Source organism: Lampetra planeri, chromosome 18 (genome assembly GCF_965212315.1).
Source record: "Lampetra planeri chromosome 18, kcLamPlan1.2.h2, whole genome shotgun sequence".
Taxonomy (NCBI): Eukaryota; Metazoa; Chordata; class Hyperoartia; order Petromyzontiformes; family Petromyzontidae; genus Lampetra; species Lampetra planeri.
In genome coordinates this window covers 7,254,827-7,307,736 of record NC_136124.1, presented here as the reverse complement: position 1 = coordinate 7,307,736, position 52,910 = coordinate 7,254,827, and the positions used below count along the sequence as shown (strand labels likewise).

The 52,910-nt window shown below is 57.5% G+C and overlaps 1 protein-coding gene across 1 annotated transcript; it reads left to right on the top strand.

Annotated features, from left to right (window-relative positions):
• The first annotated feature begins 1,582 nt into the window (after window positions 1-1,582).
• Window positions 1,583-51,737, top strand: LOC144723585 (MAM domain-containing glycosylphosphatidylinositol anchor protein 2-like). Its single transcript, XM_078602437.1, has 18 exons — window positions 1,583-3,206; window positions 19,900-20,039; window positions 23,389-23,566; window positions 25,227-25,420; window positions 26,082-26,214; window positions 29,672-29,944; window positions 30,949-31,040; window positions 31,995-32,241; window positions 38,099-38,392; window positions 39,875-40,141; window positions 40,288-40,436; window positions 41,393-41,573; window positions 42,013-42,036; window positions 42,739-42,912; window positions 43,457-43,612; window positions 46,174-46,298; window positions 49,272-49,375; window positions 50,086-51,737. Exons 1-18 carry the CDS (start codon window positions 3,134-3,136, stop codon window positions 50,207-50,209), a joined length of 2,928 nt encoding a protein of 975 aa, XP_078458563.1. The 5' UTR covers window positions 1,583-3,133; the 3' UTR covers window positions 50,210-51,737.
• Window positions 51,738-52,910: the final 1,173 nt, after the last annotated feature.

Here is a 52,910-nt window from a genome sequence, read left to right as displayed (position 1 = left end):
TGATATTGGTCCTGCTGATGATGATATTGGTCCTGCTGATGATGATATTGGTCCTGCTGATGATGATATTGGTCCTGCTGATGATGATATTGGTCCTGCTGATGATGATATTGGTCCTGCTGATGATGATATTGGTCCTGCTGATGATGATGATATTGGTCCTGCAAAGGGTGCTCATGCTGACTGTTGATAATGATGATGATACGAATGGTGATGAAGCGACACATGCGTGTGTTATTGCTGCTGATGATGATGATGATCGTGATGATGATGCTTTGTCGCCTCACAAGGCAGCAGAGAGACGAGAGAGAGGAGAACGTGGGGTCAGAGGGAGCACAAGGAGTAGAGAGGGAGAGAGGGAGAGAGTGTGTGGAGAGAAAGGGGAGAGAGAGGGGCAAGTGTGTGGAGAGAGAGGGGAGAGGGTGGGAAGATAGGGTAGAGAGGGGAGCGCGTGGAGAGCAAAGAGGGGAGGGGGCATGGAGAGCGAGGGAAGAGCGTGAAGAGCGAAGAGGAAGCGTAAGAGGAGAAGGGGAGAGAGCGTGGGGAGGAGAGAGGTATGGTTGCTGTTGTGAGGGGTTCGTCTGCGCAGTGGGGAAGTGTTGGTAGCTATGGTGGTGGTGGTGGTTGTGATGTTCATGGTGGTGTTGATGGTGGTGGTTGTGATGTTCATGGTGGTGTTGATGGTGGTGGTGGTTGTGTGAGATTAGCTGGGGGTGGGGGGTGATCGTTGTAGCCCTGATCTTGATCGTGACGGAGGGAGGGGGAGAGTGGGAGGGAAGGGGAGAGGGGTGCGGTGCCGATTGGCCGGGCGCGCTCCGTGCCTTACAGACTTCGCATCTCCCACCTCCCTCCATCTCCCTCCTCCCTCCCTCCCCCCAGCCCTCTTCTCTTCTACCCCCTCCCCCAATCTCCCTCCCTCCCCCAACCTCCCTCGCTCTGTCTCCCTCCCCCAAGCTCCCTCGCTCTGTCTCCCTCCCCTCCCTCCCTGGTCCCCACATCTCCGTCTCTCGCCGCTCGCTCGAGGCTGCTGCTGCTGCTGCCGCTGCAGAAGCGGAGATCGCGACACGAAACGGCGACGGCTGCCCGAGCTCCCGCGTCGCGAACGGTGGCGCGACGCGCACCGAATCGCTGTCCTCATCGCGAGAGAGCGCGGCGAGAGAAGAGAGAGCGGAGAGAGAGAGCGGAGCGAGAGAGCGAAGCGAGAGAGCGGAGAGAGAGGCAACAGCAGCAGCGGCATTCACGGCGAGGGAGAAAGAGCGCGCGCGGAGAATAGCGAACGGGAAGGAGGATTGCGGGCGACGCGCGGGATCGGGAGACGTGGCGAGCGTGATGCGCGCTCTAAGGAGAGACGCGAATGCCAATTAATCGGGTCGTCAATTAATTAATTAATTGCCAACGGCGGCGGCGTCGTCGCGACGGCGGTGGCGATGCCGCCGAGCGGCGCGCGTCTCTGAGCGCGCGACAGCTCGTGGAGGAGGAGGTGGAGGAGGAGGTGGAGGAGGTGGAGGAGGAGGAGGGGGGACAAGAGACTCCTCCTCTCTCGCGCCACATCGTTGTCGAGCTGCGAGGAGCAACCATCGATATCATCGCGCCTCGTCCTCCACGGACGACGATCAGGAAGAAGGAGGAGGAGGTGGTGGTGGTGGTGGAGGACGAGACGACGACGACGAGGAGGAGTGGGAGGAGCAAGGGGATTAAGTGAACGCTGCGCGGTTTAATCACCGCGTCCGTCCGTGTTCGTGGAGAGAGCGCGGCCAGAGCTCGGGGAGAGATAGGCGAGAGATCGGCGAGAGAGCGGGGAGCGAGAGCGAGAGAGAGCGCGAGGGAGTGCGGGAGATGCGGTAATGTGCAAGCAGCATCACAATTAAGCAGCAGCAGCGGCAGCAGCAGCGGTAGCAGCAGCGGCTCCCGCGCCGCGGGGTGACACCGCGACCCCCCCCCCCCCCGGCTCCCGCGTTCGCGTTCCCCGCGCCTCGCATCGGCGTCCGTCGGGAAGGAGAGAAATAATCACCCCGAGACGAGCGAGAATCCCGGGATACGACAGCCATCCTACAGCCATTCCCTACAGCCATCCGGAGACGGAGCCATTGAAGTAACGCTGGAACGCAAAGCCATCCGTAGCTGCGACAGCTCTCCGGCTACAACAGCCACCCCCGGCCCGGGGCCAGCTGTACATCCCAACAACCACCCTGCCCAACAGCTGACCAGCGAGACAGCCGCCCATACCAAGAGTGTTCAAGTCCCGCACAGCTGTCCGGTTCGACGACTCTCAAGCACAACAGCTACGCTGACCATCCGCCGTCAATCGTCACAGCCATTCAGCCAAACAGATATCAGGACGAATAGCCATCAATTGGAACAGCTACCCGGCAGAACAGCTGCTCATCGGAACAGCTACCCGGCAGAACAGCTGCTCATCGGAACAGCGACCCGGCAGAACAGCTGTTAATCGGAACAGCTACCCGGCAAAACAGCTGCTCATCGGAACAGCGACCCGGCAGAACAGCTGTTAATCGGAACAGCTACCCGGCAGAACAGCTGCTCATCGGAACAGCTACCCGGCAGAACAGCTATTAATCGGAACAGCTACCCGGCAGAACAGCTGTTAATCGGAACAGCTACCGGGCAGAACAGCTGTTAATCGGAACAGCTACCGGGCAGAACAGCTGTTAATCGGAACAGCTACCCGGCAGAACAGCTGTTAATCGGAACAGCTACCCGGCAGAGCAGCTGCTCATCGGAACAGCTACCCGGCAGAACCGCTGTTAATCGGAACAGCTACTCAGCAGGACAGCAGTACGTTGGAACAGCTACCCGACAGAACAGCTGTTCATTGGCACAGCTGTCTGAGAGCAAACGAGGGCGCGATGTTACCGGTGGAGTGTTGAGAGCCAAACCCCGGCGCCCCACCTCCACCTGTGCGCCCCCCCCCTCCAACGTGGTACCCCCCCCCTCCTCCTCCTCCTCATCGGGAAGGGAGAGCTGCACCAGCGCTCCTGCTGCTTCTCCTGCTGCCGCCCTCGCAGGAGAGCGAGAGACAACAGGGAGACGGAGAGAGACGGAGAGACAACAGAGAGACGGAGAGAGACGGAGAGAGCGCGCGCGGGGAGAGCGAGAGCCGAGAGAGAGAGCGATGGGAGTCGCATCCCTACTGCTGTGCCTCACGGGAATCGCCTTGGCTGAGATGAGCGGTCCTGGGGTCTACAGTGAGTGACCCCCCCCCTCGCGCCCCCCCCCCCCCTTTCTCCTCCTTCCTCCTCCTGTGATCCCCCCTTGGTGCCTCTGATCCCCGCGGTGTCTGAGCCGCCCCCGCTCTCTCACGCGTTCCGCATTTGCTCTCCCGCTCTCCCTGCATCTCTCCGTCTCGCGCGCTCTCTCGCTCTCTCTTCATGTCATAGCTTCCATCTCACTGATCTCTATGTATATCCCTGCCTCTCTCACCGACTCTCTTCCCGTCTCTCTCTACTCTACGCTCTCTCTCTCTGTCCCCATATTTATGTCTCCTTATCTCTCTCCTCCGTAGCTCTCCTCCCTGTGTTTCCCCGACTCTCCCCTATCTCTCCGTTTCTCGCCCCCCCCCCCGTCTCTCACTGCGTGTGTCCCCCGCTCCCCCCGCTTCTGCCCGGGCGCACTCTCCCTCTTAGCTCTCTTTATGCTTCTCTTTCTCCCACGCTCTCCCCCCCCCCCAACTCTCTCCTCTCCAGCCACCACTGCCCCCTTCTCCGCGCATTCATTAGCGCCGTCTCCATGTGTCTCCACGATGTATCCACGGTGTCTCCACGGTTGCGCCTTCTGTCTAAAGTGTCTCCATGTGTCCACAGTGTCTCCATGTGTCCACAGTGTCTCCACGTGTCGATAGTGTCTCCATGTGTCTCCATGTGTCTCCACGTGTCTCCACGTGTCTCTGTTTGTCCCCGTGTGTCTCTATCCCCACGACCTCTCCAAACATCGATCCTCAGTAGATCATAACCGCATCCCTCTTTTTCACACAAAGACGAAGATCGCTCCGTACAGCCTTCACCAGAGTGTTCGGGCAAGTGCTGTTAGCGAGCACCTATTAAGGCTGGCACGGCACACGACGGGGTGGGTGGCCAGCAGCCACTCCAGGGCCGCCTTTGTCTCTCCAGTGCTGATGTTGACGGGGAACTAATCCGAGGCTAAGTTGACCCATGAGAGGCCCAGGAATGGTTCAAATATTCGCTGCAATGGTTCTTGGTCGGGAGGGAGAATCGACGACCCGGGTTCGTAGTGCAGTGCGCACGAAAGCGCACACACACGCGCGCGCGTGTACACACACACACAAAAACAAAGATCCCCCGTATAGCCTTAACACATGCTGTTAGCGAGCACATATCAAGGGCGGCACGACACGCAAAGGGGTGGGTGGGTAGTCAGCCCGACGCCTAGCCGCCTTTGTCTCTCTTAGTGGCGATGTTTACATACATACAAACATACATGAACACAATGACATATACACCCATACACACACCCACATATATACACACCCACATATGCACACTTGTGATACAGGTGTGCATGTGTGTGTGTGTATCTACGCACATACACAGTACCACAAAGAGGCACGTGTCTGTATGAACACACAACAGCAGCCATTCGTCACTGCGTGGCGGTGACGCCACCAGGGCGCTTGTGCCAGGCTATGTGCACGTTGAGGCCACGTGAAGTGTCGAAAAAAACATGTCTATACATGCATGTGTATACATATCCATGTATAAATATATGTATATGCGTGTATATAAATACACAAGCTGCAACGTCGCACATTGCACGCGGGCGAATGACTCGGTTGATTTCGGCGACTTTATGAATTTGACGACGACACCACGAGACTTGGGAGGCAGCGTGGAGGCTCTATAGCTGCAAGAACGACGCCCCCCCCCTCCCCAGGTTCGACTCCCGACTCGGGCGCTTCTCTGCGTGGAGAGTATACGGCTCTGCCCGTGTTCTGAACGAGGCATCCTGCCGTTGCAAACTCCGCAGCAGATGAAGCCACACGCACTCACGGGTGCGGGCAACTGGTGATGGTCAAACATCTCAATGCTGAACGTGGCACATTGCCTTCAAATCACTCTGCAATTGTCATCGCACACAGCGGCGTCGCTACGCGGGGCAGAGTCCCTCCTTGAAGTCTTGTGTATGTTTAATAGCAAGTCTTGTGTATGTTTAATAGCAAGTCTTGTGTATGTTTAATAGCAAGCAACGCACCTCGTCACATACGGACATAAAACACTGTTTTATCAACGCGTGTGAATATACATACATATATACAGTAAACACACACACACACATATCCCCCTATATCCTTAAAATGCTGGGAGCACATTCAGGCCAATACGGTGGACGATGAGATGGTTGTGGGCAACAACCACGCCCGGCCGCCTTTGTCTCCCCAGAGCTCATGTTTACTGCACACCGCACCAGCTACTCATTATCTCAACCCATCCCAGGGCGCGTGATGGGTTGAGATGATTGCGACTGATGGTAGCCGTGCACGGGAATCGAATCTGGGTCACCGTGCAATTAATAGCGCAGTGTAATAACCACTTAGACACCGCTCCCCCTACACACACACACGGCGTCATCACGGGCTGTGTGCCAGGCTAGGTGCACCTTGAGAGCATGTCAAATGTGGAAGGCTCGCTGCTGGCAGGAGGTCACGGGACAGACCAGGTGTTTTGTGTTGACTGCTGTGCCAGGCTTGGTGCAGGTCACGGGACAGACCAGGTGTTATGTGTTGACTGATGTGCCAGGCTAGGTGCAGGAGGTCACTGGACAGACCAGGTGTTATGTGTTGACTGCTGTGCCAGGCTAGGTGCAGGAGGTCACTGGACAGACCGGGTGTTATGTGTTGACTGCTGTGCCAGGCTAGGTGCAGGAGGTCACTGGACAGACCAGGTGTTATGTGTTGACTGCTGTGCCAGGCTAGGTGCAGGAGGTCACGGGGCAAACCAGGTGTTACGTGTTGACTGCTGTGCCAGGCTAGGTGCAGGAGGTCACTGGACAGACCAGGTGTTATGTGTTGACTGCTGTGCCAGGCTAGGTGCAGGAGGTCACTGGACAGACCAGGTGTTATGTGTTGACTGCTGTGCCAGGCTAGGTGCAGGAGGTCACTGGACAGACCAGGTGTTATGTGTTGACTGCTGTGCCAGGCTAGGTGCAGGAGGTCACTGGACAGACCAGGTGTTGCGTGTTGACTTGATGTGCCAGGCTAGGTGCAGGAGGTCACGGGATAAACCAGGTGTTACGTGTTGATTGATGTGCCAGGCTAGGTGCAGGAGGTCACGGGACAGACCAGGTGTTACGTGTTGATTGATGTGCCAGGCTAGGTGCAGGAGGTCTAACTGAGATGCACCACCTGTGCTCTCCACTGTTGCCACCTCGATGCGCTTTAGCCACCTGGTGCTTCGCTCGTTGTTGTGAGCGTCGTTCCATCGCCCTCCTTTGGCGACACCAAGATCCCCCGTATAGCCTTCAACAGATTGCTGGGGCAAGTGCTGTTTGCGAGCACCTATTAAGGGGGGGGGGGCACGGCACACAATGGTGGTGGGTGGCCAACACAGACACAACGCCCGGCCGCCTTTGTCTCCCCAGTGCTTATGAATGCACCTGACACTCCTTTGAGGCTGAGTCGATCTAGGGAAGGCCCAGCAGCGGTTGAGATGTTCCTTATTCATGTGGGCTGCGAGCGGGAATCGAACTCGCCTAGCCGGTTTAGTAGAGCGCAGTGCGCTAACCACTGCGCCACCGCTCCCCAATTACGCACACCGTACATGCACACGCCACAACCACAGCCGCCAATCTACCCCCAAGTGACTGTGACGCTGTCACCGCAGCGTTTGTGCCAGGCTAGGTGCACATGCACAACAAAGACAAAGATCCCCCGTAGAGCCTTGACAGACTGTAGGGGCAAGTGCTGTTAGCGAGCACCTATGAAGACCGGAATGGTACACGAGGGGGTTGGTGGCCAGCACCACGCCCGTCCGCCTTTGTCTCCCCCACATGCGCAACAGTACACACACACACGCACACACACACGCGCGTGCGCAACAAACGCACTCTCCGCTCGCATCCATGCGCCGCTCTGCACGCAGGGCACGCGTCCCCTCTCCCCCATCCCCTCCCCCCTCAGCCCCCTCCCCCGCCCGCCCGCCCGCCCGCCCCCCTCTCTGTAGCTCACGCACGTGACCGCACGCGGATGGGTCTGGGCGAGCGCGTGCGGTAATTGGTCCGGCCCCTCCCCTTTATCCCCCCCCCCCACTGATCCCCTAAGCGAATTCAACGGCACGCGCTCCCTCCCCCTTAAAAAAATCACCTGCCCCCTCCCCTCCCTCCTTCACCTGCAACCACTGCCTCCCCCATCAGCATCAAGCCATGGTCTATCCACTGCTGGATAAAGACCTGCCCCAGGCTTCCATCATCACCATCAGCATCAAGTCATGGTCTATCCACTGCTGGATAAAGACCTGCCCCAGGCTTCCATCATCACCATCAGCATCAAGCCATGGTCTATCCACTGCTGGATAAAGACCTGCCCCAGGCTTCCATCATCACCATCAGCATCAAGTCATGGTCTATCCACTGCTGGATAAAAACCTGCCCCAGGCTTCCATCATCACCATCAGCATCAAGCCATGGTCTATCCACTGCTGGATAAAGACCTGCCCCAGGCTTCCATCATCAGCATCAAGCCATGGTCTATCCACTGCTGGATAAAGACCTGCCCCAGGCTTCCATCATCACCATCAGCATCAAGCCATGGTCTATCCACTGCTGGATAAAGACCTGCCCCAGGCTTCCATCATCACCATCAGCATCAAGCCATGGTCTATCCACTGCTGGATAAAGACCTGCCCCAGGCTTCCATCATCACCATCAGCATCAAGCCATGGTCTATCCACTGCTGGATAAAGACCTGCCCCAGGCTTCCATCATCACCATCAGCATCAAGCCATGGTCTATCCACTGCTGGATAAAGACCTGCCCCAGGCTTCCATCATCACCATCAGCAGCAAGCCATGGTCTATCCACTGCTGGATAAAGACCTGCCCCAGGCTTCCATCATCACCATCATCATCAAGCCATGGTCTGTCCACTGCCGGATAAAGACCTGCCCCAGGCTTCCATCATCACCATCACCATCAAGCCATGGTCTACCCACTGCTGGATAAAGACCTGCCCCAGGCTTCCATCATCACCATCAGCATCAAGCCATGGTCTATCCACTGCTGGATAAAGACCTGCCCCAGGCTTCCATCATCACCATCAGCAGCAAGCCATGGTCTATCCACTGCTGGATAAAGACCTGCCCCAGGCTTCCATCATCACCATCATCATCAAGCCATGGTCTGTCCACTGCCGGATAAAGACCTGCCCCAGGCTTCCATCATCACCATCACCATCAAGCCATGGTCTACCCACTGCTGGATAAAGACCTGCCCCAGGCTTCCATCATCACCATCAGCATCAAGCCATGGTCTACCCACTGCTGGATAAAGACCTGCCCCAGGCTTCCATCATCACCATCAGCAGCAAGCCATGGTCTATCCACTGCTGGATAAAGACCTGCCCCAGGCTTCCATTATCACCATCAGCATCAAGCCATGGTCTATCCACTGCTGGATAAACACCTGCCCCAGGCTTCCATCATCACCATCAAGCCATGGTCTATCCACTGCTGGATAAAGACCTGTCCCAAGCTTCCATCATCACCATCAGAATCACTCCTCTGCACCAGCTGATCTCGTCGTCGGTACATCTCCACAGCACACACACATACAAAGACAAAGATGCACCATATAGCCTTCACCAGAGTGTTGGGGCAAGTGCTGTTAGCGAGCACCTATTAAGGCTGACACGGCGCCACGAGGTGTTGGTCTGCCGCCAGAATCACCCCCCCCTCCCCATCTCCTATTCACTCGAGGGGGAGGGAGATGGGGAGACGGAGACACTGAGAGACACGGAGTGACAGGGAGATACAAAGGAGACGGGGAGACAGAGAGCGGGGAGAGAGGGGGGGGAGGTCGACGGGGAGAGATGAGGGAGAGCGAGGGGCAGGGAGAGGCAGGGGAGAGACGTGGGGGGCGCGGGGTTTGGGGAGACGGGGGAGCCGCAGCCTCAACAACGACTTGCAAGGAGAGGGGAGAGAGACGAGGGGGCAGGGAGACAGACAGGGAGACAGACAGGGAGACAGGGACACAGGGAGACAGACAGGGAGACAGACAGACAGGGAGACAGACAGCCTGGGACACGGGGAGACAGGCGGGGAAATACACGGATAGTGAATGAATAGGGAGCGATAGACCATGAAGACAGGGAAAACAATGAGAGACAAGAGGGAGAGAGACACGGGGGAGAGAGAGAGACACGGGGGAAAGACAAGAGGGAGAGAGACAGGAGGGAGAGGGAGAGAGACACGGGGGAGCGACAAGAGGGAGAGAGACAGGAGGGAGAGGGAGAGAGACACGGGGGAGAGACACGGGGGAGAGACAAGAGGAAGAGAGACACGGGGGAGAGACAAGAGGGAGAGACAGGGGGGAGAGACACGGGGGAGAGACAGGAGGGAGAGAGACACGGGGAAGAGACAAGAGGAAGAGAGACACGGGGGAGAGACAAGAGGGAGAGAGACGGGGGGGAGACACGGGGGAGAGACAGGAGGGAGAGAGATACGGGGGAGAGACAAGAGGGAGAGACAAGAGGGAAAGAGACGAGAGGGAGGAGGAGAGAGACACGGGGGAGAGACAGGAGGGAGAGAGACACGGGGAGAGACAAGAGGGAGGGAGAGAGACACGGGGGAGAGACACGGGGGAGAGGGAGAGAGACGGGGGAGCGCGCCGCTCACTAAGCCGCTTGCTCCGACTTTAATCAAATCGTCGAGTCGTGGGGGGCGCGGCCATTATGAAGCACATCGCCATCTGAGGGGCGGGGCAGCTCCACCCCCTCCCCACCCCCCCGCTCATCCCTTGGCCCTCACTTCGCGTCCCCCCCCCCCCCGCTGCTGCTGTCTGCTGGGGCCCGATTCTGAGTCTCGGCCTCGAGCCGCTCAGCTGCTGCCAAAGACGCGCGCAGTGAGCGGCTCAGCCAATGGCTCGGCTCAAAGGAAATCCTCGGCGTGGCTGGGAGCGTGCTGAGAGCCGGCTCAAGTGAGGAGCGGCCTCGAGCCGGCTCAAGTGAGGAGCAGATTCGAGCCGGCTCAAGTGAGGAGCGGCCTCGAGCCGGCTCAAGTGAGGAGCGGCCTCGAGCCGGCTCAAGTGAGGAGCGTGCTGAGAGCCGGCTCTCGCTTGAGCCAGAACCAAGCCCGAGCCGGGTCTGCTCTCTCTGCACGTGTCTGCCGTGCCCCTAGCGACTCACACCCGCTCCCCCTACCCCCCCCCCCCGTATGTAAGTTGAACTTCTTTCGCACCGTACGTAGCCTACCGTGCTAACCCCCTTCCCAACACCACCACCACCTCCTCCTCTCTCTCGCCCATCCCACCACCTACCTCCACCCACGACCACGTGCTCCCTCCTTCCCCCAACACCACCACACCACCACGACCACACCACCACATTCTCCCTCTCCCCCCCCCGCCCCCCCAGAATTAGATTGTCACGAATCGATTCAGAAGTCGACGGATCATTGTGGCCGGTTTACACCGGTCCCGTTGGTCTTGTATCGTCCGATCTCTCATCAGATCCAATATAATCACCGGTAGAAATGTTTTTTTTTATAAATGCATCGATTCCGAAGTAATGCCCCACGCCTGGGCGAGCAATCGGCAGCGCAACTTTAATCGCCAGGAACTGCTTTGTCCCCAACCCGAGCGAATAGTTGCGCGACTCGGTGGACTCAAACGGCAGGTTCAGGAATGTCACGGCCTCTCATCTCCGAGCCAGATCGGCGCTTCAGAAGTCGACTGCCTCTCCACAGGCAGGGAGCAGCGACCGGTCACAGAGACACTCCACATGCAGGGAGCGAGTCGAGTTGCATGCAACCAAGGTTGGGGGGTGGACGCCGGATTTTGAATCGATTACACTGGTCAACAACAACAAAAAAACATTTTATTTCTCGCCTGGACTTTTGCAGCTGTTTTAGACTAATTTCAGGGTGCTAATTCCAAATCTGATCTCAGATTTGCTATATCACATCTCATTTTATGCTATCGGCATACCCCATTTTCATTGATTTTACCCGAAATTAACTCTGTCACTTATGATTGCAAGTTGTTGCGAGTCAGTAACTGCTTTAGTGTTAAAATATGGTGCTGTATTAATAGAATAGTGTGTTTATAATATAATTTTATGTAGATATCATTCGGGACATGTGGCCACGTGGCCACGTGTCCCGAATGATGACGATGATGATGATGACTCCACGTGGCCAGGAACACACCTAACTCGCGACTCCCTTTTAGAGAGGTGCCATACATTGTGTGTGTTTGACCAATTACTCTCGATGGAGCAATGTCGGAAGAAACCAGAGTGCTCAGCGAAAGGCCACACGCACGAGTGGGTAACGCTCCACCAAAGCGTTCTTCACCAATTTTCAAATGAGGAAGCCCACTTTCGCCGATAAGACATCATCAGTGTGATGGCCGCCGCACATTTGAAACCATTGAGGGGGTTTGAAAGCGGGACTATAATGATGGCGAAGATGATGAGGGGTTTCGATTTAAAGCTTTCGTGACTGCAGGGATTCATCTTCTTGGTTATTTCGGTAAAGTCACGTAGAAGGGAGATAATAAAATAATAAAAATAAAACATAATAAAATAATACAATTCGTGGTAACACGCAGATTTTGTATTATTTTATTATGTTTTATTTTTATTATTTTATTATCTTCCTTCTACGTGACTTTACCGAAAGAATCAAGAAGATGATGGGGGGGGGGGTGTTGTCACTCTGTGTGTCTTGTCGGGGTTGGGCGGCACGTCAGGGGGTCCCCACTAAAGGCCACCAGGGCCCGCCAGTGGCCTGCGGATCTCTCACTGAAGAACCCCGCTCTGGGGTCCACACAGACAGGCTCGTGAGCTCTTGAGATGCACTCATGGCTCTGGAATTTCGCCGATCCCAATGCGATCCACCAACCCTTGCCGCTGAAAACGCGGGACTGCAGGCGTGCGCCGCCGCGCCTCGGGGGGGGTCGCACCGAGCGGGGCCACAGAGGCGACGTTCTAGGCCCGGGGGCTGCGGAGTAGCCGTGGAGGTGATGGCCCAGACAGAGCGGAGGAAGAGGAGCGAGAAGGCAGACGCCACGTGAGTGGTGGGAATGCGAGTAGGAGGGAGGCACGGGAAAGAGAGGAGGAGGAGGAGGGAGACACGGGGAGGAGGAGGTGGAGACACGGGGAGGAGGTGAAGGAGGGAGACACGGGGAGGAGGTGAAGGAGGGAGGCACGGGGAGGAGGAGGTGGAGGAGGGAGACACGGGAAGGAGGAGGGGTATGACGGGTTGTGGAGTGACATTTCCCAGCGGTAGCGCGTGCACCGCTTGTTGATGAGGTTCGTGGTTCGAATCCGTCAGGGCGTCCTGGTTAATCTTGCGAGCGTGTTAACCGTAAAAAAAAATATCCGCATTCCCTTGACGTCATTTACAGGAGCATGCCATTGTGTCTGGACGTCATGGTCCAATTTTTGAAGAATTACACCGCAAATTATGAAAGGGGTGACACAGCAACAGCAGCAGCTGCGGCAGCAGCAACATCGTCCCCTCCTGGCAGAATAATGCCCGATTGTAGGCCAACTGCCGAGTCACCTTGTGCCGCACAGGGACAGCTGCCACTGGGGAACGGGGGTGCCCTTCGCGTGTTTGAGATGAGAAGCGAAGACGCTTTGAGTTGCTGGGGCGTTTAAGCAAAGCGCCATAAAATGCAATTTATTATAAATTATGTCCTGTGTGGTTATCTCCCGTGTGGTTATCTATGTGTAGTTATCCTTTACACTCGCACGCTCGCCTCCATCCACGCGGCTTCAAATCGAACTGGAGAAATGAGACCTGGGAGGGAGGGAGGGTAGGGGGGAGGGAGTGGAGAGTGGGGGGGGAGGGAGTGAGGGTTGGGGGGAGTAAGGGTAGGCGAGAGGGAGGGTTGGGGGAGGGAGGGAGGGTGAGGGGGAGTAAGGGTAGGGGGGAGGGAGGGTTGGGGAGGGAGGGAGGGTGAGGGGGAGTAAGGGTAGGGGGGAGGGAGGGTTGGGGGAGGGGGAGGGAGTGAGGGTAGGGAGGGAGTGAGGGCACGGGGGAGAGAGTGAGGGGTGGCGGGGAGGGAGTGAGTGAGGGTAGGGGGAGGGAGAGTAGTGGGAGGGAGGGAGGGAGTGAGGGTGGCGGGGAGGGAGTGAGTGAGGGTAGGGGGAGGGAGAGTAGTGGGAGGGAGGGAGGGAGTGAGGGTAGGGGGGAAGGAGTCAGGATAGGGGGGAGTGAGGGTAGGAGGGAGGCAGTGAGGGAGGGAGGGAGTGAGGGTAGGGGGGAGGGCGTGAGGGAGGGAGTGAGGGGAGGGGGGGTTAGAGGGGTGGGGGGGGCAACAACAGACAGCAGGAGGGAGAGGATCAGGGAGGGGATCAGGGAGAGGGAGAGAGAGTGGCAAAGAGAGGGCGCGGCGGTGTGGTGGAGAAGCCAGAGGAGGGGGGGGAGGGAGAGAGCGACATGCAGAGGAAGGGAAAGGAGCAGAGAGAGGGAGGGGGTGGGTGGCGGAATGAGCAGGGAGGGGGAGCAGAGTGGGTGGGGGGGGGGTGAGAGGGGTGGGGGGGACGGCCGGGGGCGGTGCTGTCCGTGATGAGCAGGAGTCGTTACTTTTCAATTACAGCTCAACCCGGACCGGTGGACACGAGGCAACATCCATCACATCACCCATCACACACCCCCCGCTCCACATCCTCCATCACATTACCCATCACACACCCCCCACTACACATCCTACATCACATCACCCATCAGACACCCCCCACTACACATCCTACATCACATCACCCATCAGACACCCCCCGCTCCACATCCTCCATCACATCACCCATCAGACACCCCCCACTACACATCCTACATCACATCACCCATCAGACACCCCCCACTACACATCCTCCATCACATCACCCATCAGACACCCCCCGCTACACATCACCCATCACATCACCCATCAGACACCCCCCACTACACATCACCCATCACATCACCCATCACACACCCCCCACTACACATCCTACATCACATCACCCATCACACACCCCCCACTACACATCACCCATCACATCACCCATCACACACCCCCCACTACACATCACCCATCACATCACCCATCACACACCCCCCACTACACATCACCCATCACATCACCCATCACACACCCCCCACTACACATCACCCATCACATCAGCCATCACACACCCCCCACTACAAATCTTCCATCACATCACCCATCACACACCCCCCACTACACATCCTCCATCACATCACCCATCACACACCCCCCACTACACATCCTCCATCACATCACCCATCAGACACCCCCCACTACACATCCTACATCACATCACCCATCAGACACCCCCCACTACACATCACCCATCACATCACCCATCATACACCCCCCGCCACACATCACTCCTCACATCACCCATCACACACCCCCCACTACACATCACCCATCACATCACCCATCACACACCCCCCACTACACATCACCCATCACATCACCCATCACACACCCCCCACTACACATCCTCCATCACATCACCCATCACACACCCCCCACTACACATCCTACATCACATCACCCATCACACACCCCCTACTACACATCCTCCATCACATCATACACCCCCCACTCCACATCCTACATCACATCACTCATCACACACCCCCCACTACACATCACACACCCCCCACTCCACATCCTCCATCACATCACACCCCCCCCCCCCACTTCACATCACCCATCACATCACCCATCACACACCCCCCACTACACATCCTACATCACATCACACACCCCTCACTCCACATCCTCCATCACATCACCCATCACACACCCCCCACTACACATCACCCATCACATCACCCATCACACACCCCCCACTCCACATCCTCCATCACATCACCCATCACACACCCCCCGCTCCACATCACCCATCACACACCCCCACTTCACATCACCCATCACATCACCCATCACACACCCCCCACTACACATCACCCATCACATCACCCATCACACACCCCCCACTACACATCCTACATCACACACCCCCCACTACACATCACCCATCACATCACCCATCACACACCCCCCACTCCACATGCTCCATCACATCACTCATCACACACCCCCCGCTCCACATCACCCATCACATCACCCATCACACACCCCCATTCCACATCACCCATCACATCACCCATCACATCACCCATCACACACCTCCCGCTACACATCCTACATCACATCACACACCCCCCACTACACATCACCCATCACATCACCCATCACACACCCCCACTCCACATCACCCATCACATCACCCATCACATCACCCATCACACACCACCCGCTACACATCACCCATCACATCACCCATCACACACCCCGCACTACACATCTTACATCACATCACCCATCACACACACCCACTACACATCACCCATCACATCACCCATCACACCCCCCCGCTACACATCCTACATCACATCACACACCCCCCACTACACATCACCCATCACATCACCCATCACACACCCCCCACTCCACATTCTCCATCACATCACCCATCACACACCCCCACTCCACATCACCCATCACATCACCCATCACACCCCCCCCCACTACACATCACCCATCACATCACCCATCACACACCCCCCACTACACATCACCCATCACATCACCCATCACACACCCCCGCTACACATCTTCCATCACATCACCCATCACACACCCCCCGCTCCACATCCTACATCACATCACCCATCACACACCCCCACTACACATCCTACATCACATCACCCATCACACACCCCCCGCTCCACATCACCCATCACATCACCCATCACACACCCCCACTACAAATCACCCATCACATCACTCATCACATCACCCATCACACACCCCCCACTACACATCACCCATCACATCACCCATCACATAACCCATCACACACCCCCCACTACACATCCTACATCGCATCACCCATCACACACCCCCCGCTCCACATCCTACATCACATCACCCATCACACACCCCCACTACACATCCTACATCACATCACCCATCACACACCCCCCGCTCCACATCACCCATCACATCACCCATCACACACTCCCACTAAAAATCACCCATCACATCACTTATCACATCACCCATCACACACCCCCCACTACACATCACCCATCACATCACCCATCACACACCCCCACTACACATCACCCATCACATCACCCATCACACACCCCCACTACACATCACCCATCACATCACCCATCACATCACCCATCACACACCCCCCCACTACACATCCTACATCACATCACCCATCACACACCCCCCGCTCCACATCCTACATCACATCACCCATCACACACCCCCACTACACATCCTACATCACATCACCCATCACACACCCCCCGCTCCACATCACCCATCACATCACCCATCACACACCCCCACTACACATCACCCATCACATCACTCATCACATCACCCATCACACACCCCCCACTACACATCACCCATCACATCACCCATCACACACCCCCACTACACATCACCCATCACATCACCCATCACACACCCCCACTACACATCACCCATCACATCACCCATCACACACCCCCCACTACACATCCTACATCACATCACCCATCACACACCCCCCGCTCCACATCCTACATCACATCACCCATCACACACCCCCACTACACATCCTACATCACATCACCCATCACACACCCCCCGCTCCACATCACCCATCACATCACCCATCACACACCCCCACTACAAATCACCCATCACATCACTCATCACATCACCCATCACACACCCCCCACTACACATCACCCATCACATCACCCATCACACACCCCCACTACACATCACCCATCACATCACCCATCACACACCCCCCGCTCCACATCCTACATCACATCACCCATCACACACCCCCACTACACATCCTACATCACATCACCCATCACACACCCCCCGCTCCACATCACCCATCACATCACCCATCACACACCCCCACTACACATCACCCATCACATCACTCATCACATCACCCATCACACGTCCTTCCATCACGCAATCTCCCATCACATATCACCAATCAGACATTCTCATCACCGTGTAGCTGGTCACGTCCGCGAGTTCATTTGCATAACGCAGAGCGCGTTGCCTTGTGTGCGTGTGTGAGTGTGTGAGTGTGTGTGTGCGTGCGTGCGTGTGAGGGCGTGCGTGTGTGTGCGTGCGAGTGCGTGCGTGTGCGTGTGTGCGTGTAAGTGTGTGTGCGTGTAAGTGTGTGTGCGTGTGAGTGTGTGCGTGTATGTGCGAGAGTGTGTGAGCGTGTGTGTGCATGCGTGTGCGAATGTGTGTGTGCGAGAGTGTGTGTGCATGTGTGTGTGTGCGATGGTGTGTGAGAGTGTGTGGGGAGCGGTGGTGTAGCGCTTAGCGCGCTGCACTACGAACCCGGCGGCCCGATTTCGATTCCCGCTCACGGCCAACACCAGTGACGATTATCTGAACCGCTCCTGGGCCTCCCCTAGCTCGACTCAGCCTCAAATGAGTACCTGGTGCGGTGTGTAAACATCGCCACTGGGGAGACAAAGGCGGCCGGGCGTGGTGCTGGTCACCCACCCCCTCGTGTATCGTGCCGGCCTTCATAGGTGCTCGCTAACAGCACTTGCCCCTACAGTCTGTGAAGGTTATAGGGGGGAGGTTCTTTTCTGTGTGTATGTATGTGAGTGTATGTGTGTGTATGTGTACGTGTGCGCGCGCGTGAGGATGTGTGAATGATCTACATGAGCACGTGTTAATGAGAGCCCCAGTGCATGTGCGTCAGTGAATGTACTAATGAACGCGTGTGCGATCATTATTCTGTGAATGACGCTGGGCCTATACGCCACCTCTGTCCGCGTCTGTGCGCTCACAACGAGCAGAGAGTGTCGAGCGGATGAAACAGCGTGTCGGCATCGTAGGGGGCACAGGCGGTGCATCTGCCAGTCATCTCAGTCAACCCATGGCACCTGGGTCTGTCCCGTGATCTCCTGACAAGCGAGCCTTCACGTGGCTTCAAAGTGCACCTAGCCTGGCACGAGCGCCGTGGTGACGTCACCGCCATGTCGTGGCGAGTGGCGGCGGTTGTTGTTGCAACGCGCGTGCGCTTGTGTGCACGTCTGTGTCATGGCCTCTGTGCTTGTTGTATGCCCCGTGTGCGTTACGAACCCGGCGACCTGCGTTCTACTCCCGGCCAAGGGAGACAAAGGCGGCCGCGCGTGGTGTCGACCTTGATAGGTGCTCGCAAACAAAAGTTATCCGTCCCACGAATCTGCGATGGACTACACACTGGGGGATCTATGTACGTGGTGCGAATGCGGTGATGAGTTGCGACTCACTGCGCGTGGCGCACACGCGAGCGCGTGCGTGGATCGGTGTGCACATTCGAGCGATGGGAGAGTGCGTGATGTAGTGAGTGGGTATCTTGTGCGTGCAAGCGAGAGAGAGCGCGAGCATGGATGAGTGTGAAATCGAGTGCGAGTGAAAGTGTGCATTTGTGTGCGTACGTGTGTGTCATGTGGTCACCTCGGGGTGTTTACGCAGGAAGCCTCACTGCTGATGCTGTGTGATCCAAATGGAGTAATGTGCAGCAATATTTTTCAAATTCGGTGGCGGTGATGGTTGAGATGGCAGTGATGGTAAATATGACGTTGATGATGATGGCAGTGAAGGTCCAGATAATGGTAGAAACGATGGCGGTGATGGTAGTGAAAGTCGAGATGATGTCAGAGATAATGTCGTGAAGGTTCACATGATGGTAGATGATGGAGGTGATGGTAGAGATGATGGTAATGATGATGGCAGAGATGGGAGAGATGATGGCAGTTATGGTTCCAGTTGATGGTAGAAATTGATGGTGGTGGTGAGAAAAAATGATGACAGTGCTGGAAAGACATGATGGTGATGAGAAGAGATGATGACAGTGCTGGAAAGAGATGGTGCAGCTGACGCGAGTGAAGATTCAGATGACATCACCCACATCGCTGCCCCCCCTCCCTCCCCCATCTCCCTCGTCCCTCCGCACCCCCTCCCTTGACCGCCACCAACCCCCTCGCCGCCACCCCCCGTGTTGGCTTGAGGGCCCGGGTGCGGGTTTAGTGTAACGATGTGGAAAATGCATTAACCCACCACCACTACCCTACGTGATCTTTGGGCGGGGAGGGGGGGGGCATGGGGGAGTGGGGGTGACCTAAGGTTGGGGGGGGGGGCGTGGTGGGGTGGGAAAATTTGGCGGGGGGTGGAGGGGGGGGGTCGATTTGTGGTTCGGTGAAGGTAGCGGCTGCTGCGTTGGATTGGTTTCGTTGCAGAGGGCAAAGATATCGAGTTACAGCCGCGCGCCGCGGGGTTGTTGAAATCGGTTTTTTTTCGTAACCGGTAACCAAAAGGAAAAGCAATACCGGTTAAATCCGGTTACCTGCACCATACACAAGGAACAGATGCGACCGTCCCCCACTATGTTCACGGGGAAACGCAAGGAGCTGTGCCGCGTTGTGATTGGTCAGCAGACACCGCTGGACTCGCGGTCCAGAGGGTCACAAGTTTAGATCCGAACTCCCGGCCCCGGCAGCTGAAACAGGAGGGGGGGGGGCACACCTTCTCAAATCCCTCCGGCTTCTGTGCCCCCCAACCCGCCCCCCCTCCCCTCCACCCACCCCAGGCCCCCCCCAGGCAAGGATTGTCCACTCGGGCCAGGCGTGCAACTACAACAACGAGGGCTACAGCGAGAGGATCTACACCATCCGTGAAGGGGACACCCTGGAGCTCACGTGCCTCGTCACGGGACACCCGCGCCCCCAGGTGCGAACCCCCCCCCCCCCAACCTGCGCAGGACCATCCTCACACTCCGGAACCGTCTCCCTGAAACTCCCGGCAGGGCCTCGACAGGCACCCGGAGATGAACGCGACGTCGTGGGAACGGCGGTCAAATTGATAGGCCGTCCATGTAGTGGGTACGCAAGGATCTGTCAAAACTGGACGCCTCACCGCCCCTCCCTGTACGCACGCGGACTTTTTACAACCCCCCCCCCTCCCACCTGCGTACGTACGGTTGACGCACCCCCCCCCCCCCCTTAATCCACGCAGAAACGATCAAGGATGAATAATATTAGCGTGTTTACGCAAACAGATCGTCCACCGCCGGACTATCTAACTCATTTGAAGGCCGATGTAGACACATTATTATCGAGGATTCACCCCCCCCCCCCCCGTTTCCTCTGCTACGCACATTGTCAGTAGACCCCCCCCCCCCCATACGCAAGCTACGCATTTGGGTTAACCCCCCTCCCCCCTCCATGTGTACGTACTAAATAGATGGCTCTTAAATAAATAACATTTGGGGCAAAAGGCAACAGAAAGAGACAAGTTATATAAATGGCAAACTCTGTAAAAACACATATATCTCATACATAAGTGGTCAAGGTAAGCATACACGCACCGTAATTGAATACCCATATGATGAGAGGGTCCTTACGGAGAGCATCTGGCAGCTCTCCAACAATTGATTCAAGCGAGCCTGGCTCTGCTGATGAGACATTGAATGTCGAATCCGGTGCAGAGTTTTGCTTGCGCAGACTCAACAGCGCTGCTGAAATTACTCCCTCCCAGAAGGCCGTGGGTCCCGCACGGGTTGTGTGAGAAATATTTATAAATTCTAGATTTGAAGCTTTCGTGACTGCAGGGATTCATATTCTTAGTTTTTTTCGGTAAAGTCACGTAGGTAAAAAATTAATAAAAGTTAAATAAAAATAAAATAAAAATCACGACGTTTCGGAGGCAACGCAAGCTTCCGTCTTCAGGTGGAACCGTCACAGCACAATAGCTGTATCAAGTGAGAGAAATTCCAAGAAACAGTATTTGTATATATCAGTGGCGGCTCCTGCAAAATCTCTCAGGGGGGGCAAATGTCTGGATGATTGATAAGGATAAGGTCCACCCATGCAATGGATAAATTAACAGCTTAAGCATGTAAAGGCAACTTCACTTCTTTAATATTAATGAAAAATAAAGTGACTCTTACAATACATCTTGTTTGTTTCTATACTCACTATTAAAACAAACCACTCAAGTTTCTTTTATTAAAGATTCCACTAGGTGGCGACAAATTATATTGTTGGATGAAACGTGCTTACGTATGATGACGTAAGCACGTTAGGGCGAGCCCTCCCGGAAGCCATAGAGAATGCATTGCAGCGCCCCCGTTCGAAAAAAAACATCTTTGAATGTAAGTCTATGGGACCACTCGGGGCGATTCTCAGCTGGAGGGAAATCGCCCAAAAAGAGGCGGTACTCCACAGAACGTAGCATGACGCTGATTGGACTATATCCAGAGGCACAGTGACGGCTAGCGTGACTCTGTGGTTGAATGACATTGGTGGTGCGTCGCCCAATCGCCCTAATGAAGAAACCGCCCCTGGTATATATACTGGTTGAGGGTGGGAGGAGCCAAGGTAGGCCCTGAATATTATTTTTGTGAGGTTCATAATATTCAGGGCCTACCTTGGCTCCTCCCACCCTCAACCAGTATATATACAAATACTGTTTCTTGGAATTTCTCTCACTTGATACAGCTATCGTGCTGTGACGGTTCCACCTAAAGACGGAAGCTTGTGTTGCCTCCGAAACGTCGTGATTTTTATTTTATTTTACTTTCATTAATTTTTATTTTTTACCTACGTGACTTTGCCGAAAAAACCTAAGAATATATTTATAAATGTTGCGTGGCGAGCAGCGAGCTTTACTCGTGAGACGGTGGGCGATTTGTTTAAGTTGTGCGAGACCCATTTTGTAAAACACGTGGCCATCCCATCTCAGTTGCCTGGGCGAAAAGCGGGCGAAGTTGCTGCCCAATCCCGACCACCTGGCGCAACAACTGCAACAAATGACACGAAGGCCCAGCAGCAGCACCGCACCTCGCTGCCTTCAACAACACAGATAGCACGCACACTTTCATCGGCCTAGGTTCCACAATAACAACAACAAAACCGAAAACAATGCGGCAAAAGTGGTGACAGTTGGCGAATGTATAAACATGGGCGAGGTCGGGGTGACCTCAGCCGCTTTGGCCACGGTGGCTGCATCGGGGATGTTGAAGCGATGGCCGCATTCTAGATTTGAAGCTTTCGTGACTGCAAGGATTCATACTCTTAGTTATTTCGGTAAAGTCACGTAGGTAAAAAATGAAATTAATTTTAATTTCATTTCACGTAGGTAAAAAATGAAATTAATTTTAATTTATTTTTTTACCTACGTGACTTTACCGAAAGAACTAAGAGTACGATGACCGCATCACAGCCGGGAGTCCTCACGGCCACTCGCGCGACAAGAGCGGCGGTGGCCACGTGACGCCGTGACGTTGTGATCGTGGCCTCGGCTGCGGCGGCGGCGGCCCCACCCCACCAAACATTCGAGTCATTTCTCCCCCCCCCCCCCAATAATTCTAGCTCCTCCCCCCCTCTCACCCCCCCTCATCTTCCCCTCTCACCCCCCCTCCTCTTCCCCTCTCACCCCCCCTCGTCCTCCCCTCTCACCCCCCCCTCCTCTTCCCCTCCCACCCCCCCTCCTCCCCCCCTCTCACCCCCCCTCGTCCTCCCCCTCTCACCCCCCCCTCCTCTTCCCCTCTCACCCCCCCTCCTCTTCCCCTCCCACCCCCCCTCCTCCCCCCCTCTCACCCCCCCCTCATCTTCCCCTCTCACCCCCCCTCGTCCTCCCCTCTCACCCCCCCTCCTCTACCCCTCCCACCCCCCCTCGTCCTCCCCTCTCACCCCCCCTCGTCCTCCCCTCTCACCCCCCCTCGTCCTCCCCTCTCACCCCCCCTCCTCCCCCCCTCTCACCCCCCCTCGTCCTCCCCTCTCACCCCCCCTCCTCTTCCCCTCCCACCCCCCCTCCTCCCCCCCTCTCACCCCCCCTCGTCCTCCCCTCTCACCCCCCCCCTCCTCTTCCCCTCCCACCCCCTCTCCTCCTCCCCTCTCACCCCTCTCGCATCCCCCTCCTCCTCCCCTTTCATCCCCCTCCTCCCCTCATCCCCCTCCTCCCCTCACCCCCCTCTTCCCCCCTCACCCCCCCTCCTCCTCCTCCTCCCCCCCCCCCTCCTCCTCCCCTCTCACCCCGTCTCGCACCGACATCGCCTGTACGCCGTGACGTCCACCAGCAGGTGCGGTGGACCAAGACGGCCGGCATCGGCTCGGACCGCTTCCTGGAGACGACGGTGTTCAACGAGACGCTGCGCATCACCCACATCCAGCGCCAGCAGGGAGGGCGCTACTACTGCCGCGCAGAGAACGGCATCGGGCAGCCCGCCATCCGCTCCTTCCGCGTGGAGGTCTACTGTGAGTTGGAGGGAGTGGGGGGGGGCCCACCATCCACGTGGTCTACCGTGAGTGGGGGGGCAGGCAGCCCACCATCCACGTGGTCGACTATGAGGGGGGGGGCAGCCCACCATCCACGTGGTCTACTATGAGGGGGGGGGGGGCAGCCCACCATCCACGTGGTCTACCGTGAGTGGGGGGGCAGGCAGCCCACCATCCACGTGGTCGACTATGAGGGGGGGGGGGCAGCCCACCATCCACGTGGTCTACTATGAGGGGGGGGGGCGGCCCACCATCCACGTGGTCTACCGTGAGTGGGGGGGAAGGCAGCCCACCATCCACGTGGTCGACTATGAGGGGGGGGGGGCAGCCCACCATCTACGTGGCTTACTATGAGGGGGGGGGGGGCAGCCCACCATCCACGTGGTCTACTATGAGGGGCGGGGGGCAGCCCACCATCCAGGGCTGCCCGCCATCCACGAAAATTTCACGGTTCAACTCCAGCGGCCGCCCTGGTCAATACCGCGGGCGTATTGAAGCGGTGCAATAAGCATCGTCCATTTCAGTGGACGTTGAAGATCCACGTGCGCTCGTGCGCAAGAGTTGGCCATTGTGTGCCGGCGCCATGGTCAACATTGAGCAAAGCTGCCCGCAAAGTGCTCGATTGGGATTACACGCAGCATCGCCCCCTTGCTGACCGACGCCGGTTTGCAGGCCAGGTGCGGTCACCTCGTGCCGCACAGGGACAGCTGACACTGGGGGGGGGGGTGTCCTTTAAAACGTGTTGAGATGCGGTGTAAAGTACTTCGAGACGTTCCCGTGGAGTAGGAGGGCGCTCTGTCAAAAACAAATCCACGGTTCCTAGGAGAACTTGGCAGGGCCCTCCTGACGGGAGTCTTGTGCAGGTGGAGTTGTGGGGGTGCGACACACAGAGAGAGGGCGAGGGGATTGCGTGATCGAGTAGAGGGAGAGTGTGAACGCGCGCGTCGATCTCAAACACGTGGCTTTGCAGGAGAACGTGCGCTGTGCTTCTTGAGTGGTGTTCTACAAAATGGACGTTTTATTATTTAAAGCAAAAACTTTGTTCACGAGTAGAATATTTCGGGGGCCGATACGTGTCTTAGCTTTTAACATTAGAGTCAAATGGGAAAAGGATGGTTGTTTAACGTGTTCGCTTGCCGAACAATTTTAGTGGAACTTATCTCGTTCGTTAAGCGGGACACGCCTGTGTAGTTATATACAGGCGTGTCAGTGTTATTGACGACTTTGTTGGGGTTGTTGTGGTTGAAAAGTGTAGCACCGTACACAAATATTCACGCTTTCCGGGTAGCAGTTCAAATCACGCTTTTGACTGCTTTGTGTTCAGTTTGTTTTACTTCCATCCACACCTCCGATTAGCACGGTTGCCTACGTACGGTGCAAAAGAAGTTCACACATACGACAATGTATGCATTGTCCTTGGAACGGATTTGGCCCACACCCGAGAAGGCCTCTCCTCCTCTATGACTCCGTCTCCCCAGTGGCAGAGGCCCAGAGAGCAACGCAACAAAGGCGAAGAGCCCAACGAGGCCACGCAAACCATCAACCGCATTCACAGCTCGGGGACTTTCTCATCATCTTCTTCATAAACATAAGTCTCCCCCCCCCCCACCCCTCTCCTCGCTCTTCGTTGGCACCGTAGACCTGGACACGCCCGTGCTCACGGTGCACCAGAGCGTGGGGGACGCCAAGGAGTACTACCAGGAGCGCACCGTCTTCCTGCGCTGCTCCGGCAACTCGAGCCCCCCCGCGCTCTTCACGTGGCGCCGGGACGGCCAGCCCCTGCGGCAGGACCTCGACGCGGGGATCACCATCTACGAGCCGCTCTTCACGCAGGTGGCGACGAGCGGGGGGCGAGGAGAGACGGGGGGTGGGGGGGGGGCGAGGTGTAGGAGGGATTAAGCGGCGTCTTGGGGAAGAGACACGGAAGAGGGTAAACAGGGAGGAAGAGAGAATAGGACGAGACACGGGCAGGATGGAGCCAAGCATGGAGCCAAGCATGGAGCCTATGATGATAATGGTGGTGATGATGATGATAATGGTGGTAGTGGTGGTGGTGATAATGGTGGTGGCGGTGATGATGGTAGTGGTGGCGGAGATGATGGTGGTGTGCACGCATGGGGAGACCAAGGTGGTGGTGATGATGATGTTCATGGTGGTGATGGTGGTGATGATGGTGGTGGTGATGATGATGGTGGTGGTGATGATGATGGTGGTGGTGTGCACGCATGGGGAGACCAAGGTGGTGGTGATGATGATGTTCATGGTGGTGATGGTGGTGATGATGGTGGTGGTCATGATGATGGTGGTGGTGGTGATGATGATGGTGGTGGTGTGCACGCAGGGGGAGAGCAAGGTGGTGGTGGTGGTGATGATGATGATGATGATGGTGGTGATGATGATGGTGGTGGTGGTGATGATGATGATGATGCTGGTGATGATGGTGGTGATGATGATGGTGGTGGTGGTGATGATGGTGGTGGTGGTGTGCACGCAGGGGGAGACCAAGATCCTGAAGCTGAAGAATCTCCGCGCCTCGGACTACGCGACCTACAGCTGCGTGGCGTCCGTGAGGAACGTGTGCGACCTCCCGGACAGGCAGGCGGACTTCCGGCTCACCAACATGACGGGTACGCGGCGGCCGATGTCAGTTTCAGAGTCCCGTGCGAGTTGGTCTGCCCAGGCCATGGTGGTGCCTGCAGGGTGGGTGGAGTGGCACGGGAGCGAGGCCGGCCCTCGCCCCTGTGACGTGGCTCGCTCGGGGGCGGTCTCTACGCCGCATGAGCCAGGACACCACCAGGGAAGAAGGGATGGGGAGGGAGGGGAGGGGGCCACCTGGGTCGCGCAGGTTTACACACATACACAGAGAGGGCAGAACGGTGGCGTTCGTCCAAACGGCTCCGCGAGCCGTGACAGCCCAGCCCGCGCACCCACACACGAGCGCGCCACGCGCAGGGAAACAACGCTGCCCCCGTCCACCGCTAGGCGCAGGAGGCGGATTTGATTAAACCTGCCCAGATGTGGCCAAATCCCCACCATCTGCCGAAGTAATTCGGACCACGCTGGGGCTTCACACTCGCGGTTGTACTCCGCGCCCTTGGCTACACAGTGGGGTTCTGGAGGTCAGTGTGCGAGAGTCCCAGGGACCCACCGCTACCCTCCCAACCAGAACCCCCCCCCGACTCGTTATCACGGGGGAACCCCCACCCCTCCCCCACGTGCCACATCCACAATCCGCCAGACGGCAACCCATGCCACCTCGCCAAATCCCAGCACACTCCATGCCCAGACACCGCAAGACCACAACGTCCAGCAGCAAGCAGCAAGAGGTTCACTCACGCTTCGGCCACGGCGCTGGGATTCCTCTTCGTCAAGTTCGGCAGCGCGCGGCTGCACCGCTGCAACCTTCGCCACCGCGTGGCGCGAGCGGGCAGCGGCCTTCTGCCCCCTCGCGCTTCAGAATCACGTCGTTTATACTGGTAGGAACCACCTGGTTCCACCAGCCCACAGGGGATTATTGTGTCCGTCCGTCCGTCGTGCATCCAAAAATGGGAGGGGTGGGGCTGGGTGGAGAGGGGAGGGTGTGGAGGGGCTGGGTGGAGAGGGTGGGGCAGGGTGAGGGGTGGGAGGGGTGGAGCTGGGTGGGGAGGGGCTGGTCACCCCGTGGTGCCCTTATAAAACTCAACGTTTAACCTACTCACGCCGGCTTGTGCCCGCCCTCACAGTCGGGCATATTTGCGGAATACACCACGCCGCCGTTGACCCTGGCCATTGACCGAGCAACCCAACGTTCCTACCAGCTCCCGCCGCAGGAATGTGTTTTAGGCTGGAGGAACCCGATGAAATATGAAGCGCCTTTTCAACAGAGGTCTAGCAGCAGCGGGTCAGAATGTTCCCACAAAGAAATGCGAAAACACGACATGAGCGCCACGGAGAGGAAAAGTAAACAAATCACCTGGTAGGATAAATCATTATTTAGTTTTGTGTATTTATACTTTCCAGGTGAAGCCCACTGGAGGTATCAACTTATTTTTCTGAAGCGACCTGGCCACAAATGATAGCTCAACAAATTGTCCATCAAGTGCCTATGACTTCAAAGCCCCTGTGGTACAGCATAACAGCACCGTTAAACTACACGAGGTGTAGTGTCAAGCTGTGCTGCTGCTGCTGCACGTGACTGCCTGTAAGTTCAGCACTGTGAAGGCAGCAGCGAGGGTTGATGGATCACCGCATAGATGTTGTGAAACTCTCGTGTATAATAATAATAATAAACGCAACTAATCATACGTTGCCTCTTAAACACAACTCCAATGCAGCAAGACCCTCCTGAACGTGTCAGAGTCGGCGTAGTTCTCCTGGATGAATAAATGTAATTCATTTATGAGTCGCAGCTGCTAGTTCTATAGCTCAACTGTACTGCTGGCGTGTTACGCGCAGTCTTGCTGTGAGCTCTCCTTTGATACACAGCGACCCCGAGCAACCCCGAGCCATTGGGAGAGAAGCTCCACCCTAGGCTATTAACACCTGGCTGCCTTCTTAATTGCTCCAAAACCATAACTCTGCACACGGTTCCAGACGATCAGACGCTTGATTTGAACCGCGTGCAAAATCGACCAATGGTGAGTGAGCAATGAATCACGTGCCGGGTAGAATCGTCACACCCCTCCCCCCCTCCACACGGGCAAATTCCACCAACTCTGAGCAAAGTGGCGACTTTGCCTCTCTCCCGGTGTGGGGGAGCGGTGGCGTCGTTAAGCGTTGAGAGCGCTGCGCTACGAATCCGGCGACCCGAGTTCGATTCCCGCTCACGGCCAACACGAGTGACAATAATCTGAACTGGTCCTGGGCCTCCTCTAGGTCGACTCAGCCTCAAATGAGTACCTGATGCAGTGTGTAAACATCGCCACGAGAGAGACAAAGGCGGTCGGGCGTGGTGTTGGCCACCCACCCCCTCGTGTGCCGTGCTGGCCTTCATAGGCACTCGCTAACAGCACTTGCCCCTACAGTCTGTTAAGGCTATACGGGGGATCTTCCCCACACGTGCAGGTTAAGCCTATCACAGCTCAGTCGCACCTGATTGGCTGGCGCGCGTGCGTCTGTAGCCAATGGGTGTCCCGATCGCGACACAATGCTCGACCATGGGCCGTCAATCCCGGCGTGAGCGTGGTCGGAAACCTGACGACACTGAGACGCGACTGTGACACGTCACAATGATGGGGGTGATGATGGTGATGATGGTGGTGGTGATGGTGGTGATGATGGTGGTGATGGTGGTGATGGTGGTGATGATGGTGGTGATGATGGTGGTGATGGTGGTGATGATGGTGGTGATGGTGGTGATGGTGGTGATGATGGTGGTGATGGGAGTGGTGGTGGTGATAGGGGTGCTTATAGTAGCGGTGATAGTAGTAGGGATAGTAGGGATGGGAGTGGTGATGATGGTAGTGGTGATAGTAGTGATAGTAGTGATGGGAGGGCTGATTATGGTGATGGTGATGAGAGTAGTGATAGGAGTGGTGATGATGGTGGTGGTGGTGATATTAGTGATGGGAGTGGTGATGATGATGGTTGTGGTAATAGTAGTGGTGGGAGTGGTGATTATGGTGATGATAGTGGTGGTGATGATGATGGTTGGTGATAGTAGGGATGGGAGTGGTGATTATGGTGGTGGTGATAGTAGTGGTGATAGTGATGATAGTAGTGATTATGGTGGTGGTGATAGTAGTGGTGATAGTAGTGATGGGAGTGGTGGTGGTGGTGATAGTGATGGTAGTGGTGATCATGGTGGTGGTGATAGTAGTGATGATAGTAGTGATTATGGTGGTGATAGTAGTGACGGGAGTGGTGATGATGATGGTGGTGGTGGTGGTGATAGTGATGGTAGTGGTGATCATGGTGGTGGTGATGGTAGTGGTGATCATGGTGGTGGTGCTAGTGATGTGAGTGGTGATGCTGATGGTGGTGGTTATGCCGGTGATGATGGCGGTGATTATTCTTCAATCGATGATTGTGTTTACAATTACCGATGACAACAACGACGCTGATACATTCCTCGTCACTCTGCACCCCCCCCCACACCTCCCCCAGCGGCCCCCTCCATCCGCATCAGGGGCCCTGACGCGCTGATCGTCAACCCGGAGGAGACCGTCTCCCTGCAGTGCGAGGTCCTGGGGGGCTGGCCCCGCCCCTCGCTGTCGTGGGCTCGCCTCGGGGGGCAGCCCCTCCCCCCGGGAGCTCGGGTGGTGAGGGGCAACCTCACGCTGCCCAGGGTGTCGGGCGAGCACGCGGGCTCCTACCAATGCTCCGCTTCCAACGGAGTGGGAGGCTCCGTGCGGAAGAGCATCACCATCATCGTGCGCAGTGAGTAGGGGGGGGGGGGCAAGGAGGTGGGGGAGTAGGGGGGGCGGGGGGGGGGGCTGGAGGAGGAGGGGGGAGGCATAGAGTGTGGGGGCAGGGCACACGGTGAGCTCGTGCCAGCGAGGGTTGCCACCTGTCCCGGTTTTACCAGGACAGTCGGGGAATTGGCGTCTCTCTCTCTCTGTGTGTGTGCGGTGTGTGTTTGGTGTGTAGTGTGTGTGTGTGGTATGTGGTGTGTGTAATGTGTGTAATGTGTGTAGTGTGTGTAGTGTGTGTGGTGTGTAGTGTGTGTGGTTTGTTTGGTGTGTAGTGTGTGTGGTGTGGTGTGTGTGGTGTGTGTGTATGTGGTGTGTGGTGTGGTGTGTGTGGTGTGTGTGGTGTGTGTGGTGTGTGTAGTGTGTGTCGGGCGGCAGGAATCGATTTGCACTCAGATCTTGTGATCGGCGTTTCCGTGTTGAACTTGTATCGCGGGAGGCTGCACAGTTTCTCATCATCGACCTGGTGCTGACTGAGAGATGTGTCCGGGCCTGGTCCGGGGAACGCGTGGTGACCTGCAGTGTCGCGAAGCAGGAGTGTACAGGCGGGGTGCGACTGGGTCCTGGCTAAGATGTGCCGACACTTCACGAACGCCACGGTTGGGAGAGGAGGTCGTGGCGAGGGAAGCAGAGAGAGAAAGGAGGGAGGAGGAGGAACAGGGAGAAGCTCTTGTGGATAAACCGAAGGGGATCAGAATCTTTATTTGTCCTGGAGAAATCCGATGAGCTATGAAGCTCTTTTTTACAGATGTCCAGTAGATGCTCAGGGGCCACTTTGAACCCCAATCATTGAACATCCCTGTGCGATTTCGTGTCCCCCTCACCTTGCTCAACCCTCCTCACCCACCCCCTCGCCCCTCACCCTCCTCACCCTCCCCCCTCGCCCCTCACCCTCCTCACCTCCCCCCCTCGCCCCTCACCCCGCCCCCCTCGCCCCTCACCCTCACCCCCCCCCCCCCCCCCCCACCGCAGCGCTCCGCCAGGGCCGCTTCTGGATAACCCCTGACCCCTACCACGAGGACGTCAACATCCAGATCGGGCGCGAAGTGAAGATCTCGTGCCAGGTGACGAGGATGGCGACGGCCGCGTGGTGGTCGTGGTGGTGGTGGTGGTGGTCACAGCTGGGATTGGTGGTGGTGGTCACAGCTGGGATTGGTGGTGGTGGTGGTGGTGGTCACAGCTGAGATTGGTGGTGGTGGTGGTGGTGGTCACAGCTGGGATTGGTGGTGGTGGTGGTGGTCACAGCTGGGATTGGTGGTGGTGGTGGTGGTCACAGCTGGGTTTGGTGGTGGTGGTGGTGGTGGTGGTGGTGGTGGTCACAGCTGGGATTGGTGGTGGTGGTGGTGGTGGTGGTCACAGCTGGGATTGGTGGTGGTGGTGGTGGTCACAGCTGGGATTGGTGGTGGTAGTGGTGGTGGTCACAGCTGGGATTGGTGGTGGTGATTGGCACGGCAGTGGTCGTAGTTGTGGTGATCATCGTCGTGGTGGTGGTGATTGTCACCTTCACGATTGTGATATTCATGGTGATGGGCATGGTGCAGATGTTTTTACTTCTGGCGATTGTCGCGTTTGTGGTGATGGTAAGGGTGATGATGGTAGTGGTGGTTCTGATGGTGGTGGTTCTGGTGGTGCTGATAGTGGTGGTGGTAGTGCTAGTGGTGGTTCTGGTGGTGGTATTGATGGTGGTGGTGCTGATGGTGGTGGTGGTGCTGATGCTGGTGGTGATGCTGATGGTGGTTATGGTGGTGTTGATGGTGCTGATGCTGTTGGTGGTGGTGCTGGTGGTAGTGCTGATGCTGCTGGTGATGCTGATGGTGGTTATGGTGGTATTTATGGTGCTGGTGCTGATGCTGGTTGTTCTGGTGGTGTTGATGGTGCTGGTGGTGGTGCTGGTGGTAGTACTGGTGGTGGTTCTGGTGGTGTTGGTGGTGCTGATGCTGGTGCTGGTGGTAGTTCTGGTGGTGGTTCTGGTGGTGTTGGTGGTGCTGATGCTGCTGGTGGTGCTGGTGGTGGAGCAGGTGGAAGCCATCCCGCAGGAGGAGCTCTCCTACATGTGGCACAAGAACGGGCGCGCCCTGCGCAGCACCGAGCGCATGGTCATCTCGTCCAACGACGCCGACTTCCAGCCGGGGACCTCGAGCCTGGACATCATCGACCTCAAGTTCACCGACTTCGGCACCTACACGTGCGTGGCGTCGCTCGGCACCCCCGGCTCCGCTGGCATCCCCGACATCAGCATCGACGTCAACATCTCGAGCAGCACCGGTGCGGTCGGCGCGGTGGGATCAGACTGCCCCCCCTCCCCGCTCCCCGCTCCCCGCTCCCCATCACTCGCGCGTGTATATTATGACAATAATGATGATGATGATGATATTATTACGCTTGCTTACCTATGAGTCTCAAGACTCGTTTGTGCTTTTTAAGGAGGGTGCTGCTAAGTTGTCACAGTCGGGGGGCGATGACGCTGCTGCTGCTGCTGTTGTTGTTGTGTGATCCGAATCGAGTCATTTGGGATGTATTTTTGTTCTTCGTCATTGGGGGCTGTGTTGGCCAACACCACCACCGCCAACACCACCACCGCCAACAGCACCGCTGCCAACACCACCAGCTCCACTGTGTGGGTGTTTGTGTAGCTATGGGTGGAGGAGGTAACAAGGGAACCCGGAGGAAACGCACGCAGGAGACCGGGAGAACATCCAAAGTTCCACAGCGAAAGGCGCTTCCCGTGTCGGGAATCTCATTCAGGCCCCCTGCTTGCTGTAAGGCGCGAGTGTTACCACTGCGCCACCACCACCGTCGTCACCACCACCAGCACCACCACCAGCACCACCCTGCCTCGCCTACATTGGCACCAGCTCGACAGTTTGTCTGAGACGAGGTCGGGCAGGCTGCTGGGTGCCTGCGGGCGTCTTGGGTGGCGCCCCCCCTCCCCCCATCCCCTCCCCCCACCAAATGCCCCCCCCCCTACATTGTTGAGGACCGTCCAGTCTCGCGGGTCACTGGCGACCCCTGGTGGGCCTTCAGTGCGGCCCCCCCGACCAAATACAAAGAGCGAAAACACCCCCCCCCCCCCATCGTCGTCGTCATCATCATCGTGCTGCTTCATTGGGACCACGTGCGCAGCAGCAGCAGCGAGCATCGCCCTCTTCCGTGCCGCAACATCTCGGCAAGATCCTCCGGAAAAAAAACAAAGTCGTGAGACTGCGAAGTTTTCGGAAGCACACGCGCGTGCGGCGTGATCATAGCAACAATAAATAGGCACATTTTCTTTTTTGTAAAATTTTATTTTTATTTATTTTCTGTTTCCGGCCCTTTCTGTCTGATGAGTGTCTCGTCGCGCACGCGAGGTGTCGGGATTGCGTTGGGACCGGCGGTCACGTGGCGTACTCGGCGGACGCGGGGCGCTGGGGCGCGGGGGCGGGAGGCGCCGTTCCCACCGCCCCCCCCTCCACCCCCCATCCCCTTCGCACCTACATCCTCCTCCACCCCCCTCCACCCCCCCACCCCCCTCAACCCCACTCCACCTCCCCCACCCCCTCAACCCCCTCCCAACCTCCACCCCCCCCCTCCACCCCCTCCCAACCTCCACCACCCCCCCCCCTCCACCCCCTCCACCCACGCCCCCCTCCACCCCCTCCACACTTCCACCCCCTCCACACTTCCACCCCCCACTCCACCCCCCCTCCACCCCGCCCCCCCTCCACCCCCTCCACACTTCCACCCCCTCCACACCTCCACCCCCCCTCCACCCCCCCTCCACCCCGCCCCCCTCCACCCCCTCCACACTTCCACCCCCTCCACACTTCCACCCCCCACTCCACCCCCTCCACCCCCGCTCCCCGACCGAACGCAAGGAGACGGCGAGCCGAGACGTGCGGCATGGCGACAACGCGGCCACGAAGCCACGAAGCCACGGGCCGCCTTCCATTTCGCTTTGGCTGCTCTCGGCGCGACCTCCGGAGAGTTCGCCCCGTGAGGAGGAGGAGGAGGAGGAAGAAGTTGAGGCGCGTTGCGGCGTTCGTAGGCGGTGGTTCACAATGGCCAAGCCTCGCAGCCGCGGCACCTTAGTAATTAGCCGGCTTGGCTTAATTGCCCGGGGTATCGATCGTCCGCGTTTCTTAATTGGCTGCGGTAACGATCGGCCCCTCCTCGGTCGTTGGGGCTTTGGAGATCGAGCGACGCGGCAGGATTTGTGCCGCGGTGTGTTCGATCGCCGCCACCACCACCACCACCACCACGTGGTGTGGTGGACGAGCTGCTGCAGTCAACTCCACTGAGCGATGTCCACCCTCCACCCGCGTGATGACGGAGCGTCGCGACCGTCTCGTGTAGCGAGCAGCGATGCCACTTTGTCCCAGGGCGGTGTTCCTCAGGGCATGGCCCCTGGCTGCCCCTGGTGGCCTTTAGTGCGGCCCCTGACGTGCGCATGCAAAGCTGTCACCTCCTTCTCAGTGCCCTACCCTATTACAGACCGATTCAGACCTGATTTGGTCACCCCGTGCCCTTATCAATCTCAACGTCCATCCTAACAAAGTCCCATTAAAAGGTAGAAACACACACAAATAGACAGCACTCGTGCACACACGTCACGTGAAAATCCCTATGGTTCCAAATGTGTGGCTGCCCGCACACTGATGATGTCTTATCGGCGAAAGCGACCCCCCCCCCTCTGAAAGCCAGTGAAGAACTCTGTCACGGACAGTGGCGAGAAACGTCGCGACCTCCTGGGACGAGGACGCGGTGCGGATTCGCAGCGAGTTCCCTCCGGGGTTGTGTTTAGGGACTCTGTGCGAGGTTGCTCGGCCCGGGTCTTGGCTGATGGACCCGTGACCTCACGGGGCCTACCCCGGCCCACGTGGTCCAGCTGCAGAGCGAGCGGCTCGCAAAAGCTGAATTTTTTTTAGTTCAAATCCTGGTTGGTTGGTTTGTTGACTCAGCCCATCATCCTTCCGTGGTCGATAGATTAGTATCACTTTGTGAGGAAGTCAACAACGGTTGTGGGGAAGGGATAGGCTCATCCCTGCCGTATGAATGTGGAATTTCCACCACTGGCTCAAAGCTCTACCTCAATGCTCATTGGAGCAGGACATCACTTTGACCCAGATCGATCTACTGACATCCAGCTACTTTGCACTTAAAACATTTAAAAACAATAGTAATTAAAATGCATGTTTATATTTATATGGCGCGCGCTTACTTAAATTCCTCAGCAACTCGAATCTTCCTTGTGTCACATGTCATCTCAAACAATCAAAGGGTACCCCCAGTGGCAGCTGTCACTGTGTGGGAACAGGTACATGGCCTGCTGCAAGCGGGCATTGCTTCTGCTGCCAGTGAGAGGAGCGATGATTGCTGCCGTGTGCATCATCTCAACCGAGTCATGTACGGGGTAATTTTTTTCGAATTTGGTGAAGTTGCACCGTTGACTCCGGCACACGCCTGTGAATGACGGGAGATTCGCCAGGAATCCTTGGAAGAAAACGACTCAAAGAATCGATTCGGGAATTGCCCCTCCCTCCCCCCCGCCTCCACCCACCTATTGTGCGTGTTCTTTTGGTGTTTCGGTCTTGCGATCGAAACGTCGTAGTTTGTTGTAAAAACATTTGTTCTACGTGACTTTACCGACAGATCCAAATAATATGAATTAATGCAGTCACGAAAGCTTTAAGTCAAGATCTTTGCCGTGTTATTTTACCGTGTCGTTTCTTCTTATTCTGACGAATAGCCCAGCTGTACAGAACGCGAGCGATCACAAAAAAACGGCGGAAAGGGGCCGCAGGAACGCCCGTGCACGCAGTCCTCACTGCGGGGTTGGGGAACGAGTTAGAGAAATGGGCTCGCCACCACCGCACTCGCGTAGGAACGGCGAGCGAGACCGCGGACTTTCTTATAATGGGGGAGGGCAGGCGAGGGGAAGGGGGGAAGTGGAGTGGGGGACGGGAACCTTTCTCGTGTTCCTAGGAGACCCTTTAACAATCGCCTAGGGCCACGCTGCGCGAGACGGGGGCGGTATTCGCGTGTTCGACGGTGGACGGAAAATGATGCCCCGAGCAGTGCCGGATTATCCTCGAGGCAAAAGTAGCTACACATGTAGCTACTACACGTGGGGCAGCTACTACACGTGTGGTAGCTACTACACGTGTGGTAGCTACTACACGTGTGGTAGCTGCTACACGTGTGGTAGCTACTACACGTGTAGTAGCTACAACACGTGTAGTAGCTACCACACGTGTAGTAGCTACGGGGCCCCGCACTTTCAAGGGCCCCGCGCTAAATGCTTTCAAGCTATCAATTCGGGTTCAGTGATTCTGCACTTGCTCTATTACTATAGCACTATACCGCCTTCAATTTTTATGTACGACCGGGTGTTTGAGGTTAGGGATTTGTCGTAGTATCTGGCTGTGTAACAAATTTAAAAATACGATTACAGTACTTTACTGTGCGAGTTAAACTTTTCATGAACGACCGGGTGTTTAAGGTTAGCAATTTGTCATATTATCTGGCAGTGTAACAAATGAAAACATACAATTACTTTACTGTGCAAGTAAAAAACGTTGTGTTTTTAATATTTACGTGTTTTTAGGGCCCCTTTATAACAACACATACTCCAGGTTCCGCACTCGCTTCAGCCGACACTGGCCCCGAGAACACGAGAAAGTCTCCGAATGAGTCACTCGTTGGGTTAGATCAGTGGTTCTTTAACCCTTGACTGCAGCCGTGCACCCCTTTGCTTCTCAATCGTTAAACAAATGTACAATGTTATTAAATACATAGGGTTTGATTAAACAAAGTAAGTTGTTACTTACGCGCCCGTGCTTAATTTGTGTTTCGATGATTTACCTTCAAAAAAAAAATCTGGCCATGCCTCGCAACCCACAGAAAGGGCATCTCGCAAACCCAGGTGAAGAACCACCGGGTTAGATGGTGGAGGAGGTTTCATGGCGATGTTCAGCACTACCAGGGGTCGGAAACCAAAATAACAAGAAATGTTTTTAAATTTTCGAATTCGGTACAAAAGTCGAGAGCCTCAATGCATGTGCATACATACAGTGTCGGTGGTGTAGCGGTCAGCGCTACGCTGCGCTACGAACCCGGCGACCCGAGTTCGATTCCCGCTCACGGCCAACACCGGTGACGATGATCTGAACCGGTCCCTGGGCCTCCCCTAGGTCGACTCAGCCGTAAATAAGTACCCAGTGCGGTGTGTCAACATCGCCACTCGGGAGAAGAAGGCGGCCGGGTGTGGTTACACGACGAGATCTTTGTCGTTAAATTTCGATTTAAAGCTTTCGTGACTGCAGGGATTCATCTTCTTGGTTCTTTCGGTAAAGTCACGTAGAATGGAAATAATAAAATAATAAAAAGAAAACATAATAAAATAATTCTCACGAAGTTTATGTTTTCTTTTTATCATTTTATTATTTCCATTCTACGTGACTTTACCGAAAGCACCAAGAAGAAGATCTTTGTCTTTACGTCATGAAACGGCCCGTGAAGAGCCGCACGCGGCTCTGGAGCCGGAGCCGCAGGCTGCCGAGCTAAGAGCCCCTCCTGCCGCACGGCAGCGCCGATCAAGTCGCGTGGTCACGCGGGCAACTCGATTCGACTTGGCGGAGGGGGAAACACGACGCACGATCTGACCCCAAACCCAACAACAGCCACGCGGCGCGACGCCGCTCGTGAAAATTCTTCGCGTGAAAACTTAGAAAGGTGACCCCTTTACTCTTTGGTTCTTTCGGTAAAGTCAAATAAACCACGACGTTTCGGGCGCAACACAAGCGTCCGTCACCTGATGACGGACGCTTGTGTTGCGCCCGAAACGTCGTGATTTATTTTATTTTCTACCGACGTGACTTTACCGAAAGAACCAAAGAGAATGGATTCCTGCAGTCACGAAAGCTTCAAATCAAGAGTGACCCCCTTTGATTCGTCCGTCTCGTTCGCTCGCGGGGCAGCAGCAGCAGCTCACCGCTCAGTCCCAGGATGTCTCGACGAGAAATCTCGTGCAGGGCTCTAAAAGCACTATACGCGCGAAGAATTCGATTTAACGTGTCACCCCCCTCCCCCCTTTGTACCATTCTCGTCTAACCCCCCCACTCCTTCCCCCCCCCCCACACCGCAGTGCCCCCCTCAGTGTCCGTGCCCAAGGGCCGCTCGGCGGTGACGGCGCAGGAGGGCCGCCCGGCCGAGCTGCAGTGCGCCGTGTCCGGCAAACCCAAGCCCGTGCTGCTGTGGTCTCGCGCCGACCGCGACGCGCCGATGCCCGACGGCTCCATGCGCTCCGTGAGCTACGACGGCAGCCTGCGCCTCGCCAACGTGACGCGCGACATGGCCGGCGTCTACCGCTGCCAGACGGACCGCTACAACGGCTTTAACGTGCCGCCCCGAGAGGCCTCCATCACGCTCAACGTGCACTGTGCGTCCGGGTCCTGGTGGAGGGGAGCGGGGGAGTCGGTTGGGGTGGAGGGGGGGCAAGCGAGTCCGTGGGGGAGCGTGGGGGTGTGGGGGAGTGTGGGGGAGCGTGGGGGAGTGTGGGGGAGCATGGGGTCGGTTGGGGTGGAGGGGGGGCGAGCGAGTCCGTGGGGGAGCGTGGGGAGTGTGGGGAGCGCGTCTAGCGCCACGAACACGGCGAGCCGAGTTCGATTCCCGCTACGTGGCCAACATCGGCGACGATCATTGGCACCGGTCCAGCACCTCGCCGAGGTTGGGGCCGGCTTTACTGAGCATCTGGTGCGCTGTGTAAACATCGCCGCAAGGACGGAGGTGCTGGCCACACCACCGCCTCTCGTGCCACGCTGCCCTTCGTAGGTGCTCGCTAACAGCACGGCCTACGGAGGCGTGCACGGGTTGTGCGTGTGAGTCACCACGTGACCCTCAACGTGCACAGTCCCTTCACCGGGTGACCTCTGCGTGCGAGCGGATCGGTGTGAGCGGCGCGTGCAGGCAAGGGCCGGTGAGTTCAAAGCTCTCTTTGAACTCCACCCTCAGGTGTGTTGGCTAAAGTGGTCCCGTGGGACGGGGCCGTCTTGATCGGCAACTCTAACGCCCAAGCCGGTCATGGCCCTAACACGTGGGTGGAAGTGTTTGGAATGGGCGTGACGAGCTCAACTGTAGACCTCTGCCTGGCCCATGGGCTTGTCATCACCTGCACGCTGTTCCGGCATCTGCACATCCACACACAATGGGTGCACGCCGGGTCCAAGCAACTTCCTCGTGGCAGATCAGATCAAACGGCAGCCTTGACACCGGGGCTTGCCGTGGAACTGCTCTGTCCACGATCCATCGGCTTGTCATCCGTGCGATGACCCGACCATTGTTCTACTGCGCTGGTGGACATCCACCTAGCCTGGTCTCGGGTAGCTGATGAAAGTTTCAATCGAGAATGTCATCGTCACTTGCAGCTGGGGTTGGCATCGTCCCCACCTGCTCCTGATGCCGAGGGGAAATGGGCGACGTTCAGAACAGAGGCTCATGCAGCGCTGCTATTGCCGCATTCGGTAGCCAGTTGTGTGCTCATAAACTGGTGGCATAGCTATCGAGTGTGCAGGCGGTGCAACTGCATCGGGGCCTACGGCTACGAAGAGGAGGGGACATTGGACAGAGCCCACTTCGTTCTTTGCACCAGGACCTGTACCAACCACGCTACCATAGCGCTGCCAGAAACCCTGACTGATGGAGGAGATATTCCCGCTGGCCGAGAGAAAGCGGTGGGCCCTCCCTCCCCACCGACAACATTCCAAACTCCCGAAAACGCAACCATCTTGGGGGCGCGAACAGCATCACGCTAATGGCCACAGCGATGGTGTAAACGCTGCTCCACACAATGATAACGAATCACCCTCTTCCCCTATCACCTTCACCCCCCCCCCCGCCCCTACCCACGACGCCACCACCGCAGACCCCCCGCAGGTGGACCCGCCGCACAGCGAGGTGCGGCAGGCGCTGGGCCGCTCGGTGTCGCTGCGCTGCTCCGTGCTGCGCGCAAGCCCCGCGCGCCCGCTGCTGCACGAGTGGCTGCTGGGCGACCGCGTGCTCACGTCCGGGCGCCTCGAGACGCCGGGGGAGCCCTGGGACATCGAGCGACTGTCGCGCTCCTCGTATGGCACCTACAACTTCACGGTGCTCAACGAGGCCGGCGCCGCCAGCTGCCTCTTCACGCTCACCGGTACGCGCGGCGCGTGGCGCGGTGGCGGCGCGCGCACGTGTGTGGCCTCGCGCCGAGAAGGTGCCCGGGTTCGACTCCCGAGTCGGTCGCCTTCCCGCGTGGAGTGCGCACTCTGTCCCCCCCCCTTCTCCCGTGTGGTGCCGCAGGCCGCGCGTACCCGCCCGAGTTCTTCTTCGACACGGCGAGCCCCGTGCGCTCGACGCGCGGCGACACCTACTCCTACGAGCTGCAGTGGACGCAGATGAACCCCGACGCCGTGGACCAGGTCACCTCCTACAAGCTCGAGTACCGCCAGGTCAGGGGCGCAGCGCGCAGCAACCAACGCAACCGCCAGGGCAACAACCACCACTGCGACCGCAACAAGCGTGACCACCGCAACAACCACGACGCACCGCGACAACCACCACCACCAAGACCGAGACAATCAGGACGACCACTACGACGCACCGCAATAACCAGCACCACCACCACCACAGCAGCTACAACCGAGACAATCGTGACGACCACCACAACCGCGACGCACCGCAACCACCACCACAACAATAACGGCAGCAACCACCACGACAACAACCACGGCTGCGGCAATCACGCAGCGCCTCCTCGAGTGGATAAGGGGTCTCGGAGGTAGCTCGGCAGTGTCCACTTCCGCGCGCCGCTCGTCCTCTGGCAACGCCGAGGAGGGTCGTGCCGCTCTGCGAGATCTCCGGACGGATCCTGCGTCTCGGGACGCCGACAGCAGTGCGACCGCGATAGCAATCGGGGGAGCGAGACAGAAAAATCGATTTGAAATTAATTTGGGTGTTCATTCCGTTTGGCTGAATTCCAGCTCTGATAATAATAAAACATTTCCGTTTGATGGCCATTTCTCTGTAGAAATGCGCTTTGGAACGTGCAGCACCCCCTGCTGTGGTCACGTGCAAAGCTACTTAGTGGGCAGCAGAGGGCAGTGCAGCTAAAAGCGTTGTTGTGCTGTACTTCTACGCTCCCGTGTTTTATGTTTCCGCCTTCGACCGACCCGCGCTCAGCGTGGAGTAGGGTAAAATATCCCCACACGGTGTGGAGCAGCCCTCGTCCCGTAATGGAGTGACGAACGGCTGTACATGTACCCGTGGAGATTTAAGGAATTCAGTCGGGCCCAGTGGCAGAGACAGCGGCTTCAGCACCGGGGGACAGCGCATTCAGATGCACCCACGCGCACGAACGGATCTCAGCAGTGGTTTCTGCGACATCCCCCGCATGCTTCCCGGGCAGGTGGGGCAGGGGCGGTGGGACCGGGTGGAGGTGACGGTGAGGAGCGTGCTGAGGCGCGGGGACCTGATTTCCCACACCCTCAGCGATCTCACCAAACCCCGCGCCTACGAGGTGCGGCTCACCCCGGTCACCGCGTTCGGAGACGGAGACTCCGCCAGCCGCATCCTGCGATACTACGAGGGTACGCACGCATTCGCGCACTCGCGCACTCACGCGCTCGCGTGCACACGTAAAGACAAAGATCCCCCGTGTAGCCTTAACAAACGTTCGGGGCAAGTGCCGTGAGCCAGCATCTATGAAGAAGACCGGCACGGCACGAGACGTGGTCAGCGCCACGCCCGGCCACCTTCATCTCCCCAGTGCTGATATTTACACATCGCACCAGATCCTCGTTTTAAGGCTGAGCCGACCCAGGGGAGGCCCAGAACCGGTTCGGATATTTGTCGCACCGATGTCAGCTGCGAGCGGCAATCGAACTCGGTTCGCCGGGCTCGTAGCGCGGCGCGCTAACCACTGCGCCACTACTCCCCACACGTGCATGCGCGTACACGTGCAAAAGGTGATGTGAGCGGTGAGGGCCGTGGTTGATAATCGTGGTGATGATTCTTTCTTTGTTTCAGCTCCAACGCTGAGTCCACAGACAGGTGTGTACCACGCCACGCGCATCACACGGACCACACCGCGTAACCCCCATCACGTGCACTGCATCGTGTACAACCACACCGCCCCCACCACCCACTCCAGAGCGCGCCACACACACACCGCACGCACCGCATCACGCACTCCACGGCACTGCGTTGCGTCACCGCTGTGTGTGTCGCGTCACCAACGCATCACCACCGCGTCACCGCTGTGTGTCGCGTCACCACCGCGTCACCATCGCGTCACCGCTGTGTGTGTCGCATCACCACCGCGTCACCACCGCGTCACCGCTGTGTGTATCGCGTCACCACCGCATCACCATCGCGTTACCGCTGTGTGTATCGCGTCACCACCGCATCACCATCGCGTCACCGCTGTGTGTGTCGCATCACCACCGCATCACCATCGCGTCACCGCTGTGTGTGTCGCATCACCACCGCATCACCATCGCGTCACCGCTGTGTGTGTCGCGTCACCACCGCTCACCATCGCGTCACCGCTGCGCGTGTCGCATCACCACCGCGTCACCACCGCGTCACCGCTGTGTGTGTCGCGTCACCACCGCGTCACCATCGCGTCACCGCTGTGTGTGTCGCATCACCACCGCGTCACCACCGCGTCACCGCTGTGTGTGTCGCGTCACCACCGCGTCACCACCGCGTCACCATCGCGTCACCGCTGCGCGTGTCGCGTCCCCGCTGCAGGCGACGCGTCGTGCGGCTTCGAGGACGAATCTCTGTGCGGGTTCTCGCTCGACCCGAACGGCAACTTCAACTGGACGCGGCAGAGCGCGGCGACGCGGAGTCCCAAGTTCACGCCCAACACGGGCCCCCTGGCCGACCGGGCCGGCTCCAAGACGGGTCGGCGGGGGTCGCGGGGTGAAACTCCCCGCGCAGGGGTCACTCACAAGGGGTCACACACAGGGGTCACACATAGGGGTCACACATAGGGGTCACGGGGAGTGAAACACCTGCCCAGGGGTCACGACCCAACAGGGGTCACGACCCAACAGGGGTCACTACTCACAGGGGTCACGAGCCAACAGGGGTCACTACTCACAGGGGTCACTACTCACAGGGGTCACGACCCCACAGGGGTCACTACTCACAGGGGTCACTACTCACAGGGGTCACTACTCACAGGGGTCATGATCCACAGGGGTCACTACTCACAGGGGTCACGACCCCACAAGGGTCACGACCCAACAGGGGTCGTGGGGTCACACACACACACTCTCATACAGCTGAAGGTATTGACGTCCCACCCCCACGCCGCACACGACTTCACGTGACGACGCTGATGGTGTTGACGATGCTGCTGCTCACGTGGACATTGCCGCCGATGACGTCACGGCCGCTGTCGACGTTCATGTTCCTCTCGATTCTGCTGCTGCTGCTGCTGCGGTTGCCATGGCTCCCGCAGGCTTCTTCATGTTCATCGAGACGTCCAGGCCGCGTAACCTCGGCGACCGCGCTCGGCTGCTCAGCCCCGTGTACCACGTGACGCCGCCGCGCACCTCCAGCGGGCTCAGCGCCTTCTGCCTCTACTTCTACTACCACATGTACGGCAAACACATAGGTACGAGCCTCTTGTCCCACCGGGGTCCCAACGGGGGTCCCACCGGGGTCCCTCTGGGGGTCCCACCGGGGTCCCTCTGGGGGTCCCACCGGGGTCTCACCAGGGTTCTCACGAGGGGTTCCAATGGGGTCCAACTGGGCATCCCACTGGGGTTCCACCAGGGGTCTCACCGGGGTTCAATGTCTCAACGGGGTCCCGTCGGGGGTCCAACCGGGGTCCCTCTGGGGGTCCCACCGGGGTCTCACCGGGGTTCTCACCAGGGGTTCCAATGGGGTCCAACTGGGCATCCCACTGGGGTTCCACCAGGGGTCTCACCGGGGTTCTCACCAGGGTTCTCACCAGGGGTTCCAATGGGGTCCAACTGGGCATCCCACTGGGGTTCCACCAGGGGTATAACCGGGGTCCAATGTCTCAACGGGGTCCCGTCGGGGGTCCCCTCGGGGGTCCAACCTGGGTTTAACTGGGGGTCTACTGAGAGGGGAGTCGGGGTAAGCGCAAAGATGTGAGCCCAGGGGTCCCCTCGAGGTCCCATTGGGTGCAACTGGGGTCCAACGGGGTCTCGTCGGGTCCCTGTGGAGGGTTCAGGGTCAGGTCTTAGGTGGGATTAAAGGGGGGAGGGGGGAGTTTCAGGGTGAGGGGGTCACGTTGAGGGTGAGCGTGAGAGACGGTGTGTGCGTGATCGAATCTGAGAGTGGGAGTGTGAGAGAGTGTGCGGAACCTGCCCCAAAAGTCTGTTAAGGCTATACGGGGGAACTTTGTCTTTGTAGGTGGGAAGCAGCAGTGTAGCGTTGAGCGCGCTGCACGGCCAACACCAGTGACGATTAATAATCATCTGAACCGGTTCCAGACCTTCCCTGGCTCGACTCAGCCATAAAACGAGTACCTGGTGCAATTTGCGAACCTCACCACGAGGGAGACAAAGGCGGCCCAGCGTGGTGCTGGCCACCCACCCCCTCGTGTGCCGTGCCGGCCTTCACAGGTGCTTCTCGCCAACAGCGCTTGCCCCAACAGTCCGTGAAGGCTGTACGGGGGGCGGGGGTGAGTGTGAGATTGAGTGTGTGAGATCATGACGGGCTGCGTGAGAGTGGAAAGCGGCGAGCATGTGGGAGATGGTGCAAGAGGGAGAGGTTTGAAACTCTGAGCCACCCCAAACACCAACCTGCCCCAGCACAGTTTCATAATCCACGCTGCGAGCGAGCGAGAGAGGGTGGAGGTGGGTGGCGTGGTGGCTGCGATAGTGGGGAGTAGCATGGTGGTGGTGTAGTAGTGAGTAGCATGGCGGTGGTGGTGGTGTGCGTACTGTGGTGGCGTGGGTATCATAGTCGTGGGTAGCAAGGTACTGATGCGTAGCGTGGTGGTGGCGTGGGAAGCGTGGTGGGGTGGTGGTGTGACAGTGGGTAGCGTGGTAGTGGTGTGGTAGTGGGTAGCGTGGTGGTGGTGTGGTAGTGGTTAGTGTGGTGGTGTGGTAGTGGTTAGTGTGGTGGTGTGACAGTGGTTAGCGTGGTGGTGTGGTAGTGGGTAGCGTGGTGGGGTGGTGGTGTGGTAGTGGGTAGCGTGGTGGGGTGGTAGTGGGAGCATGGTGGTGGTGTAGGTAGTGTGGTGGTAATGGTAGTGGGTAGCGTGGTAGGGTGGTAGGGTGGTAGTGGCTAGTTTGGTGGTGGTGTAGGTAGCGTGGTGGTATGGTAGTGGGTAGCGTGGTGGTTGGTGATGGTGGTGGCGTGGGCCGTGGTATTCACGATGCTGCTGGTGGTGGTGTTGGTGATGCACGAGCAGGAGGTATTATCGAGGCAGATGGCTTTTTGTGGGATTGGTGGCGCAGGGGCGAGAGAGCCGATTCGTCCGTCGCGGCGAGAATTACCGTAAGCGCGGAGGCTGGATCAGGTTCAAGTCCGTCATCCAGGTCACGCTTTAATTATAAAAAAATCTATCACGGGTGGGTGTTGCGTTTTATTATTAATATCATCACAGTTGCTGAGCAAAGGACCGAAACGCCAAGTGGCTGGCAACAAACAGGCTCCTTGCTGGGTTTTATCGTCTCGAGGGCATTTTGAGGGTAGAACGTGTTGCGTTGTGCGAGCGATGCTCTTGTGCGATGGTGAGTGCTCATGGTGATGAATAATAGACATGGTGAGCGGTGACGGTGAGCGGTGGGTGGTGAGCGGTGACGGTGAGTGGTGGCGGTGAATGGTGAGCAGTGGCGGTGAATGGTGAGCGGTGGCGGTGAGCGGTGGCGGTGACGGTGAGCAGTGGTGGTGAATGGTGAGCGGTGGCGGTGAGCGGTGGCGGTGACGGCGAGTGGTGGCGGTGGCGGTGAGCGGTGGCGGTGAGCGGTGGCGGTAAACGGTGAGCGGTGGCGGTGACGGCGAGTGGTGGCGGTGGCGGTGAGCGGTGGCGGTGAGCGGTGGCGGTGACGGCGAGTGGTGGCGGTGGCGGTGAGCGGTGGCGGTAAACGGTGAGCGGTGACGGTGAGCGGTGAGTGGTGAGCGGTGACGGTGAACGGTGAGCAGTGGCGATGAGCGGTGGCGGTGAACGGTGACGGTGAGTAACGGCGATGTCCCCAGGCTCCCTGAACATCTACGTGCGCTCGCCCGGAGCGCTCGACACGCAGGTGTGGACGCGCGGGGGCAACCAGGGCGACACGTGGCACCGCGCCAACGTCACCATCACCCCGCCAGGGCCCTTCCAGGTGCCCGCACACACGCGCGCACCTAGCCTGGCACCAGGGCTGCGGCAATGTCACCGTCGTCACTTTGTGGAAAATGGCAGCTGTTGTTGTTGTTGTTATTCCTGTGTGCAGGTGTGTGAGTGTGGAGTGGGGAGTAGTGTTGTGTGTTGTTGTTGTTGTTCCTGTGTACAGGTGTGTGTGTGTGGAGAGTAGTGGCGCAGAGGTTAGCGCGATGCGCTGTGAACCCGGTGATCCGCGTTCCATTCCAGCTCACGGCCCACACCAGTGCTGATTGTTTGAACCGGTTCTGGGCCTACCCTAGGTCGACTCAGCCTCAAATGAGTACCCGGTGCTGTGTGTAAACATCGCCACTGGGGAGACAAAGGCGGTCGGGCGTGGTGCTGGCTATACCACCCCCTCGTGTGCCGTTCCGGCCTTCATAGATGCTCGCTAACAACACTTGCCCCAAGAGTCTGTTAAGGCTATACGGGGGGTCTTTGCCTGTGTGTGTAGGGAGAGGTGCGGTGTGGTGGGTAGGGTGGTGGTGTGGTAGTGGGTAGTGTTGTGGTGGTGGCGTGGGAAGCGTGGTGGGGTGGTGGGGTGACAGTGGGTAGCGTGGTGGGGTGGTAGTGTTGTGGAGGTTGCGTGGGAAGCGTGGTGGGGTGGTGGGGTGACAGTGGGTAGCGTGGTGGGGTGGTAATGTTGTGGTGGTGGCGTGGGTAGCGTGGTGGGGTGGTGGTATTGTGGTGGTGTGGTAGTGGGTAGCGTGGTGGGGTGGTGGTGTTGTGGTGGTGTGGTAGTGGGTAGCGTGGTGTGGTGGTGTTGTGACAGTGGGTAGCGTGGTGGTGTGGTAGTGTTGTGGTGGTGTGGTAGTGTTGTGGTGGTGTGGTAGTGTTGTGGTGGTGTGGTAGTGTTGTGGTGGTGTGGTAGTGTTGTGGTGGTGGCGTGGGAAGCGTGGTGTGGTTGTGGTGGTGGTGTGACAGTGGGTAGCGTGGTGGTGTGGTAGTGTTGTGGTGGTGGCGTGGGTAGCGTGGTTCTGTGGTAGTGGGTGTCGTGGTCAGCACACCGCCCATATCTCTCCCCGTGTCTCCCTCTCTCTCTCCCGACTCTCTCGCGCTCTCATGCAGACGCCTGCGTCTGTCATTCGTGTCGGAAAAGGTCACCGCATTTGTCTCGGGGTCCCATAGGCACGAAGGGGTTGGGTGGTGGGGCGGGGGGTTCGAGGGGAGGGGTTGGGTGGACCCGCGAGTCAGCAGGCGTCCACAAGCCGCAATGGGCTCCATCTCCCCAGAGCTTTCGCAAGCTAAGCAGGGTTGATGGCTGGATAGCTCTTGGGTGGGCGATGACCGCGCGTAACAAGGGTGTCACGTTAACGCGTAGGCTTTCGCGACCAATATCATCCGTAATACAGTTTTTTTGGGTCAAATTGCGTAAATATTTACGCGTTTTTTGGGTTAGATCGCTTAAAAAAAACTATTATAAAGGTGTCATAGGCTGCTGCTGATGCAGGCTGGAGTCCTACGTGGTGGGCAGCAGAGGGCAGTGGGGAAAACCCGCACCTTTGTTCGGTTCTTCATTTACCCCAAATGTGTTCTTCGCTCATTTTCGGAGGTGAGGGGAGGAGGCCACTTTCGCCGATACGATCTCGTCAGTGTGAGGGCCGCCACGCCATTTGTGAAACCATTGGGGGGGCTTGACAGCAGCACGATGATGATGGGGGGGGGGGTGTTGTCACTCTGTGTGTCTTGTCGGGGGGGGGGGCGCACTAAAGGCCACTAGGGGCCCCCAGTGGCCCGCGGGCCTTGCACAGTGCCCCACGCTCCACCTTCACCAAACAGCAGCAGCAGTGATCTGCTGAGTGGCAGTGAAGTACGGTTAACACACCTGGGAGGCCTTCATCCAGCAGTGGATTTCCGTAAGGACTGTGCTGTACTGCATCGGCTACATTGGCCAGTAGAGGCGTGTATGTCGATGCATCTGTAAACGTCTATTATCACGATTCGTAATTACAGTCGTCACTTGTTGGCTTAGATTGTGTTGGTATCTTGCCAATTTGCAGCTAAACACTCAGCGCACCCGGCAGAGGCAACATCGCTGAAAATTGTCATTATTACCCGCGTGATCTTGCGCTAAAATAACCAATTACGAGTTGTAATATTGGTCGTGAAAGTCTTCGTATAACGTCTATTAATGCTGTCGTGACGCTGGCGCGCGGGACGACGGTTCACGCAAATTGCGCGCGAATGAGATGCTGCTACGTTTGGGCCACGGCTGTTGCCCCTGAGACGCAACAAACGAGGAAAGAATACGAAGGAGACGCTCACCGCGAGACGGGGGTCGCGAGACGGGGGTCGCGAGTCAACATTGCGGAGCGATTCATCGCGGCGCTGTTTGCGGTGGTCGCTCCGATGCGGGAAGTGGTGGCGAACCCGGCGGCCCGAGTTGGACTCCCGCTCGGGGGCTAATGCCGGTGACGATTTCTTGAACCGGTCCTGGGTCTCCCCTAGGTCGACTCAGCCTCAAATGAGTACCTGGTGCGGTGTGTAAAGTAAAAAAAACAACCTCAGGACTGGAGAGACAAAGGCGTCCGGGCGTGATTCTGGCCGCACGACCCCCTCGTGTGCAATTCCGGCCTTCATAGGTGCTCGCTAGAAGCACTTGCTTCAAAAATCTGTCAAGGCTATACGGGGGATCTTTGTATTTGTATGTGCTCTATAGTCGCATAGAGTCTATAGTGGCATCGTTATCAACCGTGGTCAATCCACTACTGGATGAAGGCCTCCCCTCAATCCACTGCCACCTCTCGCAACCCAGGAAATAGCCGATGGGAGTGTCGCTTTGTCCACACGGTGCCTCCCACAATCCCCTGGGATTTCTGACACACACACACATACCCTGACACCGACACACACACAGCCTTACACATACACACCTTAACATAACCCCGATATCCGTGACACACCGTGACCTTACTCCCCGTGATGAACACCGCAGCTGATCGTGGAGGGAATCCGTGGGTCGGGAGTGGAGGGAGACATCGCCATCGATGATGTGACGGTGGTGGACGGGAACTGTGAGAAGCCATCGATCTCATCCGGGTGTGAGTCTCCAACCCCCAGCGCTCGCATGTCTACACCTACATCCCCATCACATCTCACCAGGTTCACTCACCTCACAGCTCACGTTTTACCTTAGCCGGACCACTCATCTCACGCCTCCGGTGGAAGAGCTCACCCACAGACACCATAAATGCTGTTTTTTACGTGGTTGTGGTGTCAATAGCAATATTGTGGGAACTGTAGTTGTGGTGGTGATGATAATGGCAAGATTGAGAGAATTGTGGTGGCAGTGGTGTTGGTGATGGCAAGATTGTGAGAAATATGGTGGTGGTGGTGGTATAATGACAATATTGTGAAAATTGTGGTGGTGGTGGTGGTGATGATAATGTTAAGATTGTGAAAATCGTGGTGTGGCGGTGGTGATAATGGCAAGATTGTGAAAATTGTGGTGGTGATAATGGAAATATTGTGATTATTGTGGTGGTGGTGGTGGTGGTGGTGATGACAATGCCAAGATTGTGAGAATTGTAGTGGCAGTGGTGATGGAGATGACAAGATTGTGAGAAATGTGGTTGTGGTGGTGGTGATAATAATGGCAAGATTATGTGAATTGTGGTGGTGCTGATAATGGCAAGATTGTGAAAATGTGGTGGTTGTGGTGATAGTAGTGGCAAGATTGTGTGAATTGTGGTGGTGGTGGTGGTGGTGGTGGAGAACATATCTTTTCTGTGTTGCTGCTCTCTCCACAGCGAAGCCAAACAATCTCAACAGCAGAGCCTGCGGAATGTGCCTGGGCCGCGCCTGGGTCCTGCTCCCAGGCCTGGCGGCCTCGCTCCTCTGCCTCAGGTGATGCTGGGCACGGCGTCCTGGTGAGGCCGAGGCTCCGCCGGGCCTCGCGAGGCCCCGTCGGCTGGAGACCTTTGGGGCCCCTCAAATCGTGATGGGATTTCCCTTCTGCTGTAACAGCAGCAACAGCTGCTGCAGCAGCAGCAGCAACTCATGGACCCTTGCGTGTTAAGTTAAAGAGGACATGGAGCTGGCGCCCGAGCTCATGGCGTGAGGGAGGTGTTCGGCCGAGCGGAGGCTGCTCCGGGCCCCGGGGCCCCTGGGTGAGGAGACACGAGGGGGGTGGTCGGGGAGGGAACATGTTGGCCTCGAGGAGTCCAGGACTGGTGCAGTGACAACACCGGAGGTGTTCACCCCCCCTCCACCTCCTCTCTCGGCCACACGGGGGGCCCCGAGACCCTGGTCACCTCCCCTGTGCCTTCTCAACACAAAAACAGCAGCAGGACCACAAAGGGAGAGGTCGTGGTGGGAGGCCGCAACCACGGCCCACAGCCTACAGACGCTTGACAAACTGGCGCTGCGAAGATTCCCATCGTCATCCTCTCCACCGCCTCCTCTAACCTCGCGATCAGCATCCCCCCACAACGCCCCGCCCGGCCACACCGCACACCTCGTGGGGGATTTTGTGGCCTCCGTAACCTCCCGCTGGTTTTCACACGCGTGACGAGGATCGTATATATTTAAAGCATATCAGACAGACATGGAGCTGACGCGACCAAGAGGCGACGTCGTCGTCTGCATCACCACCCACCGAGCGTGTCCATCGACATTCACCATCACTGTCGTCATAACAACCATCATCGCTGTCTTCGCCGTCATCACCATTGGTCAACATCATCATTGTGTTCATGATCATGGCCACCATCGCCACGTCGACCATTGATCTCAACTAATCTCTCAGCTACCGTGATCATCTCCATAAATCATGGTTATCATCATCACTTTACACCTAGTTCTCATCATCGTCATCATCATCATCGTCGTCATCACCATCGCCGCTGCCGCACAGTTGTGGAAGGCGCTCGGCGGTCGTCACCGGCAATCGTCACCGAGATCATCGCCACCGTTGGAGATCACCACCACTGGAGATCACCAGTGGCATCATGACCGGACGTGGCCACCACTGGAGGTCACCACGACTGGAGATGCGCACTGCTGGAGACCGCCAGTGAGATCGCCACGACTGGAGACCACGAATAGCATCACGACTGGAGAACACCACCACTCGAGACCGGCGGTGAGATCACCACCGGCGGTCGTGACTGGTGATGTTGACCGTCAGTGCGAGTGCCGGTGACAAGAAGGCCGTGAGCGCCCTTCTATGATGCAACCACAACGCCGGTGACGCCAACATCAACAATGGGAACCACGAACTGTAATTAAAGCCGAGAGACTGTTAGGGTAATTATTATTATTATTCGATGATGAGAATGGTAAGAGCACAAAGCTTCATTACATGTATCCACCGAGACCATATACCTTACGTGCAGTGTGCCGTGTCGCACTTGAATATCCGCAATATGAGTGTTGGTGTTAATATATCCACTGGGCGAGACGCGCAACTCAACGAGGCCTCGTCTTTCGCGCGCGCGTGTGTCGGTGGCGCGCGCATTTGTCAAACGCCGCGTCGAGCGTCGTTGTCGAAACGATCGACGCTGTCAGCTCGTCTACTCGTTGGCTCGCGGGTCAACTCCGGTCACGTGCCGGGTGTCCGTGCACGAATTCAACTCGGGTGGCACTCGTCCCACCGTGACAGTCGCGCTCATTGTCGGATCAGGAGGCTCAACCCGGGAGGCGTGGTGTACCGGTGGCCCCGCCCTCTGCAAGCCCCGCCTACTTTGACATAACCACGCCCACCCCCAATACTAGCCCCGCCCAAACCGCGACTGGTCACAGTCAGTCCATTGAGATGTGGGAGATGGTTAGAGTGAGTGTGGGTGGTGGGGAGATGGTTAGAGTGGGTGGTGCGGAGATGTTTAGAGTGGGTGTGGGTGGTGGGGAGATGGTTAGAGTGGGTGTGGGTGGTGGGGAGATGGTTAGAGTGGGTGTGGGTGGTGAGGAGATGGTTAGAGTGGGTGTGGGTGGTGGGGAGATGGGTAGAGTGGGTGTGGGTGGTGTGGAGGTGGGTAGAGTGGGTGTGGGTGGTGGGGAGATGGGTAGAGTGGGTGTGGGTGGTGGGGAGATGGTTAGAGTGGGTGATGGAGAGATGGTTAGAGTGGGTGTGGGTGGTGGGGAGATGGTTAGAGTGAGTGTGGGTGGTGGGGAGATGGTTAGAGTGGGTGTGGGTGGTGGGGAGATGGTTAGAGTGGGTGTGTGTGGTGGGGAGATGGTTAGAGTGGGTGTGAGTGGTGGGGAGATGGTTAGAGTGGGTGTGGGTGGTGGGGAGATTGTTAGAGTGGGTGTGGTGGTGGGGAGATGGTTAGAGTGGGTGTGTGTGGTGGGGAGATGGTTAGAGTGGGTGTGGGTGGTGGGGAGATGGTTAGAGTGGGTGATGGGGAGATGGTTAGAGTGGGTGTGGGTGGTGGGGAGATGGTTAGAGTGAGTGTGGGTGGTGGGGAGATGGTTAGAGTGGGTGTGGGTGGTGGGGAGATGGTTAGAGTGGGTGTGTGTGGTGGGGAGATGGTTAGAGTGGGTGTGAGTGGTGGGGAGATGGTTAGAGTGGGTGTGGGTGGTGGGGAGATGGTTAGAGTGGGTGTGGGTGGTGGGGAGATGGTTAGAGTGGGTGTGG

What these genes read in the sequence shown, in the direction of transcription:
- LOC144723585 (XM_078602437.1), top strand. Translation starts at nt 3,134, where the DNA reads ATGGGAGTCGCATCCCTACTGCTGTGCCTCACGGGAATCGCCTTGGCT. An exon ending in GGGTCGGCGGGGGTCGCGGG is followed by an intron (nt 42,913 to 43,456) that starts GTGAAACTCCCC and finishes TGGCTCCCGCAG; the next exon opens with GCTTCTTCATGTTCATCGAG. An exon ending in AAGCCATCGATCTCATCCGG is followed by an intron (nt 49,376 to 50,085) that starts GTGTGAGTCTCC and finishes CTCTCTCCACAG; the next exon opens with CGAAGCCAAACAATCTCAAC.